We start from the raw sequence: 72089 nt of genomic DNA on the forward strand, positions 1-72089 counted from the left end.
GCACAGACGCCAAACAGTACATCATATACAACTCTGACCCGAAGTTCTATCATGGAAAGCAGAGAAGAACAGTCCGTTCTTTGATAATCTCAAAGAGTCTGGACAGAATAAGTCGTATGTGTGGCTGCTTATAATGCACAAATGGAGGCGCAGAAACTCCCCCAAACGCCAGAGGCTCTACCACTCTCCTAGTGGCACAAGGTTTGGGGTCTTTGGCCTCAGTGTAAAGGATTTCCTCCTCCCAATATGTCCTGTGGACACCACTGCCATCACCTCCTTCCTGTGCTGCAGCTTGCAGTCATAGGTTTTCAAGAGTGGGACAGGTTTTCTGTCCCTGGCACAGACCTTCCCTAGAGGGTCGCCCCAGGGCCAACAGCTCAGCCTGGTAAAACTTCAGCTCCTGAGGCTCAGTTGTCTCTGGGGCTCACCCTTCTTCCTCCTGAGGAGAACGGTCTGGTGTCTGACTAGAAGCTGGTTCTCCAGTTTTCCTGCCTTTTCTCTTGGAGGACTGGGGCATTATTCCAGACTTCAGCACCTCTTTTACACCTGGGCTCTGCTCTGTTCTATGGTTTTCACACACACACACACACACCCAGTGAGATGTTCCAAGCATTTCTGCATGGATCCTCAGTTCTGCCTCAGCCCAGGCTAAGGGTTCCAAATGATTGCCAAGAAAACAATCAACTAGTATGGATGAAGACAAAGCTACCTCTTCCTTGCCAGCAACTCCTCCCAAATCAAAAGACACCCTCGCCTGCGGGATGGGTTTTTGTCACATTTTCAGCATTGATGACTGGAAAGGTCCTTCCAGGCAGATGCTGTTCTAAGGAAACTCTCTGCTCAGTCACCATGGTGATGCTGGCGCTGGGGCCTCTCAAGGCCTCCACCCTAACCCCATGTGCATGTTAGTGGGCCAGGCAGCTAAGGTGGCTAAGGCCACATCCCTACTTGAGTCGGCTAAGAGAGCTCATTGGCCTGGCCATTGCTCTCCTGAGATCCCATCTGGAGATTGGCAGCTGCAGGTACTGCAGGTGGACCAGAGGTATATTTCTTGTTTTTACCGCCAGAGTCTCAAGGAAAGTGCCCAAGTGACCTACAGCCATGGCACCAAGCCCATCTTAGGATCCCAGTTCTTACCCTGGTACGCACCCTTTGGCTGTCAAGAGTCTCTGGGCCCACTCTCTTGAACATGTTTTTGGGGGCCTGAAGTAGAATCTTTCTTTTTCGGGTTACCCCATTTCCCTAGGGTCGCTTTCTGGCCTCTTTCTTTTGATCTCCTCCCACCAGCAGGAGTCTTGGTCACCCTTGTTTTGACCCAGTGGTCTGCCTTCTTCCCCAACCCTTGAGGAGAAAGTGGACCAAGGTCTACCAGGAATTGATGTAGCTTCCCTTGGTATTAATTACTTAACAGATGCTCCTTCATTACCAAATGATAAAGCCCTTCAAAGGCATGCACATTCTTACCTACTAACCAACCTCCTTCTGATTTCAGTGAATAGTCTACAAAATCAACCCAGGCCTGGCTCTGGGTTTTTCGAGCCTCCCTGAAACTGGTGCTATACTCCGTACTGAATCCAAAGCCCTCACTTAGGGTACCCTTCATGAGGTCATAGGATTGAGCCTCTTTCTCACTGAGTGTCAGGAGTCTATCCCTGCACTTTTCTGAGAACATTTCCCACAGGATAGCACTCCACGGCTTCCGTTGGACCTGCCTGCTAAGACAGGCCCGCTCAAAAGCAATGAACCACTTGGTGATATTATCACGTAAATAATCCCTTTGGGTTTTTTAGGGTCAAAGGAATCTACTTTCTCCTTATTTATGATTGTAATGCCACCAAAGATGGGTCCTCAGCCAATCTCCTTTCTCTCTCTTCTGTAGCTAGGAGTTGGGCTTCTAGAGCTGCCCTCCTGGCTAGTCTTTAAAGAGCACGCTCTTCGTCTGAAGAGGCTTCTTTGTCTTGGGGTGTCACACGGTCACTCTTACGGTCAGTATTTTGATCTGTAAAATCAGAGTCATCCTCTGGATGCTCTTTGTCATATTCCGCCAAAAGATCCTGGAGCTTTGCTTTGGTCGGGTTTGACCCAGTCCTCAGCCTATAGGTTTTACCCATGCCTCTGAGCTATTTTATATTTAAAGACATAAGGTGTGAGGTCAATTTCCTTCACCTGTATCAGCTCTTCTGAGTGACTACTTCTAGCACTCATTGTCTTTACAAAGATGGGAACCTTTTTGGAAAGGAAAAATCCCTACTACTGGTTTCCTAACTACAGCAAGAGTTTGACTTTGAAACAGCTGTACTCAAGGGGACCGAGCCAGGGCCCTGACATATTTCCAAATTTGGAAAAATAGTCAATTTGCAAAACTACAATTTAACGAAAGGCAATTTCTGGATTGAATCTTGTAGTCACTTATTGTCAGAGTGGTCCAGCAAACGCAAAGTCGTGTACCCTACCGCTGCGCCACCAGTGTAGGAAGCTGGCTCTCTATATACTATACCACAAAGAGGTAGAGTGAGCAGAGAGTCCAGTGGATCCCCAAAGGCTTTACAGAGGCTCAAGTAGATAATGCTCTCTTTTGAAAGAGCAGTTAGGATTATCCGAGGGTAGTCGTAAGCATTTGTTGTACACACCGTAGCAATAAAAGAGACACACACTCAATGATTAAATCCGAGACCAATTCATAAAAATGACACTTGGTTGGATTTATTTTGCAGAACTTATCTTAGGTAAATACATTTCGCAATAGAAATACATTTTCAATATAAAAAGTGGACACACTGCAATTTTCAGACTTTACAATGTTAAGCAATGGGAGGAAAAAAACATTAAACATACGTATACGGAACATTCACTTAAAAGACCAGTCTTCGGAAGTTAAGGTCAGTACAGGGCAAGGTTCAGTTCAGCACCAACTGTGCACCACAAGCGACAAAGGGATGGGCGGGTACATGGTGAAAGTTCAAGGTCAGTCACTGATACAAATTAAAGGGGACTGGGGCAATCGGACAGAGGCTGCTTACAGCTAAGAAGCAGTAGCTTGGAGGAACAGTCTCCATGGCTGAGGCTAACACTGAGCAGGGGCTAAGGCAGCACCAATACTACAACACTAGCAGCACAGGGGCGGCTGGATGCAGGGTGCCAACACAGCATCGGGTGCCCAATGAAAAGCAATGGAGGCAGGCCAAATCTGAAAAGGGCTGCAGGCTCCAGCCAGGAGGCCGATCGAAGGAAACCAACAGCCATTGAGGTAAGGGATGTAGGAACACCTTTTGTCCTCTTCGCCAAGGCCCAGGATGGACGGGTGAAGGGGTGCCTTTTGGTGTCAGAAATTTGATTTGATTTTGATTTGATTAGCAGATTGAGCGCTCGAATGCCCAAGGGCGTCTTGGCGCTGTAAGAGATCAGGCTGTCAGGTCATAGAGGTAGCGCCAATCCAGATTAAGATGAGAACAGCCAAGTTTTCAAGTTCTTGCGGAATACCCATAAAGAGGGGCTGTTTTTCAAGTTGGCCGGATGTTTATTCCAGGTCTTTGCTCTGTTGCCTATGAAACTTCTCCCCCCATCTGAGCTGTTTAAATCTGGGGGTTACCAGGAGTTTCGAGCTGCTAGATCGCAACGTCCTGGTAGGTACATAAGGTTTTAAATGACTTTTTAGGAAACTGGGGCCTGAGCCATGAAGTGATTTGTACGCTAGGCAGGCTGATTTAAACATAATTCTTTTCCCGACCGTGAGCCAAAGCAGACCTCGCATTTTTGTCGCTACTGGTTCAAACTTGGGAATATTCAGAACCAGTCTGGCCGCCGCGTTCTGGAGGCGCTGTAGTTTGAGTAGCATTTGTTTCTGTAACCCCACAAAAAGCGCGTTGCCATAATCAAGTTCTGATAGAACTAACAAGGTAACCAGGGTTTTAGCGGTGTCATGTGGAATGTAGGGGAGCAGCTTTCTAATGAGTTTAAGCGTGTACCAAACTGAAGATGAAAGATTATTTATTTGCGCTTCAAAGGTGAGTTTAGAGTTAAATATGACCCCAAGATTCCTCACTTTATCCACCGGCGTTGGACATCTACCTAGGCTGTCAGGCCACCAGAGGTTGGACCAAATGTCCGGGTTAGCCCCTAGTAACATAACCTCTGATTTGTCCCCGTTAAGCTTTAGGCAATTATCCTGCATCCAGTTGCTGACCTGATCCATACAAGATCTAAAGCTGTTCGCGGTCTCCACCGAGTTGTTGGAGATCGCCACCACAATTTGGGTAAAAAAGAAATACAAGCACTCATCATCAAATATGAGGAAACCATAAGAGAGCGTAAAATATACAAATTTGCACGTGATCGGAATGATTATGCCACGGGCCGTATATTTATCTTCGCCAAAAAATACGACAACTATAAGCGTCAAGCACTCACAGGTCAGAAGAAACAGACCATTGCAGTGGGTACTGATAAAACAGCTGTACCAGGTGAAGTTGAATCTGATGCTGCTTCCCTAACATCCAATAGCGATTCTGATGGCCACAGACCCAGTACATCAACAGGCCAGCTAGATATGATGAATTTCTCAGTGGTAGAGGAATTGAATTTTATGAGCGAGGACCGGAGGTACTCTTTGCGCCCCCGCCAACATCTGCCACAGCAAGGAAAAGCACCAACAGGAGCAGGCGCGACAGGAGGCGCAAACATAAACAGAGGTACATTACGAGGCAATGTGCGGAGAAACTGGAAAAAATAACCAGTACCACGGAAAATACAGTGGTCAACTTGACAGATGTCACACTTACTAAGGCCGAGGAACAGCTCCTTTCTTTGGAACTGACATTCTGTCCAAGGAATTACTTTTCATAAAATCAAGCACGCATAGACATATTTAAGTTCATTCGGAAGATAAAACTGATCAAATATTTTCAGTTGCATTCATCCTCAAAAAATAAAATATCCACTGAAGTGGGGAAGGATACTCCTATGAATCCTCTACAAACGAGGGACATTCCGTATTTACAATCTATGTACGATCTCGCCTTTGAAGATGACTCGCAACAAGCACCGACCATAAGTCAAGTGATCAATGTTACAAAAGCTGCGCCAAGTCCATTTCACCCTAAATCCCCCTTCCTGCCACTAATGCCCAAAGATGCTGTGGATGTGTTCAGCGACTGTATTATTCTGGAATTAAAAGATCTTAATAGAAAAATACAGGGCAAATCGAAACAGACAAACTACAACAATGACCAATACCATCTTTTAATCAAGAAACTATAAAACAACCATGAAATAATTATCAAAAGTTCAGATATAGGTGGGAATACCGTTTTATGGTCTAAAAAGGATTATTTAAACGAAGCTGATAAACATCTTTCAGATTCCACATGTTACACCAAAAGCACTAAGATAATCATGAGGAGGAGCGAGGAAACAACACGCAAAAAGATTCACAATTGGCAGAGAAAAGGTTTGTTATCGAAAGATGAATCCAAATTCCTAAGTGTGGAACATCCTATCACACCGATTCTATATTTCCTGCCAAAAGTGCATAAGTTGGTCTCCCCTGTTCCTGGACGCCCCATCATATCAGCCATCGGCAGTATGAATGAGAATTTATCCAAGTATGTTGATTATTTCATCCAACCACACATGAAAAGTTTACAATCTTATTTAAAGGACACCACTGATTTTTTAACTAAAGTGAGAACTGTTGACAGGTGTTCGGACTTTTTATTTGTTGTGATGGACATTGAGTCGCTGTATACCAGCATTCATCATACACAAGGCATACATGCCACTGAATTCTTTTTGCGTAAGAGGGATGTGAGCTTAAGAGACCATAACCAAATGCTTTTGGAAATGATTGACATCTGTCTATGTACTAATTGTTCTCAATTCCAGAATGAAATTTACCAACAGCTACGTGGGGTGGCGATGGGTTTGTGCTTCTTCCCCAGCTATTCATGTTTACATGTGGGCTGGTGGGACGAGCACGTGCTTGGAGTCACCCACCGCCAGTGGCGGTACATTGATGACGTATGCATCATCTGGAAGGGAACTTGTGAAGAAGCAACTGCTTTTGCCAATGCCATTAACAACCTCAATTTAAAGTTCACTGCATCTATTGCTAGTGACTCGGCGGAGTTTCTTGATGTACAACTCTATATCGAGGCCGGCGTTCTTCAAAACTAAGGGCCATAGAAAGTCCACAGCGGGCAACTCTATTGTACATGCCTGAAGTGCCCATATTTACCAGTTTCTCCATATTTGGTCCTGATGAAATGCCAACAGATTGCTCCATGACTACACAAGGCATGAAAAAGGCTGACCTGAAGTATAGACCCCAGCTTACCAGCAGGTCCATAGGTGATCGACACGTTCACACAGTGATAGGGGCCATTAGTTCCTCAATTTCTCTGCCACTGTTTTTAATCTCAACATGGACCAGGAAGATCACATTAACTATATTGTGGCAACTGGTCGATAGTTGATCTTATATTCAGACTTTCATCAATCTCACATCTTATGACACAACATCCTCGGTCCTACTATGCTCATCTGGAGTATTTATTAAAAGATCTCCGACAAAGTGCCCTCTTGTGGTTCCCACCAGGCATTGTAGCGCCGGCCTGGTGAGGAGTATAGCCCAATGATGAAGCATGTCACCTTCAGGTGAGTGAACGCAACTTGTCTTAAAAGCACATGCTTCCTAGGGTGACTGCGTTCAGTTACAGATAATGTCTCTGGGACTAAACCTCCAGAACAGTATACTGGGATTTGACTGTTTTATTTTAACAAATGTACATAGCAGATATTGGCCCTTCCTTGTTTCACAAAAATGATTGGATACCTGCCTCGTAGCGCACTTCTTACAGATGAGTATGGGGTTATCATGTTGCTGTGACAAGCTCCTTACCTGTGTGAGTTATCGGGAACGATACAGGGGGCAGGCCGAAATCAGCCACACTCAAAGATCAATGACAAATACTGAAGAATGAACAGAGCTTCCAAGCTGGTGACCATTACTTAATTGACCCTAAAAATAAAAGACACGTTTTTAGTATTCTGGTAACTCATGACCATAAAAAACAAAGGTTATAATTTCAATATTGTGTCAAATACTTAAAAAATGAAACTGGATGTGCTGAATCGGATGTTTTCTCAGGTCATGCGTGACACCTTCCACCACTATTGCTTATGGGACTTGTAGTTTTGTTTTTCTCATTAAAAGGATGGGCTCTAAAGTCCCAGTGTTCTAAGCGATGTTGGTTTAAATAAGAGGCCTGAGTGAGGGTGAAGCATGACACTGCTCTGCTTAGCAGTGAGATGAATGACAGTTCACCAGCCCTTCCATTCTTTGACAGACAGAGGCTCGTCAGTCATTCATATTTTTTTGCAATGACAAAGAAACCTTTATTGCAGCTTGAGTCAACTGAAGAGATAAAACCCCTGGATGTGTTTATTTAACTACTGACAAACATGAACAATCAAGAACATGAGTTTCTGGAAAAGTATCAAGCACCCAATCAGAATCAGCCGCCCTTCACACCCAGGAATTCTTGAGGCTTTGGAGAGGGTGAATTGCACGTGGTACAAGAGGAGCACTACATCGACTCAAAGCGCACTTCTCAGGGATGTACTGAACTGCCAGCCTCATGGCACACTTAGCCAGCTCTTCGCCTCCTCCTCCTCCAACTGTTGGCCAGCTATCAGGGCAAATGAGGCTGCAGCAAAGCATCGCTGGCTTGGTTCCACACCGGACCAGGCAAGGTGGTCAACTCCATACTCCTCCAAGTCAGCAAGCACTCTGGTCGAGCTAGTCCTAACCCCACATAAATGTTCCCCATAACAACTATTTTAATGATACTAAGTTATGTTTCTGCCAAACTATTGAGTCAAAAATGGCTGATGGACTCTGCTTTACCTGCCACGCAGCCTCATTTTCTGTGACCCGGACCCACGCCTCGCGGCACCTGCTCCGCGGGTGCCACTTGTCTCCTTGGGTCCCCCTGTGAAAGTGCACAAAGGACTCGAGCCACAAACCACCAAGGCTCGTCGCGGGACTGCGAGGACCAGCGGGCAGTGCGCCAACCTGCCACAGCTGGTCCTCTTCCCGCCGCCTCCTCCCAGTGCCTTCAAATTGGGGGCTGGACTTTGGCTCTGTGTGTGTCTCCTTGCAAGGGCGGGCTGAATTGCTGATGGACTCTGCTTTACCTGCCACGCAGCCTCATCTTCTGTGACCCGGACCCACGCCTCGCGGCACCCGCTCCGCGGGCGCCACTCGTCTCCTTGGGTCCCCCTGTGAAAGTGCACAAAGGACTCGAGCCACAAACCACCAAGGCTTGTCGCGGGACTGCGAGGACCAGCGGGCAGTGCGCCAACCTGCCACAGCTGGTCCTCTTCCCGCCCCCTACTCCCGGTGCCTTCAAATTGGGGGGCGTGTTCTCTCTTCAAGGAACTATATAGTTGGACCTCCATTTCCGGCCCGCGGGACGCGCACGGGCGAAGACCGGGCCAAGACCGGGCCCGTTTGTGCCCGTTCGTGACCGATCTTGACCGGACTGGGCCCCCCCTCTTGTTTCTGCTGCTACCCCTTGCTATCCTTAGTGTGGGGAGATGTCCTGTCGAGAAACCAGGAGCAAGTCTTCCCTAGCTGGAGCGGCCATCACTGGAGGTATGGAAACATTTTTGATTAGAGCCAAGACTCTAATTGACACTGAAATAAATGTCCTTGAGAAGCGTTTATCGAAGGAACTATCGGCCCTCAAAAGATCTTCCCTTGGAACTTTCGCTAATGCTAAAACCCCCGAGCGGCCCACAGAGACTATTAACAATGCTGCGGTTGGCCCATCTTTAACATCTACTGAGACCAACCCGGTGTCACTTGACTTGGACATTTTGGTTAACGAAATTCTTCCAGAAATTGATATGGTCCTTGATATTAATGTGCCCACTCCTTCAGATTCCGTTGTTACTTGTGATACCTTGTCAAATGGGGTTAATGAAGGGGTCGCAACTAAACGCAAAAGGCCGTATAACTCGAAATCGGGTGGCAAATCAAAAACAGCCAAGCATAAACATGATACCCCCAACCCCACACCAGGTTTATCCCAACCCATACCTAGCTTGGACTTCTCTTTAGAAACCCTGGGAGCCCTCTTTAAATCTTTTTTATTCCCCTTAGAGTCTAAATTGGAACGTATAGAACTCCGTCTTACTAACATCGAGAAAACTTCTGCTGCTATATTAGCTAGATTCCCCAAGTCTAATACTCCCTGTAACCCCCAAATCACCCCTATTAATCTAGGTCCCCCTTTAGTGAATGATGCTACTCCCCCTTTGTGTCCCCCAACGGGCAATCTAGCCCCGATTCAAAACAGCAACCCTAACATTCCCCCTTTGCTACCTGTAGGTCCAGTCCAATCTATGGCCACTACTAACGGGGCCACAACTAACGGCCATATAGCTTCCCCACCTCCCGATAAGATTGTCCCTAGACCACGTAGGCCTGACTTGCCCCCTGAAGCTAACTGCTACATAGTAGTCTTGGCCGGTGTCCCTCCACTAGAGGTTGGAGAAGCCGAGAATTTTCAATCCCTTAAAAGTAAAGTCATTAGATGGCTGAACTGGAATAGACCCCTCCCGGCCCACCCTCATAATGAAATTATCTTGGTTAGAAGGGTACCTTGGCTGGGTAAAACCAGAAAGACTATAATTGGGGACTGCATCACGGTGAGCTTTAGAGACCCTAGGACAGTCTCGCACATATGTGCCGGTTTTAAGAGATCCTTCGATTCCACCATCCAGACGCTGCCAGTGTCTTTTTTCTTTCCCCCTATCCATATGCACCATGATCAAGGCCGAGATAATTGGACGAGGGTTGAGCGGAGGGGCAGATTTCGTGGGTATGAAGCAAGACCGGTCCTGTTGCCTCCGGAGACCCCTTTCTGTGACTTTACCCGATTTAACTGTCTTAAAGGTTTAGATGGAGTCGACTGACTACCCACAACTTATGTCTCAATTCCCCCCCCCCCCCTGCTACTGGTAACAGTTTAGTAGCAGCTATGGGCAAAAGTATATCTAACTATTCAGCACCCGTAATGCCCCCCATCCCTACCCCTGCACATTTACTATCCCAGGGAGCCGACCCCCTTGCCTCACTCCACCCTCTAGTATCGACGGCTTCCCATGTTGTTATTATGCCGTCACTGGGATTCACTAGTGCACAGGAGGCTATTGAACCAGTTTCATGTACCCCCGGCTTCAAATTTGCTAGCTGGAATATTGCTGGCTGGAGCCGGCAAATGTCGTCCTTGGGCTGGAGTGAAACCCTATCCCAGTTGGATGTCTTATGTTTACAAGAGACTTGGGTAACAACTGACATCATCTTTGATGGATTTGTGTCATATAACAACCCGGCACAAAGGTCTAACATGGGCAGGGCTAAAGGGGGGTTAGTAACCTTACTTTCTGTGAACCTCCCTGTTCGTGTGAAATCGCATCAGACTGTGGGTTTTAAGCATGGAACACAAAAGGGGTCATGTAACCCCGCTGATTAACCATTATAATAATTTGTTCGATGCTACAAATACCTCAGTCGTGGATGAGTTGGACTTAGCAGTGAGAAATATCTGCAAAGGTATCCATAAACCCCTTGATATCATCTGGGGAGGGGATTTCAATATTCGTACTTGCCCTCACTCATTCACTAAAGTTTGTGGGTATGACGGGGTTAACGGGGAAAACCTGGCACATTTTATACACTCACCTTATGGCGATTCCCTCAATTCCTTGATGCTTAACCTTGATCTACTGATACATTCCCCGGCTGCAGATCTCAAGGGTAACCCTGTACCGACTTTTGTAGGAATGAACATGGCCTCTGTTATTGACCATTTATTGGTTTCTGTACATATTGTTCCATTCTGTATGGCTCCTATTGTTGTAGGTTTTGGAAGTAGCGACCATAATGCCATCACCATGTCGACTTCTATTTGGGGGTCCCCGGTTAACATTCAGCGTACGATAGTAGAAGACTTAACCCCCTGTAGGCAGAATGGTATCCGCATCAAATGGTGTATGGATAACTCCGAGAAGCTACAGCATAAAATTGTGGGAGCGGGGTCTGTAGCGATACTGAAATGTTTGGACCCAGAGGCTTCCCCCCAGTGCATTATAGCTGATTTTGAGGAATTGGGTACCATCATAAAAAGATCCCTAACTATCACCAAGGGCATAACGAAGAAGGCAGCTGCCAGTTCGTTTGATAGTGCGTGCACCAAATCCCTCCAAAAACTTAAGCGGGCTCTTTCTAAACAACCCAGAGACAGGGAGCCCATTACATACCTCAGGCTGACATACAAAAAGCACCTAACACGTAGAAAACAAGAGCTAAGGGAGCTTGCCTGGTACGATCTGACTAAAGCAGCAGTACTGCGTGACTGTAAGCTCTTTTGGAATACGGTCAATAGTCCTTTTCTTGTAAAGGAAGATTTCCCTATACTATCAGCACAGGTTAGCGAAGATAATTAGGTACTATATTTTACAGAAATCTTTGACCCGGCTGGGGAGGACTGTGCAAGCCCTTCTACCGCCCATTATGAACCTAAGCTATCCCTGGGTATTACTCTTCAAGAAGTGGAAATTGCCATCAGTAAGAGCAAAGGGGGGGAAGGCACCGGGACCGGATGGGGTCCCGGTCGACCTGTTTAAATCCAACCTGGCACTTTGGAGCCCGCTCCTGACCCAGGTGTTTAATGCATCAGCCAGGGATAGTACACCATCCACCTGAAGTGAATCCATAATTCTACCGATCTATAAGAAGGGAGCGAGAGGAGAGGCTAAGAACTACCGCCCTATCTCCCTTCTGGATTCCTCACTCAAGATTATGAGCAGGGTCCTACTGATGCGATTGGAGGAATGGGTGGAGGACCATAAAATTCTAGATGAATCTCAAAATGGCTTCCGTAAGGGTCTTGGGACAACAGAGCAGTGTATTAATCTCGATCTTATCATCGGGAAAAACACTAAAGCGAAACAGGGCTCTTTATTTCTCTGTTTCGCTTACCTCTCAAGTGCCTTTGATCTAGTGGATCATACTTTGTTATGGTCCACTCTATTGGAAATGGGAGCCCCGCCAGCAATAATATACTTCCTGGCCAGACTTTATAATAAATTATCAGCCCAGATCCGCTTTGGCCAGGCAGGGGAATGTACCAGGAAAATCAGGGTTAAATCAGGCATAAGGCAAGGCTGTGTGTTGGCCCCGTTGCTTTTCTCTCTTTTTATAAACTCTATGGAGTCCGAATTGAAGAGGGTGCATGCAGATTCCCCACAGGTTGGTGGTCACCCTGTCCCGGTCCTGCTATATGCAGATGATACGGTTCTACTCTCGCGTACCACGAATGGACTCCAAAACCTTATGACGTATTTTTACGATTTTATCAAGGGGAGAAAATTACAAATAAATAACTCTAAGACCTTCATTATGGCCTGTGGGAAAGGGTTGAAACTTTCTAAACCATTTCATTTTAATAACCATAGAATTGAGGTAGTGGACAAATGTTGCTATCTTGGCATAACTTTTAATAACAGAGGGACTTGGGCATCCGAGATTTTAAATGTGAAGGCCAAGATGGGCAAAAGCTCCTCTGGAGTATTCCGCTTTGCATCTAAATTAGGTAGTCGTCGCATCCCTGACATGTTAAACATCTATAGGCATAGATGTGTATCTATTGCCTTATACGGCTCAGGTGTATGGGGCTACTGCAACCGCAGGGATCTGCAAGTTACAGAGAACCAGTTCCTTAAAAGACTCCTTTGCCTCCCCTCCATGGCATCCACTGAACTGAGTCATAGAGAGGTGGGGCTGGACTGTCTTTCAGATCTAACGGGATTGAGACCTCTTATGGTCTGGAGGTCAATTTGGGCTAAGGATGAGACAGGTTTTACCAGGCAAATCATTTTAGACTGCCTTCGGTTGGACAATGTCCGTAAGATCCCCTGGTTAAATTATGTTTCATCTTTTTACAGTGAAATCTTTAATCTTGATATTTTTGATGAGCCCCTGAGCGCTGTCACTGTACCTAAAAAGGAGCTTAAAAACGTTTTTCTAGGGACCAAATCTAACTTGCCTAGTGTCCAATGTAGCCACTTGTCAACCCATGTTTTCTACCATTCTAACATGTCGGTCCTTTCGGGCATGCCTATGTATTTAAAAGCCATTACCAAACAATCTCATCAGTTTGTTCTCACTAGGTTGAGATTAGGCATTGCCCATAACCTGGTGGCCTTCCCACAGATGAAAATTTATAGCCCAACCCCTTGCCCTTGTGATGGCTCAACAAAGCAAAGCACATTGCACTTTATGCTTATTTGCCCTCTTTACCTGCACCTTCGTTTATACTATCTCAAACCTGTTTTTAAGAAATATTCTGTGTTCACTACTGCCCAAGCGATGAAATTGTTATTTGCACTCGATTCGTTGGACATTTGTTTTTTTACCGCTACCTTTATACTAAAAGCTGTCTCCCATAGGAAAAGCCTGGTGTTTTAACCTTGTTTTTTTTTCATAAATATTTGACTGTCTGGCCGACATACTTGTTCCTAAATTGAGCTGTTTCGTTTACTGTAATATGTGTTGCCCGTTCTGTTTACTCTGTATTTTTAATACTGTATGCTTTTATGATTGTTTTTAATAATCGAATAAAGCTTTGAAATTTGAGTCAAAAATTGTTAGGTTTTACTATGAAGTGCTGAAAGAAAAATCATGAAGTTTTTCAATATTTCTGAGTCTGCCACAGTACACAGGAGCATTATTTCTATTCAGCAGCAAATCATGTATGTGCCCTGTAGAAAGCATGTTTGAATGAAACATGGAATGCATTGCAGCCAACAAGCTATGTAACATCCTAGCAGAGTGCAAGATAACTTGTGTTATTATTCCAGCAGAACGAAATGCCATACCTCATATGTACGTCATTTTAAAGACAAACCCAGAAAAATGTATGGTCAGTGTTGTTCTTCTGCCAGTTAAAAGACAATCTCCATTAATGTGTCAGGAAATAAAATACGATGAGAAATCCTACTCTATGGCAGGGTGCTGCCTGCCACTGTATTGCAGGTTACTTCCAACATAATCTTATTTATACATACATACTCCAGGGTGCTGCCAGCTATCAGGTCTGCACACAGCAGTCTGGAGCCACTCCGGAAGGAGGTAAGCTCTTCATTTCATCTTAAGCCCTTAGGTTACATTCACAGCCTGATGGGTCCGGAGAACTTTATCCTCGCTCTAACTACACCGAGCAGATGGACTTAACCCAACATAGGCTGTGTTGTGTGCTGGGTGGTGCCTGGCATAATATTATCGTTGGCGGCAGGATGAAGCTCTGATAGGAGCTGCTACAAGAAGAGCAGAGAAACAGGACCACAGATCGCCACAGAGCGACAACTGCCCAGAAGCTGAAGAAAGAACTCTGGAACAGCAAACCTCCTACACCCTGGAGATTCTCCAGGATAAGCAAATGATGGTAATGAAATGCAAACTGCAGCATTAAGGTCACACACTACAACATCTTTCCCTTTAAACCGAAGATAACAACCTACAAGAAAAAACTAAACAAAAAGCATCACAACTAGAAAATGCATTTCCAAATGCTTCAAAAGAGAAACAGTTAATACAAATGAAACATATTAAACTTTTTTGGTACCTTAGTAATGTGCTTACTTCTTGGCTTCACTCCATCTGCAGCAATAACGCTCTGAAAGGAGAAAATACTGCTGTGAGTCTCAGAGTCTTCAGTGTTACTGGTCTCAGTCACGAAGACTGTGGCGTCAGAAGATAACTTTCTCTTATTTGGCTTTATAGTTCCACCAGCCACGCCACCACTTTTAGCAGACACGCTACTGTCAGCAGCATCACAACTTCAGGCAGATCAGCAATGCGGATCTCACCACTCACATTGGGTGAACAGACTCGTCTCTGCTACATACATCCACTCTGTTCTCAAATTTGCTTGGGGCTGTCAAAATGCAAAGAGCTGCAATATATTTGCCACACTTTCCTGACTACCTTGTTTTTAAAAGTTGTGACATTCAAGTGTGATTCTTGGTTCATCTGCAAGCTGAATTTTTTTAGAGGTTCTATTGCCACACAATACTCGTCCCATATTCCAATTTGTCCACAGGGTGTTTCAGCCCTGGTAGGTTATCAACTGCCTGTTTTGCAGATAATTTCAGATAGTTTCTGTAAGAAACTGAATTATTATTTGCGGTAGACGAGGAACAATCCCAACCGTTGTCAGAGTGAACTTTCAAAGCCGTTCAATTAACCTAGGATCAACCCCCTGGTACCTAAGCACCGAACAGGCAGGCTTAACTTAAGGTAATATGTAAAACATTTATGCAGAAACCAAACAAGTAAAAGTCAAAATGCAAAACAATAAAAAACCCAAACCGAAATAGAAAAATAAAGTAAAGTGTATTGAACAAAATGACACAAAAATGACAAAATCCAATAAGGAGAATGAGATATGAACTGTAACGCTGTAAGAATCACAAGGTGCCAATGGATGAGGGGCCCGGGCATGGATTAGTCTCTCTGGAGCTGACTGCCAAGTCAGAGGAAACCGGAGGCCACGGCCTGCAAGCACATAATGTAGGAATTAGCCGCAGTGGTACTAAAAGACATCTAGTACTCCAGGCTCAGATAGGGCTGCTGGCCTACAGGGGATTCACAGCAGGTTCGGGCACAACGTGCTTAGAGTATTGAGAACAAGCAACAGATGCCCAGCAGGGCAATAGCAGACGGTCGAAGGCAGCAAGGCCCGGACGAGACTGAAAGGAGTGACACCTCGGGCCCTCACCATCAAGCAACAGCGTAGTGGAGCTCAGCGGGAGGACAACCCGGTGACTGCCACCCACTGGGGCTGTGACCCCCACGACAAGGCAGGCCAGTCTGGTGATGTGGTAAGAGATATAGCAGCCATGTCCTCAGCGAGAAGCAAGAAGGATCAGAATCTAAAAAAGATGCTAACCAAGCTCCCGATGACCGGCAGCGGAAAAGGGAGGCTCTCCCCAACGACACAAATCTGCCAAGATGTGGACACCTCTGAAGCCCCAGTAACCCACGCCTTTTTAGAGTCGCTATTCGGTGCATTACGAGGCGACTTGCAGACGCTGAAAAGGGAAATAGTGCGGGAGATGAAGGAGATAACCGATGGAGGCCACACGTTCCCAAACAGCATAAACGTCCCGCCTCCATTGAGGATCAGGGGCAAGCCCGGGAAGAGGAGGTGGAGCATCTACAGCAAGAGATATTCCGGCTCAAGGCTCAACATAGCGATCTCCAGGCACACACAGAAGACCTGGAGAATCGGTCTTGGCGAATCAACATCCGCGTTAAGGAAGTTCCACCTAAAGAAGAAGGGCCAGACATCACACAATACCTGCAGGGTCTCTTCAGGAGCATACTGGGCACCCCCACCGGATATTTTGGCTTACATTCCAGACTTTCAACTAAAAGAGTGTACACTACGTACTGCCAGGGACAAGCAACCACTAAGATATCAGGACCACTCTATAGCTTTGTACCAGGACCTGGCTCTAATACCCCTTCAAAAGTGTTGGGTGTTCCGAGTGGCAACCACGCGTCTTCGAAATCAAGGAATACCGTATTCTTTGGGTCACCCGTTCCGGCTGATTTTCATATGGCAGGGCAAACTCCTCCAGCTCAGATCCATGCAGGACACTTGCCAGGTGCTGGGCATCGAGAATCCAATCCAGGAGGAGATAGAGGGCCCACAAAATAAAACTCCTCGAGAAAGATGGCATAAGGTCTACGCGAGGCGTACAACAGAGTGAGCAACGAGACCGGACCCCAAGACCATGGCACAAGAAAGACTTGCAGTGCTGAAGACATTGTCGAAGGAGACATTCCCCCATGATGACACGTGAACGACTGAGGGACAGATAAGTGACATTTGCAAGGCTTGTTGGGCGGCGAAGAAGTCTGTGGGGAGCGTAGAGACACGGGGAGTGTAGAGACACGGGGAACAGGCCACACACATTCCCAACTATTCCGAATTCCAAGGACGCGCACGTATGAATGGCGGGCCCTGGACAATTTGAGGTTAATGGGTTTCTAAGTTTGGGTTAGGGACGTGAGGGTGGAGAACTGGTATGCAGGTTAAAGGAGTTGAAGAGAGGATCACAGGGCAATGGAGGCCGGGCAGACGTTGGGAGCTCAGGGGTAAGAGGGATCACAGGGACCCAAATACAGGCAAAAGCTGGTGCACTCACTATGACACACTATTTCCCAGCCCACACTGAACATTCTCACTCTCAATGCGAGAGGCCTCAACAATCCCAATAAAAGGAGATCCATCCTTTCCTACCTGGATAACATGGAGGCAGATGTGTGCCTCCTCCAAAAGACACAGCTCCTCTCCAAAGACTGGCATAGAATGAGGTCACAACTCTTTCCCCAGCTGTTCTTTTCATCCACCCTGGATAAGAAGGCGGGTGGCTATTTTAGTAGCCAAACGTTTTAAGGGGACAGTGGGGGGAAAAGGTGGCCGAAATCAAAGAGGTTGATGGGAGCAGGGCCATCGATAGTGTAGGTGTTGGTATGAGTATTTTTGATGCCGAAATTGTGTTGCAAACCGCCAGAGTTACTGCTCCCGCAATCACCCTTCACCCGATATACGATCAATCCAGGGGCTGCCTCAATTGCCCATAGATAGGAAAGGGTCCCCCAACACCCCTATACCAATAACCATTTCAAATACCAAGGGATGGGTCTAATAGGTTAAACAGGCCCAGGGGCTCGAATCAGAACAGGTTGTCTAGTACCTCGTTCATTAATGTTCCTGCCGCCCCAAGTATGAATGGCTAATCAGGATGTCCTGAGTCTGCCGCCCGCTGCTTGCCCCTATGTGTTGGTACTGGCAGGAGTACCTACTTTAAAGAGGGATCAGCATGAGTCATGGGACCAGCTACGCAATAAATGTGCGGACTGGCTATAAAGGCATAGAAGCTTCCATATATACGAAATAAAGGATATTATTATGGCACACAGGGTTGGGTGAGTCAGTGCATCTACAAAAAATATCGAAGGGTAATAATAATAATAATAAGAAGAAATTTTTAAAGCGCCTGGTTACACTAAGGCCAGTGTGTCCCCGCGCTATGATAAGGCTAGCAATAGTTAAGAGTACCAAGTATCTCTATCTCTATCCCCACAGAGGAACCCACCCCCCTCTACCCTGAAGGGAAGAGGTATGTTTTCAGTTGTTTACGAAACACCAATTCAGAGGTCTCCGACCGCAAGCTAGGTGGGAGTCTGTTCCAGTGTAAAGTATTATAATTAACTTTCGCAGACTTTCTTTGGTGAGACACCTACTAAGGGGTTGCGAATTCATAACACCTAATAGCACTAACATAAGGGCACTTCCCCTTGGTTATTCCTACAAACCAAGTCATGCTCCTTTCACCAACAATTCATCTTGAATTACTACCTCTATTAGGTTCCAGGCCTTATCTGGATTGGAGATCCAAGACTGACTATCAACTTTTGCGGAAAATACTGATCCTGATATTAGGTTACCTCATGCTCTGCCAGTAACTGAGTGTACTATTCCCACAACCCACTTTTCCCCCCTATGCAAACTAAGGCCTCAGCAAGTTCAGACCTCCTCATCTTAAGCTGGAATGTTGCAAGGTTGTACTCTAAACTGGTTAGTGGAAACATGAATCTCATTAACATCTGTTTAGAGGCCTTGTTGCACACCCAGTGGCTATCAGCGCCTTTACCAAACTCAGTGGAGCCATTAAATCCTTGCTGTCTAAACCCATTTGTACAGTACTGCACGATCTAGATGGTTCAATCAGGAGTGCTCAATTGTCAACAGGAAGCTCCGCAAGGCCCTATCTCAAAGCCCTAGGTGTAATGATTTGGTCAAGTCCTTACGGTTGACATATAAGCAGGCTATTGCTAATAGGAAGGAACAGTTATTAGGTGAGCACTGGTATGCGCTCATTAATGTTGCCAGCTTAAGTAATGGGAATATATTTGGGACTACTATTAAAGAGTTATGATCAATGGGACAACCGTTCTCTCCCATCAGCTGCAACATAATGAGCGCTACCTGGAAAAGTCACTTTTCCACTATTTACCAAGAGCCTGCTTTTGAATCCGACCCTTTTATTAACAGGGTGCCACCTGGAGTCTCATTATCAATAAACGAGGTTGAGGAGGCTATACGTCAGAGTGCGGGCAATAAAACTCCAGGCCCTGATGGGTTGTCCATCGATCTTATTAAATAAAAACCAGATTTTTGGGCCCCACTGTTTTTAATATTCTAACCAATGCCCCACTGCCTAAGACATGGTCTACTAGCACGATCGTTCCCATTTTTAACAAGCATTTACAATGCAATGGTCTCAGCATCATTAAAGGTAGAGCTATTGGCATTGCTCATGACATTTTTTTTTCTTTAAATCATAAATAAATGGCATTGTCATTTACATTGCCAATAGCTTAATCGTTAAATAAATGGCATTGTCATTTACAATGGGCAACTGCAAGACTTTGTTTGTAATGTAAGCCATGCTTTTGCAGTAGTGTTGAATTTCATTATCCTCGCCTTGTGCTATTTTTCAGCCGTATATATGGAAATCCTTATAATGAAAAAATTACCACAATTAATTTAAAATGATTAATATATGTAGTCAGTGGCATTGATCCAGCCCTTCTAGACCTTCTTTGGACATATATAAACAAATCAACTACCCAGGAGCGTGGCCATGTAGGGATTACTGAGTTAAGCATACTGTAGCGCTTTAAAATCTGAGTTCAGTTTGATGAGGATCCAGAGCCCTACGGTCCCTCGACCTAAAAAGGACGTTTTCAAGGTTTTTTACATCCATTGCTCGCTTGTTTGTTTTTTGTGGTGAAGCTGTAAGCTATTGGTGTTAGGAACCCCCCGGCCTGGTCTTGAAGATGTGGTCATAGACTGGAGTCTGTAGCAATTCTTTGTAAATCCTTACATTTTGCACAGCAGTACGTGATCTACAGCTGGTGTTAAAAATTTCAGAGACTCTTTGCTTTAAGCGGATGTGAAATGCAAACCTCTCACTAGGTAGTACCTGGGGCCTTGGTAAAGGGGTGCCAGAGAAGTGGATCTGGTGGGGTTTACATCTTAACTCAGCCACTTGGCCATTTCCTAGGCCACCACCGCCCCCTCTCACCTCCACACATCAGTGAATTTACTTTAAACTTTCATGGTCCATGCGTGAGGATCCCATTCAGTCTAGGTTTTTCCTTTGCATTCTGGAACTTGGAGTAATGTTACAGAGTGCAGGGAAAAACTCTAGATTGCTTTAGGTACTTTCCCATGGGCAACGCAGGAGCTCTGTTGTAACTCCAACCCTAGACTATCTGTAGACCAAGCTACTTGATGACTCAATGTCACTGGGAAATTTACCTCCTCAACCTTACCATGCTGCAGAAAGTCGCGCCGGGCATAGTAAGAGACATTGGGAGCAGGCACCTAGCGCTGAACCTGGGCGGGAAACATACACGGACAGTTCACGGCTCCCCACAGCCCGTCTCGCTTCCCAGCAGCCCGGGCTCTCAGCCCTGGCGACCTCATCAGCGGGAGGGGGCGGGAAAAAGACACGGACAGCGGGAGGGGGGCGGAAAACATACACGGACAGCGGGGCAGAAGGCAGGGGGAAGAAGGCAAGAGGACAGCGAGGAACGGCTCACCTTCACTGCGAAGGAAACAAAATGGCGGCCTCAAACTTCCGAAATTTTTCGGATTCGGGGGCGTGTTTTGCTGTTTTGAGTGACAGACAATGTCACTGTCTAAAGAACAGCAAAACTTACGCCCCCAAATCCGAAAAAGACGGAGCTTCTTTGGAGGGACGGCTCTCTCCTCCAATGGCTGGCCTCCGTTTTGGAAGCCAGCCAATGGAGGAGAGACAGGGCAGGGAGGCGGGTTCTAAAGCCCTACTAAGTAACATTAAATCTCCAGACCGGAAGCTGCGCTTTGCGCAGCTTATAGGTCCCTCGACCTAAAAAGGACGATCGCACACAACATTGTTGCTGTAGACCGATCTCCCTCATAGATAACACCCTTAAAATTTTAGGCAGCGTTTTATACTCAAAACTTTTAACCTGGACAGAGGACAATCAGATTTTAGAACAATGCCAACTAGGTTTCAGGGGTAAAGTTTGCACAAACGAGCAAAGTCTTAATCTTAATTTGATCATAGGGAAGTACACTATTGCACAGCAGTCGTTACTTTACTTAGCTTTTATGGACCTGTCCTCAGCTTTCGATTCTGTCAATAGGTCCCGTCTATGGTTCATCCTTTTAGAATATGGACTGGATGAGGCCCTTGTTCATTTTTTGGCCTATCTCCATACGGACCTGAAAGCGCGCGTCAGGATTGGTGGTGGGGAGAAGTTTCCAATTACATCAGTGTAGATAGAGGGGTCAGACACTTATAAGGTCCCAAAGGCGAGACCTACTGGCTATGTTATGTTATGTTATGTTAAAAAAATTTGTTACCGCGCACGGACACCAATTGGTTTCATGGCGCTCAAAGACAAGCGGAGATAGCAGAGCAGTAGAGTGTGGGCAGAGGGATTAATCATAAGCTAACTGAAAAAGATAAGTTTTAAGAGATTTACGGAAAGTGATATAGTCAGGAGAGAGTCGGATTGAAAGAGGGAGGGAATTCCAAGTAAAAGGAGCAAGAAAGGAGAAACAAGAACCACCATGTTTTTTACGTTTGAACCTAGGGGTGATTAAGAGGTTGTGGGCAGAAGAACTAAGATGCCTCGAGGGGATGTGACGTTTAAGACTGAGGGAAGTGAAAGCAGGGGCAAGGGCAAAGGGAGACTTAAAGACAGTACAGCCCATTTTGAAAATACAGCGGGAAGCGACCGGAAGCCAATGCAATCTCTTCAACAGGGGCATGACATGTTGGTGCTTTGGCTGTTGGAAAACCAATCTGGCCGCCTGATTTTGTACCAGCTGGAGCCGATGGAGGTGGTAAGCAGGAATCCCCACATACAAGCAGTTGGCATAGTCAATGCGAGAGGTGACAAGGGCCATAATAACAAGTATAAGAGCCTCTATAGATAAGAACCTTCAGATTTTACAAATTCTGCGTAGGTGGTAAAAGCAGGCCGAGGTAACGGTGTTGATTTGAGGTCTCATCGAGAGGTCACTAGAAATGATGACACCAAGGCTCGTCACGGACTTGACCGGGCAAGGTGGAGGGCCAAGAGCTTGGGGCCAAAAGCTGGAACTCCAAGGGTTTGAGGACCCTCCTGTTAAGACCAACTCTGTCTTGCTGTGGTTAAGCTTTAGCTGACTGAAATTCATCCACTCAGAGATGGTGAGCATGCCAATGCTTGTTTACCTGATGGGCATTGGCTGACCGTTACCTGGTTACTGAGGGCCTGGTGAGGTTGAGACATATTAGGGGGAGTTTTAGCAACATCAGATGATGCTGTGCACGCCCAAGCCTAGGTAGCAATGAGGCGCAGTCGGCAGTGCTGACTGTGAGTGTTTTCTTTCACTTTCAATTGACGGGGCTGCCCCCCTTTAGTCTGGTGAAAGCCAAAAACAGAATTCAAGTCGATCTTCTCATCACACAGACTTTTCAGGTGAAAAAATTGTCAATGTTTGCTGAGGCCCTTCAAAATAGTTACCCAGCTCCAAAAATGAGGGTCAATGAACATTCATTGCAAAGACAGTTTTGGTGAGATGCACACCTTTTTTGTTGTTCGCTTCTAGCTTTCTCCATATTCATTCATTTTCAACCTTTGTTCGGCGTGCAAGCTTGCTCCGCGCTCCGCCCAATTGCGCAGCCAATTGTGAAGCCAAACTGAAGAGGAGCCAATTATGACCCCGTCAAGCTTCACAGCCGTGCCTTCAAATAAGTTCAATAAATCAAACTCATGTTATACTTCCGTTAATCCATATTTACTCCATTTGTATCAATCTTTTTATCCTTTGTTTTCTTCGATTTATTTTACTCATTTCATTTCTTTGTCAACGTCTTTTCACAACAACACAGGAGAAACGTGTTTCCACAGGTCACAATTTATTCAAGAACACTCAATGCATTTCGGGATTACCCTTCGTCAGGGGTTTATCTGGGGGAAAATATATACACAACTATCAATAAAATCCAACTTTTAAGTTTCTGTACATAAGCATCAAGCCAAGTGTAAAGCGTCATTTATCAGTGCTATCTACTACAACAGTCAAACAGTGTGCAACATTTCATTGCTCATTTTTCAAACTCCACAGCTCGGTCACAATACCCTCCTCAATTTAATACATCACATAGCTCCCTTTTTTGATGTGGAAAACTGAACCGTTAATATAATTTACATGTTAGTGGATTGGCAATCGCATCCTTTGGGGAAACTTTAAAGTACATCAAGACCCCCAGTTTCCCCCTTAGCCCTCCATCTAAACTCTGTTCCAGTTTAAGCAATCGAAAAATTAAACCCCATACCCCGCTTACCGTGACTAGTGTTCGTTGGCTATTTAAAAGCCTCATTATAATCCGCTTTACGTGTTTTATCAGAACTTTCCCATACCATCTCGCGGTCTATCTGCGGTTACCCCTGCACTCCTTTACAATCAGTGTCATGATTAGGGGTGTCCATAGATAGAGGGCTTACAGAGTCGTATTGGTAAAGAGCCAGGTCTTCAAGGCCTTACAGAATGAGTGTCCAGAATCGAAATTGAAAGAGGAAGGGAGTTCAACAAATTGTCCGCAGCAAGCGAAAAGGACCTCCCCCCATCTAGATTTTCTGAATCTAGGCACAGTCACCGAATTACTTTAAACTCAATTCTCAGACCTAAAGGAAGCCAAGGAAGGCTCTTGATGGTAGCCGCAACAGAGTGGAATTTAGGAAGGCCCATCACCAGCCTGGCAGCAGCATTCTGCACAAGTTGGAGTCGGTGTAGGAGACCCTTATTGATCCCTACATAAAGGACATTGCAGTAATCCAATCTGGACAACACAAGGGCCACCACTGCCTGTTTCCGCGTGGAGGGGGAGAGAAATCGACATATCTTTCTGAGGGTTCTTATCATTCCGAAGCAGGTGGAGACTTCTATTTATTTGGGGGCCAAGGAGAGGGAGGTATCAACTATTATGCCTTTATTTTTGGCACTGAGGCCAGGGCGAGGGCAAGATCCAAGCGTATCTGACCTCCAGGCCCTGGACCAAATCTCCTGATTGACTCCGAAAATTAAAATCTCAGTTTTATCCCCATTGAGTCTTAGATAGTTCTCTGCCATCTATGCAGCTAAGGCCTGCATACCGCTTTTAACATTTGCTGCTGATGCTTCAACACTCTCCGTGATGCTAATCATGATTTGAGTGTCTTCAGCATGGGATAACACTTATAGGCCAAAAGATCTTTCAACCCTGGCAAGCGGGGCTACATAAAGGTTAAAAGGGTGGGGCTCAAAGAGGATCCCTGAGGAACTCCACAGAACAGCCGTTTAGGAGCAGAAAGGAATTGACCCATCGAACTCTTTGAGCCTGTTCCGTAAGGAAAGATGTAAGCAAATTAAGGGCGGAGCCCTCAATCCCTATTTCCCGGAGCCTCCCAGCCAATCTAAGGGGAGAGATAGTATCGAAGGCTAACGTTAGGTACAGAAGGGTCAGTAAGGTGGTGTAACCTGCGTCGACCTCTTGTCGAATGTTGTTAAAAACAACGGTTAACGCCGTCCCGGTACTGTGCTCACTTCTGAACCCATGTTGCGAGCCATCGAGCAACTGAAGATCCTCCAGATAGGTGCTAAGATGGAGGTTCAGGTGTTTCTCCAAGATTTTAGCTGGGACGGGCAACAGGAAATTGAACTGTAGTTCTTTAGTTCCGCCGGATCCAGAGAAGGCTTCTTTCAGAGAGGTTTAACCGCAGCCATTTTCCAGGCAGTGGGATACTGGCCAGAATTAATAACGGCATTAAGAACTACGGTCAAAGTAGGAACAATAGCCTCCATTCCTAGTTTCAGGATCTTCAGGGGACAGGGCTCTAAAGGGGAGCCAGATCTAACTCCACTTAACATCCGCTCCGTGTCTTCTTGAAGGATAGGGAGAAAGGCGCTCAAGCGGCAATCCTTTGGAGGAGCTACCAGAGAATCCGAAGGACGATCGGCCTTTGACCCTACAACATTGGATATCTCCAGGGACGAATATATGTCCTTGATTTTGTCAGTATAAAAGCATGCCCTTTTATCACATAGCTCCTGGGAGACCTCAGTGTTGGCAGAGGCCGAGGGGGCTAGGAGCGAATTAATCTTTTCCTCAATAATAGCTAGTCTATATTCCTTCAATCTGAGTTTATGCAGGTCCCTTTCGGCTGGGATAAGCTCACGGCGCCATATTCTTTCCTGCTGTCGGCATACCTGCCTAAGGTTTCTCAACCTTTCGGTGAACCAGGGCGCTGAAGGGCATTTTCTGGCCACATAATGCTGCAGAGCCGTCAAGAGCCAGTTGGAAAAATCATCATAGATTGAGTTAACAACCAGGTGGGGGAGACAGCAATAATTACTAAGCTTAATTAGAAGACCCTCCTTATTTATGCGGCTACGGTTTCTCTTCATCTCCACCCTGTTCTTAAAATTGGGATCCGGGTTGGATTCTGCAATTCGCAGAAAATATGGAATGGGGTAATGATCAGACCAAGAGAGTGGGATGGGATCATTCACCTCCATCCTCGGATCGTTAGAGAAGATCCCGTCCAGAATGTGTCCGCCGTATGAGAGGGGCTCCTCCCCAGCTGAGGAAGGCCGAAGGAGTCCATAGCTTCCAGGAAAACCTGTGCTTCGGAGCACAGAGTTTTCTCCAAATGGAAGATAAAATCCCCCAAAAGAGTGACAGTGGATCTAGCCAAATAAGGCTCAATCCGATTGCTGAAGTCCTGATTAAACATTCCTTTGGGTCCGGGAGGCCGGTAACTGACCACTCCCACAAAACTATCAATCAATCAATCAAGGAATCTTTATTTCGGCTTTTTGTCATAAAAGAGTACAAAGTAAAACAAAATACAAGGATAATTATACAATTCATTAGGATTGACACAATATTGTTAAAATCGTTCATGGTACTATGGCACATGATCTCAAAAACACAATCTCGTCAACGAGTGAACCTTAACATTCGTTAGCAGTCAAACGCCTGCGCTTAGTCCACATAGCTAGCAGGAACCGTGAAAATGCAAATGCAATGTGCCTGGACGTGTCAGTTTTTAAAATTCTAAAAGCATATGTACACTGTGCGAAACCCAGATTTTTGCATAAAGGTACTATCCAATACTTCCTGGCTTTGCTGTGGAGAGAAGAAGAGTACATGAAGTTCGTCTTCTAAGTCACAGCTACAACCTGGACAAGTCTTCTTGGTAGAGGCTGACCATTTTCTTGTAAAAGTTCTTAGGGGGGAAGTACAGTATCTCCATTGTAAATAAAGTTTCCTCGGTGCAGTGGGATAAATAACATCCATAAAATCCTCAAAGGAATAAAAATCTTTGAATGTTAAAAAAGAGTTGGTCAGGGTGCCAGCCTGGGGGACGGACAGAACAGCAGAGAGTTTTTCGTCCACGAAAATACTAGTAAGTGACTTGCGCGAAACCTCTTGGCAGCTCTTTTCCGGTTCATACCAGAGTGCAAGCAATCCCAGTCTTAGAAATTCTTGTTTTAAAAACATGAGCCACAGTATTTTTGCTGAACTATGACAATGTTGCATTTCCTTCAGCTCTAGCCTATAGTTCAGCAACTCTGTCGTTATCCAAAGCCTAAGCCAGAACCTAAGGGGTTTGAGTGCTAGTTCAACTTCAATAGGTCTCAGCCCCAGGCCCAACCTTAAGGGTAGAAGCGGGGTACTTTGTGGGAGTGCCAATAGCTGTCTAATAAACTTATTTTTCCGATTTGGTGATTTCGGGCCTACAGGAATGCCCCCACAACTCCCCACCATACATAATTGCAGCCCTTGCCTGGGTCTTATAGATCTCCAGCGGGGGTTTGATGGGTTTAAATGTAGATGTGTTCGAGAGCCTGAGGATTCCCCCCGCAACCTGGGCCAGTTTCATTTGTGATTTTACTTGCTGGGGGCCCCATGACAGATTTTCATTTATGGTTACCCCCAAGTACTCAAAGGTCGTTACCCTTTCTAGTCTTACTTTTCCCAAGCTAGGATTCGGACGGGTGGATGCCGGAGGGTTGGAGATCATAGATTTTGTTTTGTCTGTGTTTATCTCCAAACCACGGCATCTGCGGAATTCCTCAAAGCCATCCAGCACACGCTGTATCCCCATGGGAGACTTGGAAAGCAGCAGGGTGTCGTCTGCGAACATAATCGCCGGCACCCTGCTACCTGCCAACCTTGGCGCATCATTGTTAGGGACACAGTCCAGGTGAACAATTACGCTATTTACGTAGAGGGAGAACAGGGTAGGTGTGGGAGGAACCGGGCATTGTCAGCTAGGTTCCCTGTGGGCAGGGGGGTGAGGCAGGGGTGCATACTGCCTCACCCCCTGCCCACAGGGAACCTAGCTGACAATGCCCGTTCCTCCCACATCTGACCTGCGCGAAGTTCCCCTCATGCAGCCTCATCATCACTTTCAGGAGTTGTTGTGGAACTCCCAATTCTTGGAGCACAGACTACAGTTTCCCACGAGGCACTAAGTCGAAAGCAGAGCGGAGGTCCACAAACACCATGTAGAGGCTGCCACACTCTATCTTCGCCGTTTTCCAGAATAGTAATATTAGGCGAAAGATTTGATCCATGGTGGAAGTGTTCCTCCTGAACTCCGCTTGATACGGGCTGAGGACTGTGTGCTCCTCCAACCAGTCTTGGAGGCGGTCTAAGATAAGCAGCGCAAACATTCTTTGTGGGACATCAATGAGGGTAATTAGCCTGTAGTTGGCCGGGAGCAGAGGAAAGCCCTTCTTAAAAATTGGGACTATCTCTGCTCCCAACCAAGTACTGGGAACCTCCATACCCCTCAATACTGCATTAAAGATAAAACAAAGATAGGGACCCCAGATCCTAGGTTGATGTTTGAAAAGATCTCCCGGGAGTTTGTTGAGGCCCAGGGCTTTACTTACTGCAAGTTTTGCTATTGCATGATACACTTCCTCTAAGGTAAATTCTAAGTCATCAGGCTGGTCATTTGCTGCTGGGGGTACCAGGATATTTTCCACACCTGAATCTAGTGAGTATAGGGCCTTGAAGTGATCTTCCCAGACTTTTGCCTCAATGTTTGGTTCAATGGCGGGTTTTGGTTCTCTGCAGCCTGTGCTAACTATAGACCAAAATCTGCGAGCATCCCTTGAATCTAGGGCGCAGGATAGGTTAGTCCACTTGTCAAGATCCCACTCTTGCTTAGCGTATTTCATGGCTTGTTTGTACTGTAGTCGCAGAACGCGGATAAGGGGTTTGTTATTGCCAAGGTTTAGGGCCTGAACCAGCTCTGACCTAGCGGTGCGACAAGCAGCATTGTACCAGGAAGATGCAGGGGCCCTTTTTCTTTTTTTGGACACCTGTGGGTTGAGGACCTCGACTAGGGTGGAAACTAGGTTCATGTGCAGAGCCTGCATTTTTTCATTAAAATCAGGAAGTGGAGGAAGAATAGCTAAGGCATCAACCTCCACAAACAGGGGGGAATTAACTTGTATAGTTTAGATAGTTCTTCTGGGGACGCCGCTAACTTTTCCCACCTAACCATGCGTCTATTATTTGTTGGGGTTGCCTTATCTCCTGTGTTTTCCCACTCCGCCACAACATTCCCTCCTGGGCCAGGATAAACCCTCTCCAGGCTTAGAGCGTTGTGGTCACTGTCAACCCTGGTGATTACCTTGAAGTCAGAAACCTTAGACCATAGCCGCGTCTCAACCATAATGTAGTCGAGGCGCGACTCCTGACCCGTTTTGTTGAAGGTACACCTTGATGGAATGTCAGAGGGAGTGCGGCCCTTACAGGCCCTAATAGAATGGTTTAGGGTTAGGGCCGTGATCTGGATCGCTAGAGGGGACCATGTCCTGGGGGTTGGAGATTGACTTGGGGGTATGGCCCAGTGGTCGTCCTCTGCCATGAGAGCACCTTCATTCAACCCCTGTAGGGGCTCATAGTGGCAATTCAGATCACCAGCTATCAGGAGATGAGTATCACTAGTGATAGTACACAAGAAATGCGACAACTCTTCAATCGTGGTTGACTCGCTAGCTATGCTTACTGGTCGTGAATAGACATTCACGATAGCGAGCTTGAAAGAATTTTGCCACTTCAGGACAACACACTGAACATCATATGAGTGAGTGGTCATAATCTCGGCCATACAGCCAAGATGCAGACCAACCCATATGGTAAGGCCCCCTGACGGTCGCCCCTTTCCCCCCCAGCGAGCGGGTACATGAAATGCGGCAAATCCCACTCTGAGTTGTTCATCCCTGGCCCAGGTCTCTTGAAAGAGGCAGATGTCGGTCTTGTCAACAAAGGAACCCCACTCTAGGCAAGACATTTTGTTGGGACGACCTGCCACATTCCATGACAGTATTGTGAGGAGTTTAGGTTTATTGGCGTTGGGGCAGGTGGCACCGCTCCCCATTAATACTCTTTCCCCTACAGATTCTTGAAGGGGCTGCAGTGAGGAGCCCTGCACGGTTCTACCTGATGGATCATCACCATTTCCAGGGGAAATCGCCTGAATGAGGCCATAAGTATCTGAAATATCGCTAGGCAATTGGCTACACATCGACTCAAGAACCCAGGCTTACTGATACTCCTTCTCTGGTGGGTGCCATCAGTTTCCACCTGGGAATGCCATAGTCAATAGACCATTTCCAGGCCACTAAACCTGTTTTGGGTACGTATTTGACTCTGTGCATGAGGTTGAGCGTGCCATCCCCTCTCAACCCTACCTGCACCACGGTTCTCTACCATAGTCCATCCACCTTCTATATCTGACGAGTAGATTGGGGGATAAAAATATGACAGTGGGAGGGGTTGAATAGTAGCCCCAGGGTTATGGTGCCTCCAATTGCAGATATGCCCCACATTCCGTGGCTCCTTGAAATTAACCAACACGCAATCACCAGTTATGGTTTTTAGCCTGTGCCCCACCCATGACAACCTACGCACCATCAATATTTCACTGGTAATGTGGCAAGGGAGTGGTCTGTTTTTATTGAGCCAATTGGAGACTTTGTTTTTAAGGGACATAAATGATTCCGGACTCAAATTACTTATTACAGGGACCCCTGTCAGGACTACCAGATACGGGCTTGATTCTGGCGGTAAGTCAATTATACGTTCGCCAGAAGAGACAGTGGCTGATAGGACCTGACCGCCCTCTTTAGACTTTCTTGAAATACCCATCCTTGGAGAGTTAATAAGTGTGTCCACAATTGCAGTTGGTTTTGCAGTGGGTACTTTGGGAGAGAGTGATGCTGCTGGGGAGGTAGATTTTTGCGTTTCAATCCCCTCTGCACGCAATTCAGTTGTGCACTACCCGGATGCAACACGTTTAACTTCAAGCTATCTACAGTTTTTAATGTAGCTTGTTCAATCTTGGAGAGCTGCTGCTCAATCCGCATGAGTCTCACTTCAAGTGGTTGGAGAGTGGATCTTAATAAAATGCCCAGTTTTTCAACGAAAGGATCCCCCACTACCAGGTTTTCCCCATTATGATGGACCACACCTGGAAAAGTTACTCGTGGACAAGTTACAGTCAATGGTGGTAAGACGTGTGTGTCCATGGAGTTAAAGGCATCTGGCCCCTTGTGCAGAGATGTTATGTCACTATTACCGGAGCATTTAGCAAGTTTGGGCTTCCTGTCTCCAGTGACAGCAGCAGCCCCTCGCTTCCTCTTGGGCTTCGCCCCCTCGTGTCTCTCCCGCAGCTGGCGAGTGTTAAGTCTTTCGGGAGAGCTGGCCGTGGTTGACACAGTGGTAGTCTCTATTGCTTCTATTAGTTGAAGCTGCTCGGATAGGGAGATATGGCCCTGATCCTGGGAGATCGGTGTGTACAATCACAGGGACGACGTTTATGTTTGCTCGGACGCTGGGTTCTGGTGTGCGGGCATTTGCAAAGTGGCCCAGGGAGGATCTTTTGGCAAGGGCTAGATCTTGAGAGACTAGGCGTTCCATTAGAATTATCCCCATATCAATTACAGAGTTGGCTCTAATTATGAAGTTATCCAGTGTTCCTGTTAAGTTCCTACCTCAAGTTGCTGCCTTGCTCTTGCTTTCGCGCGCTGCCATAATGGTATTGCAAATCTTCACCCAAATAGGTACTTACGAGTCCTTGTGGTGGTTGGAGTGTAGGTTATGCCAGATGAAAGAGGGGTAGCCCGGTCCGGTCTCCTCTGGGCTGCAACGGGCTTAAACAGGCCTGCCCTTGGCCCGTGCTTTGCCCGGTGCGTTTCTCGAAGCGCGGGCCGCGAGAAGTAAAGAAGCGGCAGCAGAGTGGGCGTGGCGGCACAGGTGTGCCGGTTGCAGTGTCTCTTGGGCTTCGTAGTCCCTCACAGTAGCCAAATTCCTCAATCTACTCTCTCGAGCACCACCCCAAAACTATCAGTGGGTAGGATCTTCAAGGAGAAATATAGGGCCTGATAGGGATCTGAGGGAGTGGTGAGGGCCTCTGTGAAGCACGAGAAGGTGTCTTTATAAAGTACTCCCAAACCCTCCTATTAAGTCTGGACGGAGCATACCCTGAGGGGATGGACTCCACCAGGTCAGGCTCTGAGCCATCTCTAGCCCAGGTTTCAGTAATAAATACCCAATCAGGCCTACGAAGGAGACAAAATCATTAAATTCTGCTCTATTTTTAATCAGAGATCAAGAGATACCCCGAAAAGGACTGTTTCATGGGTGAGGGTAGGGCTGACATGTTTCCCCTTGGGTTTTTAGCTACCCCCAATGGAATGACTGTCTTACAGTTAACACACTCATATAGCCCAATGCTCACAGTTCATCGACCTGCAGTGCACATCCTTCTATCCTTCTCTCCTTGAAGCTCCAAGACCTGTCCTCTCGGGTAAACAAGGGGCTTACCAGGGTCTACAATAAAAAGGACAGCGTCCCTGGCACAAGGCGTAAACTTGGCACAGACGGACACAGACAGGCGTGCCTTTGGCGCGTCTGCTGCGTGCGTTCACTGCGCGTCCGGCCCAGCATTCAGATTAAATAGCTGGGTCAGTCAGGAACAACTAGAGCGCTGCCCATCGATCTGGGACAGGAAGTGGAGTAGAGCAGCAGGAGTGAAACACTCACTTTCCCCATACAATTGGCGAGCCGTGGTGGACCGGGGAAGGAGCAAAAGACCCCCACAAGCCCCCCGACCCCCACAAGCCCCCCACCCTCCTCCCCGAGATGAAGAAAAAAGCAGAAGAGTGCCTGGAAAGAATGCAGTAACCGCACACAAGTAGGCAATTATAATAGTTTTTAAAACATTCCCCCCATTAGAACGCACACAATGATTCAATACAATTTTAAAATCACAGTCACTTACTAAACGCAGTAGCAGCGCAACAGCGTGGCAACTCTAATCAGGGTGAACCACCATCACGTGGTGTAGAGGAGGAGACAAATGTGCTAATAGTTAAGGAACTGCTGGGCAAAACTGACCTAAAAAGGAACTGGGCCTGTACTGAACCCCCCAACATGTTCCAAGAGTGGAATGTGGCTCCATCATATTATTATCAGAAGTTTGATAACAACAAGAATAGTGCACAGAGAGAGTCAAAAGTAGACGTAAAGAGACAAAAAAAAACATAGATCAAGAAAGGGAAGAGAGAAAGAAGAAACAGAGGAAAAGGAAACATAGAGTTATAGGAATCCTTACCTGACAATTATTTTATTTGTTCCCCCAAGGGTGGCAGCCACGCTGCACTGCCTGTCATCCCAGAATACCTTGAAAGGAAGTATAGAAACAGTTTTGCATCAGACGACAATCACACTTCATCACATTTTACAAATAACCGGCCTCGATTTACAAAACAACATAGCCCCGGGAGAACCAGAGTCTGACTTCAGCCTCCTTTAACAGCTATTGCTGTGAATGTTCAACAATTAACCGCCGTGGTCCCGCATCCGGCTGTTAACTGTTCAACATTCACAGCAACAGCTGTGAAACAAAGGTTTCAGAGTACCGGAGGTGTTTCAACCCCCTCGTCTCTGGGACACCGTTGTTTTATTGATTAACACATTCTGTCCTCATGGGGCAAACAGTGTAATGACCTTATAGGCAGCCATAGCAGGCAATACAGCCCCTTAAAGGACCGCTCCCTTGGTACAGGCCCTTGCCTTTGGAGCTACAACAAGCTTCAAAGCTATATTAAAGGTTTCAAATAATTACTGAAGGCATAAACATGTTTACTCAGTCAGAGAAATAATTATCATAATATTTGCAGAGAATCACATAAAGGGAACCTCTAAAGTATATGAAAAGCCAGAATCAGAAATAACTCTAGCTGTAAAGTCAATAGACAGACCACACACAACAAATGTGTGCTGAGATATAAGAATTTTTTTTTTATAATATCAAATAGCAAACTGATATAGAATCTGCTCAGTTAGGAATCAAGGAAAAGTTCTTAAGTTTTTAGACAGAGAGAACACATTATTGACATGGTTCATGATGAGGTAAAAATGACAGCAATCAATGAATGTTCATGAAAACATGGCACAACAAAATGTAATTTAATAAACCACACCTATAAAATGAATAATTAATTGTGACTCTTCCCCCAAAAAGCCACAAGTCATTTTACAACGTAATTCCCTAACATAATAAGTGGATACGTATACGTTTCTGGCCATTCATCAATTCAATTCAATTCAAAGAAGTCTTTATTCGATTGGTGCATCATAAAAGACATATATTACAATATACACATCAATAAAAAAAATCTATAAACTGGATAAAAACATCTAAGACCATATTAAATCACTTATGCAGGCTTCTAATGAATGAATACAAGATTAGCAATAACACATAAATTACCAGAACATCACAGAATATAATGATCCACACATAAGCGGGGAAGCATAAGACAATAATAACCCCTAGTTATTTGTTTTTGATGAACCTGGTTCTAAGAATCCAAGCCCATCCTAAATATTTAGCTACACCCGCTACAATTAGTGGGGACAAATTAGTTTTTAAAATTCTGCTGGCAATAACAGCCGAGCGAGTACCTAGACTTCTACAGACCGGGCTTAACCATTTGGCTCTGGGGGCAGCATACAGAGGACAGACAAACATGAAATGGTTTAAACTTTCACCCTGGCCTTGGCATTTTGGGCAATGCCCAGTCCCACCAGAGCCCCACTTTTTGGTGAATTCCCTTAATGGCAGCGAACCACATCTGAACTGGTGGAATAATTTACAATCCAGGGGCTTTGTTATCATGTCCCAGTATTTTTCGAGCTTGGGAACGTCTTTAAAGACGATAAATAGACTAGTAAGATTGCTAGAACTCAGTCTCAAATGTCTATTAAGGACCACCCAGTCCCAATAGTGCGATTTTAAGTCTTTTTTAGAGGGAAAGGTTACAGATTCGGGATCTAACCACAAATCACCATACCCCAAGGCATACAGGGTTGATCTTAAGTCCTTAAACCAGCCTATGTTTAGAGAACCAGGAAGATCTCTTACCTCCAAACAAGCTCTAGCATATAAATGGAGTTCCGGCGTCGTCCAAAGACGGCGCCAGAATGCCAGTGGACGAAATCTCGCCTGGTCCTCCACAGGTTGGCACCCGAGGTCGTACAAATGCGGGATCCGTGGAGTTGACTGAGGCAGACCCGTTGCCACCCTAAGGAATTTATTTTGGGCTGATCTCAGGGGGTCCAATATGCTGAAGCCCCATAATTCCGCCCCATATAAAACAGAGGGTAGAACCTTTGAACCATAAATCTTAACTAATGGTGAAATTGGCCGAGTAAAAGAGCCTTTATGCTCTTTAATCAAAGCTCCACCTATCTGCAAGTGCTTTAGAGCCATAAGCTCGACCTGGTGGGACCAACTTAGGGTCTCGCTAAATGTAACTCCCAAGTAAGTAAACAACTTGGTTTGTTCCAGGGGAGTACCCCCCATAGTAACCCTTGCTGTGATCTGATTGTGTCCTCTTAAAACCATAAATTTTGTCTTAGACACATTCACCTCAAGCTCATGTTCGCTGCAGAATAACTCAAACCTCTCCAGGGCCTGTTGAAGACCCTGTCTGGTTTTTGAAATCAGAAGAGTATCGTTAGCGAACATGAGCAAGGGAATTTTCATTCCAGCTAAAGTCAGGGCATCTGTGGGGTGGTTATCAAAATAATTAGTAACCCTGTTAATATACAAGGAGAAAAGGGTAGGGGCTAGAACGCACCCTTGTCTAACACCTTTGGCAACAGGAAACCTATCCGTCACCTCCCCTGGTTTGCCCCAGCGTACTTAGGCATAGGTATGTGCATGTAAATTCACCAGAAGGCATACAAGGGGGACTGGCATACCCAGTTCTAGTAAACACTTCCACAGCCCAGCCCTCGGAACAAGATCAAAAGCAGACCTCAGATCCACGAAGGCTGCGTAGAGGTTACCTTTACCTTTACCATGAAAACTAGGAGTAAAATTGGTCCATTTAAGGGAATAGGGTTCTCTTTTGGAGCGATATTGAGCATGTGGTTTAAGCAGAGTCTCGGGGTAAAAATAGCTTAGATTCCGCGTGGAAATCCCCCCCTCGTTGTTTCCCACATACCAATCGGTAAGGTGGGAAACGACTCTATGATCCCTAAAATTGATAATCACAGTATCGCCCTCTATATCCTTTGGACGAAGACCCACCCACTTGCATCTTCTAACTGAAATAATATCCCCATTTAGGTGGGCAGGAAGGGGTCTGTTAGTTTTCAGCCAAAAGATGACTTTATTTTTTAGGTTTACGTTATTTTCCAGGTTCCCATTAGAGATTGGGGGCACACCCGTCAGGATAATAACAACATTGGCTGAATCAGGGGGGAGTTCTACAATGTTCCTACGATTTAAAGAATGTCTGTGAGTGGGATTGTCAAGTTTGACAGCCCCTTGTTTTACAGATGGCTTTGTTCCCTCAGAAGATGGCTTATTAGAAGCCAGCATAGGCTTCTCTTTAGCAGGGTTGGTTGCACGAGGGGGTTTAGATGACAAATCGGTAGCCTTAGATTTTGTATTGCCTTCAGTATTACTGTTATTTTTAGAATGATTGCTAGGAGCAGTAGTGGTGACGCTAGGCTTGGATGTTGGAACAGGCTGCCTGACAGAGCTCGTAGGGTGGGGTATAACAACAGGAGCCAAAAGGCGATCCTTTTTTTCTCCCAATATCCTTACACGCTCCAAAAGAGGTAACATATATGATTTTAGGAGTTTCTCAAAAATATCAAAACACTCCTTGTTAAACCCAGTAACAACATCCTCAGGGAGGGATGGTAACTATAGAAGGAGAGGGAATTTGTTGACTAGAACCTTTTCTTTTAACACCACCCTTTTTCCTTTTTTTCCTAGGTGGGGAACACGCAGCCCTTTTAGTTTTGGTGGGCTTAGATCCAGCAAAACTATTAATTTGTGACAGAATATTCTCACATGGACCAGCACTATCAAAAGAGCGATTAGTAAGGGTTGAGTGCAGGTTGAGAACTATAATCTGTACGACTGGAGTGTTAAGATCGATGAGACTAATAGATGCAGTAGAGGGGCTATTTATGTGACCCTCACTATTGATTATGGAACGTGCGGGGGAAATATTGGGAGCCCGGAATATACTGGGAGTATGATCAATACTAGACATATCAGCTTCACTGGCCGTCTTCCCCTGAGCAGCCGTTTCCTGTGTGTTATTTAAATCTGGTTGAGTGGACAGGGGTATTTTTTTAAGATGTTCAATAGAGCGACGACGCTCAGCGCGTCTCTCAGCTAGAAGGAGTTCTTTATCTATCTCCTTGTTTGCCCTCTCGAAATATTTGTCGAGAGGGCCTAGGAATGAAACACCCACACCGGACGGGAGTGAACTAGACATACCAACAGCTGGACAAAATAACAATCTATTCCTGTAGCCACAATCTAACTACACCAAAGGGACACAACAACAGAGTGAAGTGAACAAACAATATGTGTCAGAGACCTGGCCCAGCCCGGCCTCCTTTGGCCCCTGACGGCCACAGACGGTCCCGCCCTTGTCCCGGGCTTCTCCCGGTCGCTCCCGCTCAGCGGGACTAGGCTATTGTATTTATAGGGTCAGTGAGAGAGGGGAGGAGCCTGCAGGGAGAGTGGCCCAGGTGCTGGCAATAGGGGCTGGCGGGCGCTCCTTGGACTTGTAGTCCTGCGCCCGCAACTCGCTCGCAGCCCTGCACGAGCTAACGTCCAGAAACACCGTCACAGGCGTAAAGTGGTTGCCTCCTCACCCAAGCGTCACTGATAATGCAGGTAAACACGCCCCACACGAAGCGGGACCCGCGCAGCGGGTTCCGTGAGCAGTAGCGGGAAGAGCACAGTAGAGATCAGCAGCTCGCAGTCCCAACGTAGGAAGTAAGGAGAAAGTAATCCACCAGATGACCAGGTGCACAGGTTTTTACAAAGGCAATGGTGGGGAGGAGCCTGCAGGGAGAGCGGCCCAGGTGCTGGCAATAGAGGCTGGCGGGCGCTCCTGGGACTTGTAGTCCTGCGCCCGCAACTCGCTCGCAGCCCTGCACGAGCTAACATCCAGAAACACCGTCACAGGCGTAAAGTGGTTGCCTCCTCACCCAAGCGTCACTGATAATGCAGGTAAACACGCCCCACACGAAGCAGGACCCGCACAGCGGGTTCCGCGAGCAGTAGCGGGAAGAGCACAGTAGAGATCAGCAGCTCGCAGTCCCAACGTAGGTAGTAAGGAGAAAGTAATCTGGCCATTCATCATTGACCCAATTTGTACGGGAACATTTGCTGACAGCTTATTAGTTGTTTATTAGAAATGCCTACTGCTTGGACTCCTTTCACAAGAGGGGTGGGTTGGGCGCTCCCGTCAGTCTGACTGTGGAACGGGAGGCACTTTTATTTATTAAAAGAGATGCTGGATTGCCATTTACTTCTTCTACAAAAGGGCCACTCTGGGTGACCTCTAGGACTGCACCAAGCACGCAATCCTTCTCCCATCTCAGGCACCGTCATTGTGTCTGGTTCAGTCCAGTAGAAACTCCAAGTGTAGATGCAAGTTGTGGAAAATCCATATTAATCACTGAAGGATTTTGTTGAAATCCTGAATTTGTTGAGAATTTGCCGTTCTATTCTGCACTGGGCTGTGGGACCATCGGGACTGAAGGCATGCTCCAATATATCTGCCTTTGATTCTGCATGTTAGGCTCAGAGGCCAGTTGGGCTGGGACCATTGACTGAGACATCCCATTCTGGCCATCTGCTTCATGTTCCAGTTTCCCAGGTTCCTGCAAACATCGCAAGGATCATGTCTTATTCTGCACACTATTAGTGTTTGAGGTATTTAAATTGCCACTGTTAGTAAAACCTACACCCTGAGCGGGGCCGGACTGGCCGTAACGGGCTTCGGGTGTTTCCCCGGGGGGGCTGGAAGAGTGGGGGCTGATTCTTCAGTGCTGGGAAACGTATTTGTTACTGGGGGCTGGTTTTGCTCTGCTATATATCACCCCCAGCGACAAAAGAGGCAGGGGCTGGTCCGTCAAAATTGTCAGGCCTGGTTTGGGTTCCCAGTCTGGCCCTGACCCAGAGGAACAACAATTCCTCCTTGCACATACTGAACATCATTACTCTGCACACCAACGCCGTGCATATCCAAATTCACACCAGGAACAGACCCAGAATCAAAACGAGAATTCAATCGGTGAGAACCACTTTCGTCACCCGTTTGGAACATTTTTGTCTGAGCGCTCATTATTTTTTCTTTGATATTTTTCTGCTTAGTAACAAAATTCTCACTACAGAACTTTGCGTAAAACAAAATCTCATCCGGAATGTTAGTCTGCAGCCCCTCACATTTTGCTTGATATGTGAACTAACCTCTGGATGCAACGCTAAAAGATGCGCCCTCTTTTACCCGGTCTTTGCCTTTGCAATATTGTCTGTAACTCTGCATTAATCTCTTGTACTATATATTAAAATATTTTGAGGTGCTTCACTCTGTGGCTCTTCAATTGGTCAGTTTACAAGCAACTTACACTCATTCCACAAATCTCTAGGGACAACAATTAACAAACTTAAACTCCGCTCTCGACCACCCTGCCTGGACGAACAGGCCTGATCTCCACTGCATCCCTCCTGGAGAAGCCCCACCTCCTTTGAACCACCCAAACACTGGACAGGCTTCACCTCCTCTACACCCTCCAGAACAGGCCTCTCCCCCTCTGCAACCCTGGACAGGCCTCACCTCCTCTACACCCCCCTGGACAGGCCTCATTCACCTCCTCTGAGCCCCCTGGACAGGCCTTGCTTCCTCTGCATCCCCCTGACAGGTCTCACCTCCTCTGCACCTACCTCCAAACAGGCCTCGCCCCCTATACATCCCATGGACAGTCCTCCCCTCCTCTGCACCAGCTGGACAGGCCTCACCTTCTTTGTGCCTCCCCCTGGACAGGCTTCACCTCTTCTAACCTCCCCCCGACAGGACAGGTTCTCACCTCCTCTGCCCCTCACCCCTACCTACAGGTCTCACCTCCTTTGCCCCTCACCCCCTCTCAATAGGCCTTACCTCCTCTGCACCCCTGGACCGGTCTCACCTCCTCTGCACCCCTGGGCAGGCCTCATCTCCTCTGCACCCCTGGACAGGCCTAACCTCCTTTGCACCCCTGGACAGACCTCCCCTCCACTGCACCCCCCTGGACAGGCCTCCCCTCCACTGCACCCCCCTGGACAGGCCTCACCTACAATGCAGCTACCAGGACAGGCCCCACCTCCTCTTCACCCCTGGACAGACCTCACCTCCTTTGCACCCTTTGGACATTCCTAACCTCCTCTGCACCCCACTAGACAGGCCTTACTTCCTCTGCACCCCCCTGGACAGGCCTCACCTATTCTGCACTTCAGCTCTGGACAGGCCTCACCTCCTCTGCACTACCTTGGACAGGCCTTGCCTGCAGCACCCCCCTTCCCTGACTGGCCTCACCTCCTCTGCACGGCACCACACCACAGAACAGGCCTCTTCTGCAACCCCCCACCAGAAAAGCATCACCTCCTCTGCACCCATGGACAGGCCTCACCTCCTCTGCACCCATGGACAGGCCTCACTTCCTCTGCACCCCTGGACAGGCCTCTCCTCCTCTGCCCCCTGGACATGCCTCACCTCCTCTGCACCCCTGGACAGGCCTCACCTACTCTGCACCCCTGGACAGGCCTCACCTTCTCCGCACCCCCTCAGGACAGACCTCATCTCCCCTGCACCCCCAACCCTTGCAGGACATGCCTCATCTCCTCTGCCCCCACATGGACAGGCCTCACCCCCTCTGCAGCCCCCTGGACAATGTGAGAAGTTGGCCTGGTATATGCTGTCCACTAGTTATAATGGGCACCTTGTACCAGTGCAAACAACCCTTATTAATGATAGCTATGGAGAGCAGCCTTCAGGCTAAGTCTTGAAGGAATGGAAAGCAGTTTTTTTTTACCAGTCTATAATCTCATGAATGACCAAATGAAAGGAGAAGCACACCATGTATATATATATATAAAATATATGTATTTATTCTAAAACACACCCCCTAATCTCTTTATGAGGCTAGAAGTCGAAGTACACAAGTTACAAGTCAAATACTCACAGTAAATAGCACAATAGGCCCCAGGGGGACCCCAAACCACATTCTAAAATTGTGATATAAGAACCACGACTTGACTAGACACAAGGCCTAGAGCCTGTAGAATCACTGGGCCCCTTCGGAACCACCCAAGGTAGTGACACAGGGGACCCACAGGGGACGCGTGCAGTGTGGGAACACAGCCGCAAGCGCCGTTAGCTTCTATGGGGAAAGTCGCAGTTGGAAATTGAAAGTTTCAGGACACTTAGGAGAGGACTAGGAACAAACCCTTTTGGACTTAGATGGTTCTAGTGCCAACACCCATGGGAACACTGGAGTACTCGTGTTACCTAACCCAGGAAAGCCGGGAGCATAGGTGCCAAATGGTGTCCGGTGGCGTCGTGTGTCGGGTCGCGTCGTTTTCAATGGCGAGTTGCTGCAAAGTGCTGCTGACATGAAGAGGAGAAGTGTCCGAAGAGATCCAAGTCTGGGTTGAAGATGAGAAGAACCTGAAAGCAGAGGGGACAGAGTCTCGGTCACTAGTCAGTGACCAGGGGCACGATAGTCGAATGCCCACCGATGTCGGGTACTTCAGGTGAGATGAGGGGAAGCTTGACTCTTCAGCCACGAGGACCAGGAGGCGTCGACGACAACCAGAAGCAGGATTCAAGCTCACCCACAAAGGATGTCACACACTGCAGCGTCAGCCCGGATTGGACACAACAAGCCTTGGCAACAGCAACCGACGCAGAAAAAAAACAATGGCTTCGGAGTGGACCAGCAAGGTCCAGGCGACTCAACAAGCGATGGAGAGTCAGGGCACGTCTGAAGAAACCAGGGAAAATCAGAATTGCATTCTCAGGTACCCACAAGTCAACGGACAAGGGATCATAAAGGTACCACGAGCTGAATCACAAAATGGCGGCCCTCGGTTCACTCGGAGAGGGTAGGCCAGCAATCTTCAGTGGATTCTCTGCTCTGTGTCGGGCTACAAGTAATCCAAAGCACAGCTTCGAAGAACATCGAGAAGCTGATGTACTTGCAAATGTGCATGGCGTCAAGGGGTTCCGGATCCACATTACCCACGATGGCTACCGGTCTCGGATTTGCTGGGCACTCAGATCAGCCTCAGGGTAGTCTGGAAATCCACCTCTGGTGTTGCAAAGTCTTTGTCGTCTGGCGGGAGCTTCGGAGATGCAGACCGGTCAGATGCGTCTTTGGTGCCTGCCAAGCAGGGGAGTAACTCCTTTACTCCAAGGGAGATTCTTCAGTCATCTGGCGTTGAACAGATCGTTGAAGGTCCAGGATTCAGTTTCAGAGTGTCATCCAGGGATATCTAAAGTTCTGGTTACAGACGTTCCTTCATTATACCCAAGGAATGGGTTGGACTAGCTCTAGGGACCCACCTATGGGAGGGTTTGGAAAGAGGAGGGGCTACACCCATTTCCTTTGTTCAGTTTTGCACCAGAGCAGGGGCTGGTAGCCCCTGGGGCTGGTTTGAACTGGACTATGCACAGGGACACCAAATGTGCCCCCAGTACAGACTTCAAAGCACTCTTGGAGTGCTCCCACCCAGCCCAATACACAAAAGCCTGTCTTAGGGAGGTGGTTACACCTCCTTGTGACAGGAAAACTATTGTCAAGGCCTCCCCTGCCGGAGTTTCAGTCAGCAGCAGGAGGTCAGACTTGTGTCTGTGGCTGCAGCATCCATTTTGTGATGCCAGGGCTCTTTTAAGCTGGCACAGGGTATACATGTGCTGTCACGTCTCTCCCTCTAGAAGGGTGGGATCAAACTCCCACACCAGTTGCTGGTGTGGGGGTATGATTCCAAGGTGTTTGACACCAAACACAACATGTTTCCATGCAGCCAGTCCAAAGTTAGCATTTACCACAAGGTTATAATGCACTTAAGAGTAGATAAAGCCAGGCAGTGGTATTTGATTTAGGTACCAAAGTGCCACAAAGAATAATTACACACATTATTTTAAGGAACCCAGTATTTAACGGTGCTAAAGGGTGAGGAGAACCACCCCACTTCTCAGGATAGGCCTCTGGCTTCTAGAACAAATGACACTCCTTAGCACACGTCTCACTTATAAAGTAACATAAGTATGTAACACGTTTCCACAAATTCAAAATTAAATAATGCGCAAAAGATTAGTCTTAATTCTTCTTTGTTGGTCACTTTATTATGTGCAAGTCTTCCCAGAAATTATCTACAGCAAACACGTGTTTCATCGCAAACGGGAGGTCGTCCAGCGACTTTCTGAAGGCTGTGTGATTTAGAAAAAAGACACAAGAAGACCAGTATATATATTGGGAAAAATAGTCCGATTGATAACAAACAAACCATACTATATCAGTATTGGGAAAGTCACCAATCAAGTGTAACTCATGCTTCTGGTGGTATAAGAAATCAATAAAAAAATCCAATAACACAATAACACAGAATATATCTCTGTGAAACAGTAGGTCTCTGAACCTAATAGCGATGGAGAGACCAAGTAAGTGCGCTTAGGATAGTAAGAGCCAGCTAAAACTCTCCCACACTAAACTAAGTGAGAATTTAACGCTGTTAGAGTGATCGTGAGAAGTGTGAATCATTACGGGGGCTAAGGGTCATATTAAAAGAAATCTGAAGCGTGCACTGAATAGGTAAAATAAAATAGTGATGTGAGTAAGGGAAACTTAGAGACTAAAAGCAAGACTTATTTGAGGGGATATAAATACCTATCTCCTGTATGAGAACTGATCCTGTAAAACAAGCAGAAAGATTTGTATATATCAATCCATAATTTGAAATTCAATGTTTGAGATTAGCTTTAAGACAAGTGCCTTTAAAATGGACCTACTTATTATGCGGTGATAATTCCAAACCGCAATGGGTTTCAGATGTGGTAGCGTCTATGATTCCAAACGATTTCACTGGTTTCTCTTTCTTCCAGTAACAATCTTCTTAGTGCTGCAAAAATGTGAAATCACTAAATAATGCTTATTTGGAACCGTATTTCCTACATTACTAGCAACAAAGTCCTTGCTATTCTTTATTAAAAAGGCTTCAGAGCAACTGACGTGTTGTTTAAATATTATAGTTTGCTTAATGAACATGCAAATTGACAACTCATTCGAAATGAAGTATCCTAACCCAAAAGCCATGCCAACGAAAACCCATGCAGTATACTGTTTGTAATGAATACCTGCATATTTGTGCCATAGTTACCAAAATCTGCCTTCTTATGCTACGTCCAAAAAAGCATATTGTGACGTCATAGTCTTAGTTTACCGTCGAATCGCAACCATAAGTTGGTGGATGTGAGGTGTAGTTAGAATGGCCGCCAAGTTAGAATAGAACCCTAAGTCCTTCCTCTCTGTTTACACCAAGAGAGTAGGGAGTGAATTCACAAACAACGTGAACACGCTGTTTACACTTCCGGTATTTAAACTAGTTTGGGACACTTCTCCGCACAAGCATACTCGGCATCGAAGATACATGGTGGCATCGTGGAGGATTCTCTTAAGAGTGGAACAAGGTAAAAAATAATGCTAATGCTGAGGTGGTAGCACGACTCAGGAATTCTAGATTCTTCTAATGTTGAGTTTGCAATAACATTAACATCGTTACATGTCTTCATGACAACTTTTAAATATTTTGTTTTTTTAAGGGGGCATACTATAGCCAGTTGGTGTTTTTGAGCCGTATACATAGGTACATTAGGAAGAATGTGTAATTTTACGTGTCACCTCTTGTTCTAACATTAAAAAGATGTGGCTCTCAGAGTGTTTAACATTCTAACTAAACCGGCGCTTCACAACCACCAACTTATGGTTGCGATACGACGGTAAACTAAGACTATTTTTTGGTTCCTCTCGAGGTACCTTCGCGATCCCCTGTCGGTTGACTTGTGGGTCCCTGAGAAGGCAGCTGTAACTTTCTTTGGGCTTCCCTGGTTGCTCCAGATGTGCCCTTACTCTCAATAGCTTGGTGAGTCCCCTGGACCTTGCTGGTCCACTCCGAAGCCATTGTCCTCTTCCTGCATGGGTTGCTGTTGCCAAGGCTTGTTGTGTCCAATCCGGGCACCAATACCTTGTGGGACAGCTCGAATCCAGCTCCTGTTTGTCGTCGACACCTCCTGGTCCTTGTGGCTGAAGAGTCAAACTTCCCCTAATCTCACCTAAAGCATCCGACATCGGTGGACATTCGACTATCATGCCCTCTGCTTTCAGGTTCTTATCATCTTCGATTCAGGCTTGGATCTCTCTGCCACTTCTCTTCCCAGCAGCAGCACTTTGCAGCAAGTCGCCATTGAAAACAATGACGCGACCCAACACCATTTGGCACCTATGCTCCCGGCTTTCCATGGTTAGGTAACTCGAGTACTCTGGTGCTCCCGTGGGTATTAGCCCTAGAAACATCTAAGTCCAAAAGGGTTTGTTCCTAGTCAACTTCTAAGTTTCCTTAAACTTTAAATTTCCAACAGCGACTTTCCCAATAGAAGCTAACTTCGCTTGCGGCTGTGTTCCCACACTGAACGCGTTCACTGTGTCACTACCTTGGGTGGTTCTGAAGGGGCCCAGCGATTCTACAGGCTCTAGGCCTTGTGTACAGTCAAGTCATGGTTCTTATACCACTATTTTAGTACATGGTTCCCCCCCCCCGGGGCCTATCGAAAACTGTGGTATTTACTGTGAATATTTGTAACTTGTGTACTTCGACTTCTAGCCTCATAAAGAGACTAAGGGGTGTGTTTTAGAATAAATACATGTATTTTATGTATATACCTGGTGTAGTTCTTATTTGGTCATTAAAGAGATTATAGACTGGCAAAACAAGCTGCTTTATATCACCTTCAAGACTTAGCCTGATGGCTGCTTTCCATAGCTACCACTAGGACAGCTTTCAGTAAAGGTTTTCTTTAATCTATCATCAATAAGGGTTGTTTGGACTGGTGCATGGTTCCCACTATAACTAGTGGACAGCATATGCCAGGCCAACTTCTCACACTCACCTCCTCTGCACCCCTGGACATGCTTGACCTCCTCTGCCCCCTGGACAGGCCTCACCTCCTCTGCACCCCTGGACAGGCCTCACCTCCTCTGCACCCCTGGACAGGCCTCAACTCCTCTGCATCCCTGGACAGGCCTCCCCACCTCTGCCCCCCTGGACAGGCCTCACCTCCTCTGCACCCCCTGGACAAGCCTCACCTCCTCTGCCCCTGGACAGGTCTGCTCTCCTCTGCCCCCTGGACAGGCCTCACCTCCTCTGACCCCCTGGACAGGCCTCACCTCCTCTGCTCCCCTGGACATGCTTCACCTCCACTGCCCCCTGGACAGGCCTCACGTCCTCTGCACCCCTGGAGAGGTCTCCCCTCCTATGCACCCCTGGACAGGCCTCACCTCCTCTGCACCCCCTGGACAAGCCTTGCCTCCTCTGGGGCAGAGGACAGGCCTCCTCTCCTCTGCCCCTGGACAGGCCTCACCTCCTCTGCCCCTGGACAGGCCTCACCTCCTCTGCCCCCTGGACAGGCCTCTCCTCCTCTGCACTCCTGGACAAGCCTCATCTCCTCTACCCCCCTGGACATTCCTCACCTCCTCTGCCCCTGGACAGGCCTCTCCTCCTCTGCCCCTGGACAGGCCTCTCCTCCTCTGGACCGCTGGACAGGCATCACCTCCTCTGCACTCCGGGACAGGCCTCTCAATGCTTCTTAAAAGAGCTCTCATTGAAGGATTCATATTCAGGACAGAGGAGCCCAGAGTTCATTCCCCCCATACAGCGCCTCTGACTCCGCCCTGAGCCTCGGGGCGCTATGCACAGGGCCCGAAGAGAGACACTGTTCCCCTGGAGAGGCCTGACCTCCTCTCCAACCCCCCTGGACAGGTCTCACCTCCTCTCACCTCCACTGCACCCCTGGAGAGGCCTCACCTCCTCTGCAGCCCTGGACAGGCCTCACCTCCACTGCACCCCTGGACAGGCCTCTCCTCCTCCACACCCCTGGACAGGCCTCACCTCCTCTACACCCCTGGACAGGCCTCTTGGTGCTTCTGACAGGAGCTCTCGGTAAAGGATTCTCATTAACGACAGATGATCCCAGAGTTCATTCCACCCTGTACAGCGCCTCTGACTCCGCCCTGAGCCTCGAGGAGCTATGCAAAGGCCCCGAAGAGAGACACTGCTCCCCTAGACAGGCCTCACTTCCTCTGCACCCTTGGACAGGCCTCACCTCCTCTGCACCCCTCTAGACAGGCCTCTCCTCCTCTGCACCCCTGGAAAGGCCTCACCTCCTCTGCACCCCTGGACAGTCCTCGCCTCCGCCACCCCCTGAACAGGCCTCTCCTACTCTGCACTCCTGGACAGGCCTCACCTCCTCTGCAGCCCTGGACAGGCCTCTGCTCCTTTGAACCACTCAATAGGCCTCACCTCCTCTGACCCGTGGACAGGCCTCACCTCCTCTGAACCCCTGGACAGGCCTCACCTCCGCTGCACCCCTGGACAGGCCTCACCTCCTCTGTGCCCCTGTACAGGCCTCTCCCCATCTGCGCCCCTGGACAGGCCTCTCCTCCTCTGCACCCCTGGACAGGCCTCTCGTCCTCTGCACCCTGGACAGGCATCTCCTCCTCTGCACTCCTGGACAGGCCTCACCTCCTCTGCACCCTTGGACAGGCCTCTCGGTGCTTTTCACAGGAGCTTTTTGTGAAGGATTCTCAAGGACAGAGGAGCCCAGAGTTCATTGCACCCCATACAGCACCTCTGACTCCTCCCTGAGCTTCGGGGCGCTATGTATGGGTTCCGAAGAGAGACGCTGCTCCCCTGGACAGGCCTCAACTCCTCTGCACACCTGGACAGGCCTCTCGGTGAAGGATTCTCATTAAGGACAGAGGAGCCCAGAGTTTATTCCACCCCACACAGCGCCTCTGACTCCACCCTGAGCCTTGGGCGCTATGCACAGGCCCAGAAGAGAGACACTGCTCCCCTGGACAGGCCTCGCCTCCTCTGCACCCCTGGACAGGCCTCATCTCCTCTGCACCCCTAGACAGGCCTCTCAGTGCTTTTCACAGGAGCTCTCGGTGAAGGATTCTCATTAAGGACAGAGGAGCCCAGAGTTCTTTCCACCCCATACAGCGCCTCTGAGTCCGCCCAGAGCCTCGGGGCGCTATGCACAGGTCCCGAAGAAAGACACTGCTACCCTAGACAGGCCTCACTTACTCTGTACCACTGGACAATCCTCTCCATCTCTGCACCCCTGGACAGGCCTCACCTACTCTGCACTCCTGGACAGACCTCACCTCCTCTGCACCACTGGGCAGGCCTCATCTCCTCCCGACCTCTGGACAGGCCTCACCTCCTCTGCATCCCTGGAGAGGCCTCTCCTCCTCTGCACCCCTGGACAGCCCTCACCTCCTCTGCACCCCTGGAAAGGCCTCACCTCCTCTGCACCTCTGAACAGGCCTCATCTCCTCTGCACCCCTGGACAGGCCTCACCTCCTCTGCACCCCTGGACAGGCCTCACCTCTTCTACACCTCTGAACAGGCCTCTCCTCCTCCACACCCCTGGACAGGCCTCTCCTCCTCTGCACCCCTGGACAGGCCTTTCCTCCTCTGCACCCATGGACAGGCCTCTCCTCCTCTGAACCCCTGGACAGACCTCACCTCCTCTGCACCCCTGGACAGGTGTCAGTTCCTCTGCACCCCTGGACCGGCCTCACCTCGTTTGCACCCCTGGACAGGCCTCTCCTCCTCTGCACCCCTAGACAGGCCTCTCCTCCTCTCCTCCCCTGGACAGGCCTCTCCTCCTCTGCCTCTCCTCTGGACAGGCCTTTCGGTGAAGGATTCTCATTAAGGACAGAGGAACTCAGAGTGCATTCCACCCCATACAGCGCCTCTGACTCCGCCCTGAGCCTCAGGGCGCTAGGCACAGGCCCCGAAGTGAGACACTGCTCCCCTGGACAGGCCTCAACTCCTCTGTGCCCCTGGACAGGCCTGACCTCCTCTGCACCCCTGTACAGGCCTCACCTCCTCTGCACCCCTTGTTGCGGAAGGAATCTAGGGCCCTAATATTAAATTCCCGATTCATGCCCAAATATGGATCTAACCTTTTATATCCTTATATGGACATTAGAATCATGACCATATTTAGTCAGAGTCAACAAAATCCTAACATGGCGTGTCCTCTGCCACTGAGCCCCTAGAAAAGTACAACAGGCTCTGAGACATGATCAGCCTACTGTAGTCCCGGGGGAAATTACCCGTGCCTCCAGTTGTTGTACCCGACTCCTGGAGTGAGTTACGCACTTCATGGTTCTAGTGACGTTAATATGTCCACCCTTGACATCAAACCAGGCACCTTTCTAGTATAAGTATGCCCAGGTTTGCCTAGTCAGACACACAGTGGTTTGGAGCAGATCAACTGACTTCTTGCCCGACGCCCTGCTGTCTGCGAGTGCTGAAGGAAGCCGACCCTCCCGTCCTACGCACTGAGAGAGACGCTGTCTTTTCTCCAGCCGAGAAATCCAGCTCCAGTGTTTCCCAGCCGCCCTTGCAGGTTGCTGGGAGATCGAGTTCTGAGAGAGAAATATACAAGCCCTCCCGCATTCTAAACAAGGTACGGAGCTGATTAGACTCTAAGAGAATTCTTGGTTTTAGACTTTTAGCAAAACGCCTTAACTTAAAGTACTTCTCACTTACTTCATCCCAGTACTAGGCTTAGATTAGGTACAACGAGGTAGGCGTAACTTAGAAGCACCAGTTGAGTACGTTTAGTGTTTTATCTTTGTATATATTTTAAACCGTCTTAGATGCATCTTATGGCTTAGAAACTATATCATGCTTTTACAGTATTATTTTATAATACTCTTTGTACTGTACGCACTTTACTTTACGACAAGTATTGGGATTGTAGCAATTCACTTCTCATGTGTGAGAAAGAAGACTGTTCAATAAATAACACCTTTTACTCGGCAACTGGTGGTCCAGGCCTCCATCCTCTCTCGGCTGGACTACGGGAGTGCACTGCTGCTGGGAGTTAACCAGGCTGAGGCCACTAGGCTGCAGAGGGTGCAGAATGCCGCTGCACGGGCCATTGTTGGCCTCCCGAGACGTTGTTCTGTCTCTGCAGTCCTGACCTCCCTTCACTGGCTGCCGGTCAGACAGAGAATCAAATTCAAGGCTCTCTGTCTGACATTTAAGATCCTGAAGCTCTTCTCTCCTCCTGCCCTTGCGGGCCTTGTCTCTCCCTATGTCCCCACGCGGTCTCTCAGGTCAGAATCTCGTCATCTGGCGATTAAGCCTAGGTTCAGACTGAGTAGGATGGGGCGCCTGTTTACCTCCGCTGACTGATTCCCTTTCTTTCCAGCATTTGATCTGTTGTGTTGTGGTACTCGATCAGGTGCCAGGACGCCCCTTCGCTGGGGCAGCTGTGCGCCGAATAAAAGTTATTAACATAACATAACATAACATATTGAAAATGCCCGTCTCTTACTTTCTCTACACTCCTGGTGAAATGAAGCATGCACGTATGACTGAGTAAAATAATCCCTCTATTGTTTTTCATGACTCTGGAGATTGCCTCCTCATTCATGGAGATGCAAAGTTGTCATGTTGTATGGTTGTCAGAAACGAATCCCTTCTTGTCTAAATAGGAAGCGTAAAACCTTCTTGTACATTCGAGAAAGTTTCTAGTGACCTCTGAGCTAGCTGGCATTCATAATTAAGTCTAATATAGTCAGCAGAGACCTTGTTGACTTCAGTCCTAGGTCTACACTGGTGTCTATATTATTCCAATGCGCAGATGCCTATTGGGAATATAGGAACTACACTACATGGGCGCCCAACGGTTGGTAAGGCGATAATCTAACGTTAGAGGCTAGAGTAACTCAGTTGTGCTTTTCACTCAGACCCCTTTTCCGTAATACTCCATAGACGTCTGGAGTGGGTGAAAGGGTAATATCCGCCAGAACTGAGTAGGATAAGAATCCTATGTGGACGTTTTTGATTTATTCAAAGTTGAAGGATACAGTGTTCCAAAATATTGTGCACCTAATCTCTGTTTCCTTGAAACTTGCTCTGAAAGAGTTCTGGGTCAAAATATGACAGGAACAGACGACGAAGATGCCAACCAGCAGAGGACTGGTGGCGACACTGTAATACTAACAATACGGGGTGCAAAGCTCATCCCAGTAAATATAAGAAAAAATGTAACTTTCAAATTGATAAACAACGGAGTACCAGCTACAGGTGGTACAGTTGTGTTTGTAATAGAGGCACATGAGGTATTCTATTCATGGATAAAATTCTTAGAAGCAGATGCTACAACAAAAGAGTTCCACTACTATGAACCAGGTGAAACTCCAGCGGAATATGTTCCTTATGAGGAAATTGAAATTCCACTAACTTACCAACAGCATGAGCTGTGGTTTAATGGCGCCCTACAGCACAGCAATCACATTGCCAGGCTCGGTCCACTTGGCAGACCAGGAGCAACATGGCCAATATTAGCCGGTTACACACCACATCCTGACTGAGAAAAAATGGCACGTGAGGAACTATTGGTTCAGTTAAATGAACTGATTAAAATACACAGATAATTAGTTCAATATGTCATGAGGACTCTAACAGTCCAACAGACTATAAGAGACCAACATCACACCCCTCATCAGGGAAACACAAATAAAATAACACCACAGACTATACAGTCAGTCATTGGTAAATTACCAGCTAAACGAGAACAGATTCCATTCTGGTTGGCTAAAGAAATTACTCAAATAGGGGCAGTATTCCCTGATAGTACACCTCATGAGAAACATAGGATTCGGACAATATGTTTACCAATGGGGATCGCACCACATGTGGAAGACTGTGACACTTGGGGAACAGTCTTTGCTTCTTTCTGTTCAAAAACACATGGTGTTCCGTCTATTGCGGTTATACCAGAGGTTCTGAAGCAAATTCAGCATGAGTATGGTCCAGAACCAGCCTTAAATCTAGGTATGAAATTACTGAAAGACTTTTTTTTTTTAAAAACACCTTTATTTGCAAACTTAAGGTTATACACAGCTTGCAGCCTGCAACCCCAAGGGCCGGCAGCACAAAACATAATTAGCTGGGCTGCAGAGCAGTCCGATATTACACAGCCATTATGCCGACATCCCTGAAGACCGGCGGCGGCCAACGATCTGTTCCAACATTACAACTTGCCACGACAGTTACAGCACTGTAATTATAATCAGCTGTGTATTAAAGAGACTGAAGAACCGGAACCACAGTGAACGTGGACTGGAACAATGATAGCTGAGGTGCATTATTTGTGCAATCTGTATCAACCCTATTCTGTGTACATCCCACTGAAACTGCCTCCCCTAAAATTGAACCCCCCCTTAAGTACCCCAACTAGAAATCTAGTTCCTTAGCCTACTTGCCTACTATCAAACTAGCTGCATGACCTGTCCACCCCCATGTCCCGACCCCTTTTGTGTGCCCGCCCGTATAGTGCATGACTGTGTCACCTCTACTCGGTCCATCCTGTCCAGGGATGCTACAATCCTTCTCGTGGTGTCTAGCTTCCGGTCCGTACTGTTATAGAGGGAGTAAAGTAGTGGATTCTGTGCCGCAATTATTCTGTACCTTCCTGTCCATCGGATTGTGTGACAGTAGTGTCCTCCGTAGTGCTCCTGAAGACTCGATATAAACTCCAGAAATTCTTCGGGCGACTCATGGGGGGGGGAGCAACTCACTGTAGTGCTCCGTTTGCGTGCAGCAATATAACATGTCCCGAGCCCACCTTCTCTTTGTGGGAAGTGGGCCCCTCATCCAGCATTGTGCCACTGTACGGCGAGCCAACAGCATTCCCATGTCTGTCAATCGTCTAACCGCCGCTGGTAGACTCCTGGAGTGACCAAGCAACGCCAGGGCTGGGTCAGTTGGCAACTCTATTTCAAGGATTTCGCCCATCTCCGCAAAGACCTCCTCCCAGAATATACGTATTCTAAGGCAACCCCACGCCAAATGTATGAAGTCTGCGTTGAGCGCATGCCATCTTTCACACTCCGAGGTTTGCCTAAGACCATAGCGTTGTAGTCTTTCTGGAGTGTAGTACACTCTTTGCAAAAATTTAAAGTGGATCAGCCAGTGTCTACCATCCAGTGACAGCCTCTTGGTGCTTGTGCAGCAGTATTTCCACATTATGTCATCTATAGTAATCTGTAAATCCCTCTGCCATGCGAGCCTAGCTTTCGAGGGTTCCTGGCCTCTATGTGAGGCGATCGCTTTATATAAGTGAGTTATCAGTTAGGGGGCGGCGACCGGCATGGCTGCTTCGCTGTGAAGCTCCTCCATGCGGGCTCAGGCAGGCGGCTGAAAATGATGTGAAAAACGCTCCTCGGCCCCACATCGACAACACATCCGACAAACGGAGCTGCCCTGACCATCCTGGCGGCTTCTGAGAAGCGGGAACAGGCTGGTGTGGACGCATCGGCGGAGGGGAGCTGAGGCCGGTGGGCCTCGGCACCATCTTTCCCTATCTGCTCCTGGTATCGGGTGAGTGCCGCTCTGGGCCGCGCCGCTGACCCTGCGGGCCCTCTACGCTCTGCATGCGGGCTCCCGCGCTCGCAGTGGGGGCTCTGTGGGCCTTTGGGTTGTGGTTCCGGGCTCTTGTGCGTCGCCAGGGTGTTTCGGGCCTAGGCGCAACCTGGAGCCGGGGGCCTCGATTTGGAGGCTTGCGGTAGGGCCGGCGCGGCGGGCGGGGTGCTTGTTTGGTGGGGGAGGGGCTTGTGGGCGGGGGGGAGGGGCTGTGGGCGTGGGTGGTGGGGGCTCTGGGGAGGCCTCCCTGGTATCACTGGCGGCCCCGCCCTAGCAACACGCGGACAGACTGAGCATTCCCCCATGTGCTCCTGCAATGCTGGCAAACATACAGGCTATGGTGATGGCACAGGCTCTGGGGCAGCGCAATTTGGACACTGCCATGGATTGCTGAAGGGGTGCACTCCCTTCTGGCGACTTGACTCTCGGAATGCTGCCCCTTTCATATGAGGCCCCTGACTGGTGCACACCACAAGTGGTATTCTAAGGATGGACACGTGATCTGAAACGCTCCTTCCCCTTTCACTGAACTGCATGGCCTGGTGCAACCCTGCGTGCTAGATCTAAGCTGGTCCTACGCTCCCCATAAACGTTTGGCATTGCACCCTGACCGTGCTCCACCTGGTTCCTGGCCGCACACGAGGTATATGCGGTTATCGCGCTTTTCACAATATTGCGGTTTCCTTGGTTGTGGCCATGGGGAAAAGAGATCCTAACCAGAGGAAGCTGAGCTTCGACAAAACTTCGCTATTGGTGACGGACCCTCCGCCTAGTTCCAATGCAGGGGTGGCAGGCGGCCCGGAAGGGGGGTGATGCCGCTACTTTGGTTGCCACCATGATGGGTGAAATGCGAGCGGGCTTCAAGGCTCTAGACACGCGCTTTGACACGCTAGAACAGAAACTTGCGGACATGGGCTCCAAGGTGCAGGCCCATGACAGACGCCTGGATGTAGTGGAATCTAGGGTGTTGGACGTTGAGAATGGCGCGGCCACAACGTTTAAGAGGCTGGAACGTGTGGAGAAAATTCTTAAAGAAGTGGCTATAAAAAATGAGGATTTGGAAGTGTGTAGCCGACGCAACAATCTATGCATAATTGGCGTGGTGGAGACACCAGCGACAGGGCGTTTTGACACTTTTGTTGAACAATTGCTTATTGAATTTGTTATGTATTTATCTAGGCCCCAAATCTAGATTTAGAGATTCATGCGCAAATATGGTCCTGAACCAGTCATTCCCTTATAGGGTCATAATAATCCCTACCATATATAGTCCGAGTCACCACAGACATAACATTACGTTATCCTCTTACTACATGACTACATGGACCCTAGAGAATACAAACCGGCTCTGGGACATGACGAACATACTGAAGCCTCAGGGGAGAACACCTAATCCTCCAGTATTGATTTGTCCCAAAGCCAAGGAGAGCATTACGCACTTCATGTTTAATTTGTCCAAACACCTGGAGAGCCTTACGCACTTCAGTATTGATTTGTCCCAAACCCCCTGGACAGCAGTGCGTACTTCATGCACCTAGTGATGTCCATATGTCCAATCTTGTGCGTCAAACCAGTCACCTAGCTAGTATAAAAGCAGCCAGGTTGGTCCAGTCAAACACACAGTGGTTTTCTGGAGCTGATCATCTGACCTCGTCCCAAGCCCAGCAGATACCAGACCTGACGAGAGCCGACCCTCCTTCCTGACGCACTGACAAGAGAAGCTGCCTGTTTTCTCCAGCCGAGAAAAGCCAGCTCCGGTGTTCCCTGCGTGCCACAGCCGGCTGCCGGGATATCGAGTCCAAGAGATTCCAGACCTCTAACATTCTAAACAAAGGTATGGAGCTGATAAGCCACAGAGAATGATTCTTGGTCTTAGAATAAATCTGGCAGAGAAACTATTTAAACTTAACTGAAGTTCTTACTTATCCTCTCCCGTTCGAGACTTAGGTTAGGCACAAGGGGTAGGCATAAGTTAGATTACATCAGTCGAGTTAGTTTAGCTCTTTTTAGCTAGCTTTCTATTGTATAGATTTTAGGATATGTTTTAGATGCGTGTTATGGCTAAGAAACGATAACATGCTTTTGCGGTATTACTTTATAATACTCTTTTTACTGTATGCATTATATTTTATTATAAGTGTTGCTATCATTGCAGTTCACTTCTCCTGTGTGAGAAAACAGACTGTTCAATAAATAACACCTTTTATTGAAAACGCCCGTCTCTCTTTCTCTACACTTTCGAGTGAAACTAAGAATGCATGTTTAAGTGAGTAAAACTGATTCTATTGTTTTTCACGACTCTGGAGATTTACTCCTAACTCATGGAGATACAAAGTTGTCATGTTTTATGGTTGTCAGAAGCTAAATCTCTTCTTGTCTAAGTAGGCACTATAATACCTTATCCTACATTCGAGAAAGTTTCTGGTGACCTCTGAGCTAGCTGGCAAACCCTTAAGTCTAATATTGTCAGCAGGGGACCCTTTGTAACCTCAGTTACTGGCCTTTTGTTGTTGATGTTATTCCAATGCGCAGATGCCTATAGAGATAATAGGAACTACACTACATGGCGCCCTAACGTTTGGTAAGGTGATAATCTAACGCTAGAAACAGGGTTACTCACTCATGCTTTTTCACTCAACCCCTCATATTATTCAGTATACTCCATAGACGTCTGGAGAGGGTAAGAGGGCAATATCCGCCAGAGTCGAGTAGGACGAAAAACTCCTACAGGGACGCTCTTGGTTTATTCAACGTTGAAGGATACAGTGTTCCAAAATATTGTGCACCTAATCTCTGTTTCCCTTGAATTCTACTCTGAATAAAAAATGTCGGACGACGAAAATAAAAATGCAAGAGAACTTGCTTGACAGCTATTAGAAGCTGATAAAAGCATCTTACAAACTAATGCGGATGCAAAACTTATTCCTATTAATATCAGGAAAAATGTAACTTACAAATTAATAAACAACGGTGTAACACCAAGAGGTGGAACAATCGTGTTTGTTGTGGAGGCACACGAGTATCGGCAGACAGAGGTATTCTATTCATGGATAAAATTCCCGAAAGTAAATTCAAACACAAAAGAGTTTCACTACTATGAACCAGGTGATATTCCAACGGAACACGTTCCCCATGAGGAAATTGAGATTCCACTAACGTACCGACAGCATGAGCTTTGGTTTAAAGGCGCCCTACAGCACTGTGAACACATAACAAGGCTTGGTCCATTAGGGAGACCGGAAGCGACTTGGCCAGTTTTAGCCGGCTACACACCCCATCCAGACATAAGAAAAATGTCTAAGGAGGAGGTGATTAACCAGCTAAAAGAACTAGTTAAAATTCACAGACAGTTAGTCCAATATGTCATGAGGACTCTAACGGTCCAACCGACAGTAGGACTTCCACAACAAACCCCTTTTCAGGGGACTACAAATAAAATCACACCACAAACAATTCAGTCAGTAATTGGAAAGTTACCCACTAAACGGGAACAAATACCATTTTGGCTAGCACAAAAAATCACTCAGATAGAGGCAGTTTTTCCTGACAGTACACCTCATGAAAAACATAGGATTCTGACCATCTGTCTACCAATGGGGATTTCACCACATGTAGAGGACTGCGACACTTGGGGTAAAGGCTTTGCTTCAATCTATACAAAAACACATGGTGTTCCGTCTATATCGGTAATACCAGACATTCTGAAGCAAATTCAGAATGAATATGGCCCAGAACCAGCCTTAAATTTAGGTATGAAATTACTGAAAGATTTTAAACAGGTATCAGCTATATTATTAGCTAATGTAAGAGGTGAAGCAGCATCTGTAGCAATCCACCATAGGTTGAGAGAAATAGATGAGGAGGATCAGCCCCAGGAACTAGCTAGAATAATGGAAAAATGCTATGAAGAACTGGGTAGAGATAGTTTAGGTGGGAAACCACTAAAACCTCAACTACCAGATAGCACAGAAAAATCATTTGTAAAAAACACTTCAAATTCTCCAAAAAATAAATGGGAAGGTAATAAAAATATTACACCCAGGGAAAAAGAAATTAGAACAAGAGGGAGATCACCCAAAAGAAGGAAAAGGACTCCTGACAGGGTAGATAGGTCCCCCAGAGGGGAACCATCTGAAAAAAGATATAATCTTAGAAATAGAGATAATCTGAAAAAGCCTGATAGATATCAAAATTATGATACACGTTCCTCTCAATCTTTTCAGAATTCCTCAAAGAAATCGGAAAGGAGAGGAAATTCAGAGCAGAAAGGGGAGCGGACCAAGTCCAAAGACAAGGAACCGGCTCCACAAAATAAAAAAGTAAAGTACGACAAAAAGAAGGTAGCCAGCATAAAAGTCAAAGATGCCGAAGATCCTGAGGACCCAGCTCAAGAACGGAGAATGGGCCCTGACGATGCTAGACAGCGGAGCAGAGATTACCATCATTCGCAAGAGCGTGATGAATCATCTGACGACAGTGGACACGAATAAATTCATTCAAGTCGAAACAGCTGACACAAGAGTGAGTGTCCCCCATAGAATATATGAGACTACAATCCGTATAGAGGGAGACATAACTAGGAAAATAAAGTCACTTTTTTGGGGAAAACTGTCCCAGGGGTATGACATCCTATTAGCAGAACAGGATTGGCCACCAACATTTGTGAGGGAGTGCCCACAAGGCAAAGTTATTATTAAGCCAGCATTCTCTAAAAATGTTCCAATACATAAAATACACACTTATGCAAGGAAATGGGCTGTAGCCTTAGCACCAGCCTTGTATAAAAACCATGTTGGTTGGGATGAGGATTCCCCACGACATAAAATCGAGGTGAAGACTCAGCCAACTGCCTAAAGGCAGTACCCAATCAAGCAGGAAGCTAAAAAACAGGTCAGGGAGATATTAGATCAACTTGAATTCCAGGGGGTGATTGAAACATGCACCTCACCAATGAGCAATCCTTTGTTTCCTGTGTCTAAACCAGACAATACATATTGTTTAGTTTTAGATTACAGACATTTGAACACTTGTTGTAAAACATTTGCAGTACAAAATTCACAGGTTTTGTTCCAGAATTATGGACTAGTGTCCATACAGAAATAATGATATCGATGCATGCAGACATGTTAGCAGAAATGTATCTACAAAAAAGAAACACAGACTATGATCTGAGATTCCAGCTCATTCTGAATAAACATGGATTCATGTATGTATTATTTAATGATGGAGAGATGGTCCCACCAATACACTGAGAAAGAAATGAAATTTCCAAAAAGAATTAAAGCCATAAGAGCTATTCGAACGGCTGTGGACAGTGAAAGACATTTGATGGGGAGAACCAGAATAAGACTGTTCTCATCCATGGTGTCACTTGAATTATTAACTAGACCTGTGAAATGGTACACAGCAGTCCTGGAAGAGGACTGGCTAGAATCAACTGATTCACTGACCACAGAAAATGTTGACTACTTCTTTGACGAAGGATTAAAAATACTAGATAATCTAGAATATGAAGAAAGATACAAAATGCCGACCAAAACTCTCCCACCACAACAGTACCAAGAATGGATTTACACAGTTTCAGAGGTATTTCCACAAGGACTCATGAAAGGTGTAGGTAGAGGTACCAGTTGTGTAACAAAGAAAAGCTGGCACAATGGGAAGCTCCAACCGATAATCACCAAAAATAAAATCCACAAATACGGGACAGCTCAGCGAGCTGAAGTCCACTCGCTAAAGATGGCACTAGAATGTACCGATCGAGAATTCCCCACACTTATAGTGTGCGAATCGTACTACGGTGCGAAGTCTTATAACAGAGATCTGAATGATTGGGCAGAGATGAATTTTAAAGATCGCAAAGGTTGCACAATACCGCACAAAAAACTGTGGGAACAGGTAGTTCTCTTAAAACGACAGCTACCATTGGCTCACGTGATTGACGCACTGAGCCAACAGCATGATGGCGTTCACGTTGTAGGGAATTCATTGGCTAAAGCAGCCACAAGGACGACCAATCACCAAGCGTCCGGAAATAATATGGTGCATAACAGTAAACATATCGACGGAGAAATTTTATTAGCCGTTAGAGTGTCATTAACAAACAATCTAGCCGCTTTACCGTCAAACTATCCAATAGAAAATCAATATATAATTGATGCGAACTCGATCCCTTTCGCTCGAATCCCAGGAGTGGGTGACCGAGTGATGCCAAACAGGGATCAGAGGGTGAATCTGATACAAGATGCACACGAAGGTTGGGGCATTTGTCACCATAATACCCGTGACACCATAACTGAATTAGAGGAAAGATACTGGTGGCCGAGAATGAGGGCTGAAGCAAATATATATAATAATGACTGCTTCCATTGCAAACAATCAGGCACAGCCTCCCCAGACCACACCACTAAACCAGGTAACAACAAAAATGTCCCATCGAACGTGTTTCCTACCTTCAGAATTTTCACACAAAAAGGGAAGAAAAGATCCCGTCAAAGTTAGGACGGTACACTAGTAAAAAGTTTACACCTCACTAGGCTGACGCAAGGACTGTTATAAAGGATTAGGCGAGTCTAAAAGGCAGATACGCAAATGTTGTGCTGTGCTCAGACCAGACTTTGTTGAGAGCTTGTGTTAGCTTTCAAGAAGGCCAGGCCAGTTCATGATATGGCATTGTGGTACGCTTCTTCACTACTCTCCTGAGGGAAGCGGGCGGTGAAAAGTTAAACCCTAGGCATAGAGCAAATCCATAACGGCGAAGGTATTAGGTACTGGTGTTGGGTGGGTTAAACATTTAACAAGTGTCCAACGTAGTCTTAACAATCTGCCAAGAAATTCTCTGTGGGGAATCACTCCATATAAACTGTTGTTTGGTACTAGAATGTGCGTGAGTGACCTCGATAGTCAGACTTCAGTGGAAGAACAAAAGACTTTTGATGTGAAAGATCGTTTGGCTATCTTACAGGACCTAAACAAAAGAAGAAGCAGCCTGAGCAACACTAAGATCGAGCCAAACGCCACTGAAGAAAAACCACCAGTCCCAGCAAGACCTGTCTGGATTCCAAAAGTTGGGGATCTAGTCAGAGAAAAAATTGCGGTGAGGAAGGAATTTGGGCCTTCCTACAGACAAGCAGTACCTGTCTTGGAAATTCGTGGAACAAGATCAGTCGTACTACCGCCTCTTGCTGGTAAAAAATCAAATAGGGTTGTATCCATCGACCTGATAAAACCACAGAATATGGCCAATCATATGAAGCAGACCAAAAGGAGTCCCAAGAAGCACTACAATTGACAATCTTGCTACATACAGAGAGGAAGAAAATAAGACACTAACAAAGTTCAATGAGATCACAGAAGCTGAATATGAACAATGCTCTAAAGCTGTGGAACTGTTGCCTCTCAAAACCCAAATTAAAGAAAAAGACACTCCAATTCTAAATTATATGAAAACAGAATTAAAAAACATTTGTCAACAAATCTCAGCCGAAAATGAAGAACCAGAAACAAGTGTCTATCATTCGACAAATCCTAAAGCAATTGGGACAATAAGCAGAACTGCCTCTGGTTATTTCATAAAATTCGATGACTTTTCTGAAGATCAAAGTGAATCAGTAGAAAAAACTGGAAAAAGACTTGTTCATCCAAAATAAAGGCCTTGCTTCAACAACTTGGAGAAGTGTACCTGATTTCACCATGGACAGAATTTTGGATTGTGCTGGGTGCATTTTTTCTTTTGCTTTGGTTCATATCAGTTTTATGCTTGAGCAAAATAATAGATGGAACATTCGTTAAAATGGACACAGCAAGTCAGAACATCAACGTGACTCTGAAACCACACAAGTCTTCCCACATCACAAAGAGAGAACTTTCGAGTGTGAAACTCACAGCAACGCCTATCGCAGGAGGAATAGCATGGGATACAACTGACTATGAAATCTATGGCCCGGTTGAGTTGCTGCGGTATCCACATCAGCTAAAGGTTTCCTTAAGTGACTTTGCAACAACAAATTCATATACTGATGATTGGGACTTCGAGACTGTATCTAACATGATGTCAGATTTAGAAATGTCTGCAAGGTTTTCTAATCATGATTACTTACAGGACTCTTCAAATTATGAGGAAATGTATTGTTACAACCACTTTGCTCATCATTATTTGCATAGATCTGCTAATGCTAGAAATGTTTTGAAATATCACCAATGGGAGCACTGTCCTACACCACCAAAGGGTAGCTCTAAAACGTATTATGAAAAGTTTTCATATTTTTCTGGTTATAATGTTACCAATGCAGAAATATTCTATTTTAAAATGGTGAACAGAACTGGTACAAAGCATTTATTGACAAATACTAAATTAATATATTCTAGTGAATTCTATGAAAAATTGTCATCACAAGGTTTTGCTTTCTGGAAGATTAGGCCAGACCTAAGGTATTCCCAGAGACAACACCTGGGAATAGTAACCACATACAGTGTAGGGAAACTGTGCCTTGAATGGCTAGGTAAATCTACACTGCCTGAAATTAAACAACACTTAACATTGCTTAATGAAGGTGCTGATTTGCGTGATTTCATATTGGGACCCCGCAAACGTCAAAAGAGCCTAAAGAACGAATCTCTTCTCTTCGAATTGATACATTGAGCAGAATAAAGAGCATACTTCTTCAGAAGCCAGTGCCTCTGACCTCGTCTAGAGAGACTTTTGATCAAATGGTCGCACAGACCTCAATTGAAATTCATGCCCTTTTATCTACAAATTGCCCTACGCATTTCGTAGAAACGCTCAGGCAAATTTTTAACATGTCTGATACCACCGGCATTATACATGTATTTAAGACAGTATTTTCAGGACTCTTGGAACCATTTGAAGCCATCCTGAATCTCTTTCCAAATTTTGTTCATTCAGTGTTCGGAGGTATTCCTTTAACTTTGAGTCTGGTTGCTGGAATTCTATTTTTATTCCTGCTGCTACGATATGGCAAGTCCTACCACAGACGGAACAAATCTGACCATGGAACAAGCGTTGCAGATTCTGCACTGCAGGAACCGGATAGTTCAAATCCTAGGATTCTCTAGGCTAAGAGAGCTGAATACAACTTGGTTCTTGACGTTCGGTAGAGAAACATTCACGGATGGCTTTGTAGTGGAGCGTGCCCATAGGTCGCTGGGACCTAGACCTCGCCCCGGTCAAGCCCCACGCCCCATTATTGCCAGGATCATGAACTTCCGCGACCGGGATGCCGCATTCCGCGCCGCACGGGAGGTGAGAGAGGTGAGATGGCAGGGTGGCACTCTGTCCTTCTTTCCAGACTTTACGATGATGGTGCAGGAGATGAGGCGCAAATACAACGGCGTCAAGGCGACTCTGCACAATCTTGGTTTGAAATATGGAATGCTGTATCCCGCAAGACTGAGGGTGGATGTGAATGGCAGATTTCGTATTTTTGAATCCCCCGCATATGTCCAAGAATTTTGTCAAGGCTACAAGGAACAAGGCTCGCCTTCCGCCTCCAATAATGCGCCACACTCCCCTCCTCGAGTGGACACGCAGACCAGTGTGGACCTTTTTGCAGAAACTGGTCAGGGCTGATAACATTCATGTGCTTAATGGCTTGACTTTGCTGATGTTGTTTCAAAGTTGATATGGTTGATCAGTGGATAGTTAATTGGCCGATGCCAATCAAGCCGCCTAGTAGGATTGCCCGCATGGGGTGGCGTTGCATACCCCTATGGCTCATGCCTTATTGTCTTCCTTTACTGGGGTTTTCTTTTGTTGGAAATGTTATTGCTCCACGACATGGTTATTGTTCTTGAAGATTCGCTGGTTACGATTGTGCGCACATGGGGATTGCCTCTTCTGGGCTGTTGGGAGGCTGGGTGGTGGTTGGGGGGAGGGACATGATATGTTTCTCGAGATCTTTTTTTGTGTGAGTGTTTGTGAGAATGTTGGGAGCGAGATGCTGGGAGCTTTGCCACTAGACAGCGTTGTTGGTTTTGTGCCATGGCCAGGATAGGTAGGCAGTCTGGCCCGTCCAGACTTACATTGATGTCTTGGAATGTTCGGGGCCTGAACACCACACGGAAACGCAAACAAGTATTGAACTATGCAGCGCGACACAGGGTGGATGTCCTCTTTCTTCAAGAGACACATTTGGCACCGTCGTTTAATGTCTCGGTGGCTAGGAGTTGGGGTGCACACAGAATTTTTTCCAATTTTAGCAGTTATGCTAGGGGTGTTGCAATTTTTATACATAAGCGTGTTCCATTTGTGCTAACTGGAAGTGTCACTGACAGGGAAGGTAGATATGTGCTGCTGAATGGAGTGTTGATGGGGTTCAAGATTGCCATGATTGGAGTCTACAGGCCTAATTCAGATTCCCCAGCCTTTTTCCAGGAACTTCAATTGTCACTCCTCAATTCTGACATAGAGCTGCTCATCATGGGGGGGTGATTTTAATGTGGTGCTGAACCCAGACAGGGATAGTACTTCCACCTCCCCAGATTCCAAAGCCCGGTTCAGAAAGGTGCTCGTTGATATTTTCTCACACTTCTCCCTGATAGACATAGAAGCCAGGATACACCCCAATGCGCCAGAGTTTACACATCATTCTGGGTTCCACGGAACTAGCACTAGAATAGATTATTGGCTGCTCTCTCCAGGAGTTGCTGGATGGGTGGATACCATTTCTGCTCTACCACAAACTTTGTCGGACCATTCCCCCATTGTACTGACCCTGCTAATTCCTAGGCAGGGTGGTTATGAGACACAGTGGCGATTCCCGGGAAGGGCCCTACTAGACCTGGTTTTTAAGGAGGATATTCGCAGCGCTATTGAAGAGTACTCTGATATAAATACCAGTTCTGTAAGCACTTGGGCCACGTTGTGGGAGGGATTCAAATCCACCATTCGTGGGGTGTGTATCGACAAGCATGTGGATGTCCTGAGGGAGATTCGTAACACGCTAACCCGTCTTGAAAAAGACATTGCTAGGATCGATGGGGAGCTACCTGGGGGCCCGTCCGAGGCGTCAGAGGCCAAGTGGCGGGAATTGCTGTTGGAATTCAGGGAAACTGCTGATAGAGAGCTGAAATTCATGGGTAAATATCACATGGCGCATCAGTACGGGGAGGGAGATAGACCAGGGAAGCTTCTTGCGCAGTTGCTTCGCCCCCCTCGACAAGCGGCTTACATTACAGACATAGTAGACGCGCAGGGCTCCCGACATCACTCCACTCCTGAGGTTTGCAACACATTTTTGTCATACTACCGAACTCTCTACACGTCGACACTTACGGGCGAACACCGCAACCCTGGACCCTATTTGAACGAGATTGCCATGGTGTATCTCGAGAAGTACATGCAGGAATTTCTTGCTTCTCCAATCACCCCAGACTCTATAGTGGAAGCCATTGATTATTTGAGAGGATCCTCGGCTCCGGGACTAGATGGCTTTTCAGCCGACTTTTACAAGGAGTATAAGGAGGAATTGGTGCCCAGACTGGTCGAGGTCTATGCAGAGGCCCTTGAGGCCGGCATGCTGCCCCCTACGCTTAGGGAAGCAGTAATTGTGCTACTCCCCAAGGAGGGGCGCGACCCCTCTTCTTGTGGATCATACAGACCACTGTCCCTATTGAACCTGGATTATAAGATTTTTGCCAAGGTTCTTGCGATACACTTATCACTTCTAATGGAGTCCATTATTTCCCCGGCGCAGTCCGGATTTGTTCCACACAGATCCACCTCTTTTAACTTGAGGACGTTGTTCTCCGTTATACACCGGATGGACCCCTCTCTCCCTGCTGCAGCTGTGTTTTTTGACGCAGAAAAAGTGTTTGACACTCTGGAGTGGCCCTTTTTTTTGTCGATTATGAGACGAATGGGGATACCCACGATGTTTGTAGCTACGGTGGAGTTACTATATACGGCACCTACCGCACGAATACATCTGAATGGCACCATCACGGACAGTTTTTCACTTTCGCTGGACACCCGGCAAGGGTGCCCATTATCACCGCTGCTGTTCATCCTTGCGATGGACCCTTTGGTGCGACATTTTAAGGAGAAACATCTGCACAGAGGGCTTCAGTTTCGTACTGGTCCTCTCTTCGTCTCACTCTATGCAGACGACACGATATTGTATGTCCGTATGCGACAGACAAACCTGGAGCCGCTGCTGGTGGAGATCGCCTGTTTTGGAGAATATTCGGGCCTCCGTATTAACTGGCACAAGTTGGTCATTTTCCCACTCACTCCCTCCACCTCCGAATGGACATGCGCCTTTCCTCTGGAGTGGAATACGGACTCCGTTAAATATCTGGGGATTCATGTGCACCTCGATTCTGTGTCCATCGTCCGCTTAAATTATGAGCGCGCACTTGATTTTTTGGAGGATCATATGGAGCGATGGCTCCGCCTTTCTTTGTCTATGGCGGGCCGGATTGCCATAATAAAAATGATCGTGCTTTCACGGTTTTAGTACTTATTTAACAACATCCCGATACCCCTGACCAAGATTTTTTTCACGCAACTTCGTACACTGCTGTTAAGGTTGGTGTGGGGCGGCAGGAACCCACGGGTGTCTTGGCACACCTTGACGCTCCCTTATGAGCGTGGCGGATTTGGCGTGCCCGATTTTTACCTGTAGTATTAAGTTGCACAGTCCTCTTATGCTTATTACTGGTTCCATCCAGATGCCAGAATTCTACATTTAAAACAAGAGGATGACCTTGTATTGCCGGTTTCCCTTAGGACGCTCCTCCTCAAAGGCTTTCCCCGGGACCCGCAGGACATAGAAACGGTGTCCACCACATGCTGGGCTTGGGATAAATTGTGCAGACTGCTACACATTGACACACTATACTCTCCCGCCCTGCCTCTGCCCAATTCCCACTGGCTGCCCATCACCAGCGAAAAAGTGGTACAGCGCACACTGTCCAAATTTAAATTAGAAACAATTGGGGATCTTTTCCCGGAGGAGCATGTTTTCTCTGTGACGGAGGATCCGCGCTTTGCGGACCGTACCTTCATGGACTCTTTCACACTGACCAGACTTAGATCCATGCTCCGAGCAGAATTTAACACATTACCGCTCCCCCCTGAAGAAGCTGCGATGCTCACGTTCATAATACAGAGTCAGACGGGATCACATGTTGGCTCTAAATTATATAAGCTATGTCTGACCGCTCTTCCTTCGCAGGATGCAGCGGTACGCGCTGCATGGGAGAGAGATCTGGGGAATTCCATTACCGACGATCAATGGGCGGCGTGCTGTGCGGTCAGTAGAGACGTGTCCTTGAATAATAGGCACAAGCTTATACATTTTAAATTCCTGAGACGAATGTATTACACCCCTGTTCTAGCGCACAAGATTGACCCAAATAGGTCGCATGCTTGCCCTAAATGGCGGGCGCCGCAGGTTGACTTTGCCCATCTTTCTTGGACATGTCCGAGATTACATGAATACTGGCTTAAGGTACACCGAATGTTGGGGGAAATGTTGGAATTGGAGTTGATGCCAACTCCTGAAGTTGCGCTGCTTGGCTATGTTGTTAATTTCCTGTGTCCTGCACGCAAGCTGGCGGCCATTGGCTTGCTCCTGGCGAAGAGGGAGGTTGCATTATTATGGGGGCCAGACGCAAGCTTGGCTCCGCAGCATGTCACACTGCAATGTGAACAGTGTGGAATACTCCGAACAGATCCCTGTGACTTCCCGGCCGCTTGACATTTGGGGGCCATTTCGCACATACATAGAGAAGATCATGCAGGAACAGCAGACGAAAGCGATTAACTCCATTGTACAAGTGGGGGTGGGCTAGCATGTTACACTGGTTGCACTGTTCCGGGCTACATCATTGACAGGTTGCCGAGTACTTGGACATTGCATGTGACGAAGCAATGAATATAAGCAGTGTGATGCATGGTTGTCTGGGAAGTTACCTGTGAAACGTTTGGTATTCAAATGACCGATGATACTTGCAGACCCCGAACTCACTACGGCCTGGCTTGACACAGACCGAGAATTTGCATACACCTACTGGGTGGTAGTCTTGTGATTTTGCATTTGATGTACCAACTGTGCTGCTCTCTTGTGTTCTCCATCGCTTACACGCTTGAATAGGGGTTTTCTTTATTTGGTGTTGATATTCTTTTTATGTATATTTTGCGTTGCAGCGATCAAATCTAAGATTCCAGTTCTATGGTCCACAGGGGAGCATATTATGGCCGACAGCTGGAGTGGGTCCGCGAACAGCCGCTCCATACGTACATGAGGTATGCTTGCTGCTCCGTGAATCCCCGTGTGTAGGTGGGCAGCCTGAGCCACTCTGTAATATCTTTCCAGTTCTGGAGCTCCCAGGCCTCCAAGTTCATATGGGAGCGTGAGGATAGACCATTGCACCCTTGGCTGCTTTCCACCCAAGCCAAACGGATCATAGGCTTAGTCAGGTTCCCGAAGAAAGCTTTCGACAGCACTAAAGGCAAGTTATTAAATAGAAATGGGAACCTAGGCAGCATCACCATTTTCATAATGGCAATGCGGCCCATCAGGGACAGCGGGAGCTTGCACCATTTTTCGATGTCATCTTCGAATTTACTGTACGCTACACCATAATTCTCACCGAACAGGACATCGGCATCCGTGTGTATCATAATGCCTAGATATCGCGCCGGGTCCGATGACCAAAGCAGTGGATATTCCATTTCAAAGCGTTCCGTTGCTGGGGTCAGCGGGAACATCACCGATTTAGTCCAGTTTATTTTAAGCCCGGACAGCGCACCAAATCGGACTACCTCCCTCATCACTAGAGTTAGGTTCACCTCTGGATTGCGCACATAAAGTAAGGTGTCATCCGCATAAGTTGAGATTACAATTTTATACGTTGGGAAGCTAATCCCCCGGTGCCAGTGATACTCCCTTAACGCGCAGGCTAGTGGTTCCACCATCAACGCGTACAATAAAGGCGAGAGAGGGCATCCTTGTCTTGTGCCCCTACTTATCTCAAAGGAGTCCGAAACACGGTTACCCATGCGTAGTCTGGCCGTTGGCTTCCAATACAAAGCACCAATCATTTGGAGGAACAGTTCACCCAGACCCAGCCGTCGAAGGACGCGTAACATGAACGGCCACTCCACAGAGTCAAAGGCCTTCTCCATGTCCAGGAAGCTGGCCACGGCCTTCACATCTTGCCTAACGTGCTGTATGGACCCAAGACAGTGCGAATATTGTAAGTAAGATTCCACCCTGGCACAAATCCTGCCTGCTCAGGGGCTACCATTTCAGGGGCCAACAACACCAGATGAGTGGCTAGAACTTTGGCGTAAATTTTCACATCCACATTTAGTAGAGACAATGGTCTGTACGACCCACAAGCATTGGGAGGTTTGCCAGGTTTCAATATGGTAACTATTCAGCCTCACGCATCGACTGAAGCATACTACCTTCCATACAAACGTCATCAAAGAGAGTAGAAAGATGAGGAATCAGCTTATCTTTGAATGCCTGGTAGAACCCCACCGTCAGGCCATCCGCCCCAGGAGCGCTGTGCGCATGCATGCTAGCCAAAGCGTCCGATATCTCATCTTTTTGTATAGGGAACATTAAGAACTCACGCTGTGAATTAGTTAAGAAGGGTAATTGTATATGTTCTAGATAATCTTCCATATCAGCCTCCATGTTCTCCATCCTAGACGTGTACAGCCCTGAATAGAAATCTCTAAACTCTTTCAAGATCTCATCGTCTGTCGTGACAGTGTCACCAGTAGACATTGCCAGCTCAGATAATTTCGGAGTACACCTGCTGTTGCGCAGTATCTTGGCTAAAAGAGAATTAGGGCGCTCACTCTCCCCATATGTCCTTGCAGTCGCATATTTTCCCAGGTGGCACACTTCCCTGTCCGCTTCCTCGTTAAATTCTGCAATAAGGGTCTTAATGTCTTCCGCAATTGTGGGATTGGGGCCGTTGAGCTGTTGCTTCTCTAGTTCGGGCAGCTGTGACTTTAAGTACTTCAAGCGCTGCCGTATCGATTTTAGTACACTCGAGTGCTTTGACATGGCTACACCACGTATAAAGACCTTGAACGCCTCACAAACAGTTTGGAAGCTATCTACAGAGCCTATATTTGTTTCAAAAAAGGAGTCAATCTCTTCGGCTAGTTCTCCCCTAAAGGTCTCGTCGAGTAGCGAGTACGGGGGAAAGCGCCACATGAAAGGAGGAATACGAGCTACCGGGGTCTCCAGCACTAATAGGAGTGGCGAGTGATCGGAAAGGGTGTGTGATAGAACCGCACATGATAGTATATGTCTGGAGACTGAAAAAGAGGCTAGCCAGTAGTCGATGCTGGTGTGAATGTCATGGTATGCTGAGTAATGCGTGAATCCCCCCTTGCCAGTGTTCATACCCCTCCACACATCAACCAGGTCTAGCGTTAATAATTCAGCTTGTAGTGCTAAAGCAGCGGCTGAAGGTCTTCGCTGAGGGCCTGAAGATCTGTCCATGTCCGGGTCCATCACCAAGTTAAAGTCACCTCCCCAAAGCATCTGCACTGTGGAATATTCTCGGCAACATCTAGCTAATGTCTCATAAAAGTCTGGGGAGTCATAGTTTGGCCCATACACGTTAACCACAATGAAATCATGCCCCTTCCCCCTACATCTCGAAATCAGGTACCTGCCCTATGTGTCCGCTTATAATAAACCCAATTCTAGCTTGGATCTAGGATTAATCCATGTTCGGACCCCTCTGGAGTGTGTTGTGAATCCTGCCACTGTGATGTTACCCGTTAGACCCCTTGATAGAAGCATTTTGTTATTGAGTGGGAGATGCGTTTCCTGAATAAGAGCTAAATTAATGTGATGTCTCTGCAAGTAGTTCAGCACTTTCCTGAGTTTCCGATGATCGTTTAACCCCCTCACATTCCAAGTGAGAGCTCTAAGGGTTTCCCTAGTATCTCCGGTGTACACTTCTGATATACTGGTCATCCGTACCATAGGGATATGCGATATTTGGAGGCAGTCGCAATGCAGCAAGCAGGCACCTCACCAACAGGCGGAACTAGCAATAGTTGTCTGAACTGTTTCCCAACTCCCCCCTCCCTCTCCCACAGCAGACCCACCCCAACCTGGTCTATCAGAAATCTGGCCCCCACCCCCCCTCCAGCAATCAAAACCCCAACTGTGATTACCAATCACAGAACCATGCTGAACGTGCTGGAGCCAAGGTAGCCGTGTAACATAGTCCCTACACGAAACTCAAGCATCTCGTTCAGCTTTACACCTGCTTCCGCCATGCACAGCTTGTGTAATCAGAGCGACACGTACTTATCTTTAAAGCTGTGATGATAGCATCCCCAAAGCTCCTGTTCGCACTTAAAGTTCTGCATTACCAACAACATTGTTCGGTTTAAGTCCTAGCAAAGCATCTGAAACAGGGAGCAATAAGCAATAAAAAGATACATCCCTGAAGTGTCAGAGTTAAGCATGGGCGGAAAATCCGTTACGCTCGCGGATTTTGCGGATTTTTGGGAAATTTGCAATCCGCGAGATTTGCGAATTTCCCGCAAATGCGCACGCAGCGGATTTTTTTTGCGGCTCGCGTCGTTGGTGATACAATTTTTGCGGCGCGCGTGTTTATCATCGTTTGCCGAGTTGTTTTTCTCGATATTTTGCGAGTGCTGCTCCATTTTGGATCTTGCTGTGTGATCCCGCGGGAATTTGGCGAGCGCGATTATGTCATCGCGGCTTGCCAACTTGCACAGCGAGACTTTGTCAACGCGAGTACGGCGAGATCACGTCTCGCGGTACTTCGCAATTGCGAGATTTGAGATGCGGCGAGCAGCAACAATCTCGCAGAAGCGAAAATATCAAATATGCAATTCTGCACAAGAAATCCACCAGCAAGCAGCATAAACCTTCTTGAAATGATGATTTTTATCTGAATAACTCCTTAGGTTGACATTTGCCTGCACTTTTTTAGCGAGGGGTCCATTTTGGGGAGGGGGGGAGGGGGGTGGGAGGAAGGAAGTGCCCCACAGTCTTCAACTTCCTGTTCCTGTCCAGCAGGCTCCTCCCAGTGCTTTGTCCATCTCCTGGTCACTTTTCATTTGGATCTGGAGCTGGAAGGATTACTTTTTGTGGATGCTGCTGGATATTTGGATTTGAGGCCTTTTTGACTTTCTTTGGATCACTGTTGGATTAGAAATTTTACAAGTAAGTTTGTTTGGGGCATTACAGTTGCTGCAACTAAAATTTTGGAATTTTCGATTTTTGGGCTGTTTTGGGGCCTTTTGCCCAGGGGTACTCAGTGGTGGGTGGACTGAGTCTTTCTGTGGGTTGTCTTGAACTTAAACATCATGGAGGGCATGGATGGATTGGGATTGTGCTGATTTTTCAGTGATTTTCGTTTTTTGGGGCTGTACTTGTGGCCTTTTCACCAGGGGTATTTGAGTCTAGCATGGGCCTAGTCTTTCTGTGGGCTGTCTTGAACTTAAACATCATGGAGGGCATGGATGGATTGGGATTGTGCTGATTTTTCAGTGATTTTCGTTTTTTGGGGCTGTACTTGTGGCCTTTTCACCAGGGGTATTTGAGTCTAGCATAGGCCTAGTATTTCTGTGGGCTGTCTTGAACTTAAACATCATGGAGGCCATGGATGGAATGGGATTGTGCTGATTTTGCAGTGTTTTTCGATTTTTGGGGGTGTTCATGGGGAGGGACAGGCCATGTGGCTGGTGGCCATTTTGAGTGCTGCT

This window comes from Lissotriton vulgaris, chromosome 1_1 (genome assembly GCF_964263255.1).
Source record: "Lissotriton vulgaris chromosome 1_1, aLisVul1.2, whole genome shotgun sequence".
Taxonomy (NCBI): domain Eukaryota; kingdom Metazoa; phylum Chordata; class Amphibia; order Caudata; family Salamandridae; genus Lissotriton; species Lissotriton vulgaris.